This window comes from Wolffia australiana, chromosome 15 (assembly GCF_029677425.1).
Source record: "Wolffia australiana isolate 7733 chromosome 15, ASM2967742v1".
Classification (NCBI taxonomy): domain Eukaryota; kingdom Viridiplantae; phylum Streptophyta; class Magnoliopsida; order Alismatales; family Araceae; genus Wolffia; species Wolffia australiana.
Genome location: NC_135849.1, coordinates 4,069,422 through 4,141,510, shown reverse-complemented (window position 1 = coordinate 4,141,510; position 72,089 = coordinate 4,069,422). Strand labels below are relative to the sequence as shown.

Sequence of the window (72,089 nt, the reverse complement as noted above, 5' to 3'; positions counted from 1 at the left end):
TACATCCATCTAGGGTTCACCACATCACATAGACCCATTCTCCTTAGGAAATTATCCATCGGACGATGCCACTAACGACGTATGACATCAAAACTTGTGCAGAATTGGAGGAGACATTTGTGGAAGAGATTAAGGATAATGGCTGACAATTTTAATGATGCTAATAGAGTGATGAGATTGAGGGAGTTTTATGAGCTAGCTGAGAGTAACATTCATCCTAGGGTCCATGGGACCATAGATGTGAATGTGAATTTTAAAATAGACCCTCGTCTTCATCCAGTTTTGCCATCAATTTATGGAAAATTGAATGAAGATACTTATGAGTATGTATATGGATTTGTGGAGAAATGTGATTCTTATAATGTTGCAGGAGTGATTTCAGATGCTTTCAAAATGAGAATGTTTCATCACATCCTTACATGCGCTATATTAATTATAGAGTATTTAAGTGGAATTTTTCATAAATGTTGTTGATTAAGTCTGAATCATAACAACAACATAAACCCCCTAAATTTGGACTTATCAATGTGGACAAAGGTGGACGGAACTTAAAAGGGTTCCATGTCCGAAATTATGTCCATATATCTTCTTGGCTATCAACGATGTTGCTAGATGGCTGTTTTCGGCCGGCAAAGGGACCACTGAGGCCATCAGGTGTCGGAGGACCCCCCAAGGCCATCCTAGTGCATCAGATGGCTTGGGAGGTCCTTCCCAAGCCGTTAAAGGTGCCCGAAGGCTCCTAATGCCATACCTTTCAAATTAAGGTCCGAGAGATGACAGAGGGCCGTTTCGGTGGCTGCGAGAGCAAAACCAGGGGCGTGACACCCCTCCCATTGCTTTTGGAGTTCCAGATGGTACCAGAAGAGGCTGAAGAAGGCGAGCTTTCATGCAAGCACAGAGGAGAAGGCAAAAAAGATGACACACCAGAGTTTGGTAGTTGCGAACGGCGCAACCACCCTTGTTGGTAGAATCAGGGTAAATCAGGTTTATCCTCTACTTTCTCTGGTAGAACATTAGCTCATGAGCATTATTGATTCAATTAATTTTGATTTGATAGAAGAGACTATTGATTTCATAAGATTTCTATGATTCGGTTTTGTTTGACATTTCATCGAGCTCCTAAGGTGCAGTCAAGGATATAAATCTATTTGTATAATCTCTTTTTAATTTTTCATTATAAAAGTATAGAGATTTAAATATTATAAATATATACACCTCTTATTTCAGTTTTCTATCAGGCATTCTTATTTCTTGCTATTTATATTTATAAAAAGGACCCTGCTACACGGGCAACCGGTTGCCCCAAAGGAATCTTGGGCAACCGGGACACGTGGAAAAAGAACCACGTGTCTTCCAAGGATTGGACGTAATCCCCTCTCTCTCTCTCTAAAAACCAACCGGTTGCCTCATTTTTTTGGGCGCTCTTCTTTCGCGCTCTCTCTCTCGCCCATTTCATTTTCCTATATTCTCTCTCTCTTCCCTGCGATCCTCCGGCGATTCTCCGGCGAGTCTGTCTTCATTTTCCTATATTCTTGTTCACATCGTTCTTCTTCTTCACCATAATGTTCTTCTTATTCTTATTCTTCTTACTCTCTCTATCGCTCTCTCTATTCGAATTGTGTGCTGCACTCCGCTCTCTACTTTGTGTGCGTCTCACTCCTCTTCCGCGCCTCACTCCTCGCATTGTTCTTCTTCTTCTCCGTCTTCTTCTTCTTTTTCTGTGTAGCATTTCTTTTCTTTTTCTTCTTCACCGCGTTCTTCTTCTTGACCATAACATTCTTCTTATCTTATTCTTTGTACTCCTCTCTCTTTCTCTCTCTCTCTCTCTCTTCTCTCTCTCTCTCTATATATATATATATTTATCGTTCTCTACATTTCGAATTCTCTCCTGGCGTGCGCGTCTCATTCCCCTCCTCCGCGTTAATCCACGAGACTTTAAAAAGTGATTAATGCAAATTAAATGAGAATCAAAGCCATTTAATCGCCGCATCGTCATTAAACCCAACACAACAGATAATAATTCTGAAAAATATCCATCCAACGAATGACAGAAAGATACATGGAGTGAAGAAGAAGACAAGATCTTGATCCAGGCCCACATGGAGCTTGGCAACAGGTGGGCGGAGATTGCTTGACGGCAGACCGGAAGAACTGAAAACTCCATAAAAAATCACTGGAATGCTACTAAATGCCGCCAATTCGCTCGCCGATGAAGCCGAAGTGGCGGCAAAGTGCCCCGCCAGAGCTCTCTTCTTCAGGATTACATCACTCCTCTGACACGCCGCCTTCAAAGGTCACCAATTAAGGCGGACGAGCTGACGTCGAGCTTGATATCGTCGATCTTCCAGAGTTCTTCTTTGAAGACGCGGATACTTTCAATGGAGAAGGAGAGCTGGCGACGACTCCTAAGATTACGTCGCAGTCTGAGGACGGGGAGAAGAGGGAGATGGATTTGATAGAGATGTTAGCCCAGATGGGAGGATATCGTTGAGAGATGGGCACGAGAGATGGCCGCGCAGGCGCCGGACACCAGGATGCGCGTGAGGGGGCCGCGCGGATGCCGGTTGGCAGGGCGATCGCGCGAGAGGGCCGCGCGGCTGGGTGAAGGTGGGCGCCGGGTGCGCACAGATGCGGGATGGGTTGCAGCCGCCGGACACGTACAGGGCAGCTGCGCGTAAGGCTGGCGCTTACGAGCGGAGGCCGGTGGCGGTGGCAGCGGTGACTGATGGCGGGGCTTTTCGGAGGCTGGAGAATCGCCGGAGGATCCCCGGAGGATTGCCGGGAAGAGAGAGAGAATATAGGAAAATGAAATGGGCGAGAGAGAGCGCGCGAAAGAAGAGCGCCAAAAAAAATGAGGCAACCGGTTGGTTTTTAGAGAGAGAGAGGATTACGTCCAATCCTTGGAAGACATGTGGTTCTTTTTCCACATGTCCCGGTTGCCCAAGATTCCTTTGGGGCAACCGGTTGCCCGTGTAGCTGGGTCCTTATAAAAATCATATAAAAGCCATACATATATCCTATTTTGAACTGTATCTGGCAATCAGTTGAACACCCTTCGGGTCTCGACATAATTACCTTATTTACATCTAATTATGATCTCAAACAGATATAAAAAACTTATAAATATACTTTAAATTTATAACAAATAATACTCCCTTATAAATCATATTCTATTACTATAGGCAACCCTATACTCATATACATGCGCTCTTAATTACTCTTACTAGGGCCCTTATCTTCTCTTAACATATATATATATATATCTATCTAATTATTTATAGTATAAACTAGATATATATGTATATATGTAAGTACTTCTCTCTATCCCTAATCTACATCTGAATAAATATATACCTCATTTCTCCTATCTCTATAACATTTCTTTTATATCATTTAGTCTTCCTCTTTCTTCTTAGTATAATAACTATCTTTATTAATTAACTCCTTACTTCTTTCTAAGAATCAAGTTACTCTTCCCTAACTACTTTCATATTATCAATCAATTATTATAATACCTATTTGTTGAATATAACTTACTATTTGTTAAATAATAATACTCTTATATTTTACCAATAGTGTCTTACTAATACTTCTACCTTATTAGTCTTATCTACTTGCTCCACTATCTATATTGGTATGATTTTTAACTCTTACACCACATGAGTTGAGAAACTTTAACAAATTGCCTCACTACATGACGTAGCTCAACAAATCTTTATTAGATCTTTCATATTAGCAGGTGACTTTAGTCACATTACGCAGGTTGGTGATGTCAACCACATCATTTTTTTTTGCTTCAATTTATTAGTTCCTTCCATTCATTGACATCATAATGTTGCCTTGGTCACGTTAGTTATACCAAACTTGTCATATGGGTTGGTAATGCTTGATAAGTCATTTTATCTAAACATGCCACTCAGGTTGATGTACTATTTCAAGTCTTCTCTTACGGAGTCTTCAAATATGTCAACAACATTGGTCATGTGACATTATTGGTATAGTTTTTCTGGTCGATAGTGTCAAGCACATCTTCATGGTCATTTCTGTTAGCCTGGTCAGTGACATTGGTCACATCATCTTGGTCTGTTCTATTTGGCAAATCAGTAATGCTTATCAGGTTTTTCAGGTCAAAAGTAAGATAATGGATAAACTCATCACACACTTTTTGTCTCATAGAATATTCATAAATATAATAGATTCATTACAGTACAGGTGTGATGCTGAAGATGAAGTTTAAGAATTCTTGATAGAACTTTGTGAATTGTCATGAGATCATAATACATATATAAATAGATTTTAAGAATGTGCTCTTAAAATCCATATTAAGTGGATAGTCAGGAAGGACATCAACTACCAGATAGAATAAATTAAATGTTCTAGTTATATGATGAGCATGACCTACCTTGTAGCCATTAATATGGAGATACTTAAGGGAGATAGTGGGTACTCTCTAGAAATAGGAATTCACCAAGTATATATGAATCACTGAATAATAATGTGGTAAGTATCACTAGATTGATTCACGTTGGAATTATGATAAGTGGTCCTTGGACCTAAGACACCAAATATGTCTTATAGATTGATAATTGCAGATTAAGTATGATGTAGGAGTTCATAACCATGGAATTCCAAATAGTATTACCGTGGATGGACGAAGAATTACGGTGGCATTCTCCCTCACTCTAAGAGGAGACCGTGCAAGAGTGATGGACTAATTGGCCATTATAGTGGAATATTGGAGAAGATTTGATTACTAATGTTTTAACCTATTAATTGTAGTAGACCACAAGTTAAGTTCTAACACTTAACCATACCCTAAGTAATTCTAACATCATCAAGTAGTTCAGGGACTAAACATACACAATAACTATCGATATAAAAGTTCCATGGGAGAATCCATATATAACTTTGTATATGAACACGAGGCATAGCTCGAGATCCCACCACTTTGAAACTTGGCCATGAATTGGGTCAAATAAACACTCTTTAAGGACTGCATATGTAGATATCGATTATTGATTAGATCGCACAAGAAATTTTATTGGGCCACTATAGCTATTAACTTGACTAATTTATGGGCTAATGTAATGAGGATAAAATGGTATGTAAGATCTTAATTACATGACACACATATGTCGCATTGGTGATTGTTTAAATTAGTCCATTCAGCCACATTAGTGATATTGTCGTGCATTTGGTTTGAGATGTTAGTGTTGTCATCTTGGTCAATTTGATCGTTCTACTTGGTGATGTCCCTCCTATCAACTATATGTGACTCCTCCCATGATTATGTGATATTATTCACATCATTCGAATCCATTTGTTTGATGTGGCATGTAACAATGGTCACATGAGCTCAGTCAACCAAGCTGGTTTTCTTTGCCTAATCAGTGACATCAGTAAACTTGTGTTGGTTGGTTTGGTGTTGAGGTTCATGAAGAAACTTTCATCAGATCTGTCATATGGTCTGTAACATCATCTTGATAAGATCGATCATATGCATCCGTGATATCAAATTCCATAAAACTTATCCATTATAGAGATTGAGTTTTTATGATAGTTTAGAAAACAATATTCACAGTGCTATATTTTATATTTATCAATGTAAATAACATATGTTAATAATGTTAATTTAATAGTTCTCTCATAAGAAAATAGTTTTGGATATTTGCTATTTTAACTCATCACTTTTGTTTGAATGGTTTAACTAAACTTTTGATCACTATAAATTTCTGAAACAACGTCGACCCAAATTTTACACCAAACTCAAACAACCTCACTGTTTGATAAAACAGTTTAAGCAGCTCTGATAAAACTAAATATTGAGAAATCAAATATTTCGATAAAAAATTAAACAAATTTATTTGATAAAATTCTTGACCCCTATCAGCCGTGAGTGTTGGCACATTTAGGGTATGTAATTAAAGGGAAAAATGTGCATTTATTGTAGGAGGATATTCCACGTCAACATTGTGCATTATGTCAAGTGTGACAAAACAAACCTTCTGATGGGATCCCCGGTTTGATTTGACTACAATCTACTTTATTATGTCATAATGGTCTTCTTTAGGAGAATCAAGGGTCATTTGACTATGCAGCCTTACTATGTCCTATGTGGAGTTTCGTGCAGTTTGGATGAAATCCAATGGCCCCCTATTCCAAATAGCATTAAATTATACTTTGATATCTTTTTGCATGCATTTGTCATGTCTTTTGGGCAGATATCAGGATCGCCCATGTAGTTCCATCTGGATCAATGGACACTCAAGATACCTCACTATGAATTCCTTCCTTAAAATGTTAAATATCACTGAGGTAGATTTTATCCTGTTTTGTTTGAAAGTTGTTCTTTGGATACCAAATGCTTATTACTTACTTAGCAAATGGATTTTGACATCCCTGATACATCTAGGAGGCTGCTAGAGTTTATTTGTGAAATATGAAATACTATTAAACACAATAAATATGGGCATAATTGAATTTTAAAACATGAACTTTTGTGTATTATAGTGCAAATCAACTGAAGCATCTTGTTAAGGTAATAGCTGTAGTATATCATGAGAAAGGTGTGGTTTAAAATGCACAACAAATCTGACCTGTTTTTAAGAAAACTCTAGATATCTAGCTAAAATTATCCATTTGAGCACCCAGGACGATATAACATTAGGGTTGGAGAAATGATCATACCTTAATTTATCATTCCATTGATGACAGTAAGGTTGCATGAGATAGTATTCATACTCTCTAATATATTCACGGTGCTAGATATAGGTTGGCATCCCACGGGCCAGTGACTTAGACATTTAATTGATTTAAATCAATGATTTATTGATTAACATATATTTTTTATATATTGACTAATAAGTTAGGTGAATAAAATTTATTGGGCAGTAAAAGCCATAAACTAACCTCATAGATTCATGTAGAGTGTCACCCAATATTTATAACTGCTAGTTTAAGAACTCTAAGTTTAGGGACTTTCAATAAGTATTTCCTGGAAACTGGACTTTATAAAATAATCTTCGGAATGTCATAAATTATCAAAGTTTATATATACAGCGGATTGCCCACATTTGATACCCATAAGAGTCATTCTTAAGTGCCCTCCTTCCTAATATGGCTTTTATCACATGTTGTTTTAAGCAAATACTAGACAGCGAGTAAATGCTATTTGTTTTTTGTGATAACATTTGATACAATGAAGAGATCCAAAATTCTAGTAATTGTATTTATTCTTCCATAAACAGTTGAAGGATCTCATTTGAGAAGGATTGATTGGGAAAGTTTTTCACACCACAATATATACTTATTTCTGTTTTAGCTTTCATATCGTAAATATTCTATGTAGAACATTCAATGTGTCCCTATTAAAAGATTTAAATAAATAATTAATCATTCTCCCATTGGATGAATACAATCCCAATTTGATTATGCTTAGCCTTGTGTGCGCATAGTGAATGGCCTTACTTTAAATGTTATTGATAGGAAAATGGTAGATTCGAGGCTTTAATCAAATTGAAGAAATCCAAAATGCAATTATTTTTTTGTTTTCAGACCTTTCCTGGATATTTTTGTCACAAGGCCCATTGCCAATGCCTAGACCGCAGATGTTAGTTGCCAACGCTAGCTAGGATAATCTTTGTGGGCATGAGGACGTCTTATGTGCCTGAAATTTGCGCTATTTTAGGGCAGGCATGGTGCTAGAATATGCATTGTGCTAAATTGAATCATAGTTATACTAGCAATGGCAGTGATTGCTAGTGACTAGAGCATGTGTGGCAGTCCATAGGTCATGTATCGTAAGTAGGGGACTTAACCATTGAGATGATTATTTGTTGTGAAACAGCAGTAGTCCATGGTGGACCAACCTAGTACACAAAGTTCTAAGTCCATGCTATGACCATCATACCGTGATAAGTCAGTCATCCATAGTTTGTCTAAATTACTACGACAAGGGACTTTGGGCCTAATAGTGTTGGGTTGATCAACATGGCTAACTGCTCAATCAATCCAACCTAATCCAAGTATAAAACAAGATAATATATTTCAAGGTTATGTCATTCAAACCTAGACCCCTTTGGTTTCAAACAAAATCTGTCACTGATGAAAACTGCTGCATTTATGGTGATTTTTAGATATTTAAATGCTTTCTTTTGTAATTTATTTCTGACATGTTTAAGGAAAATACTTTATGGGGAAAAAATAACAAAACTTTATTGGAAAAGGGAACAAATACAATAAAATGATTGAGATACAATAAATGTACTACTCCAACCAAAGTGCCTGGTTCAGAAAGCAAAATCAAGGCCGCTTAAAATGTTCCTGACCTAAGTATGATCCCAAATTATGAGAAGTTGGAAGTCCCATGAGATGACTAATCAACAATATATTATGAGCCATTAAACCAAAATGCACATAATATTAAGTATTTCAACTAAGGGAGTGTCAATTTGTTTCTTTCCCTACATATTGGGAATGATTAATTTCGTGGGAGACAAATATTCAATAAATGAATACTTTACTATTATGTGCATTTTCTTGAATTTGTGATTCATAACATATGTCATACTAGCAAAGATCTGCACATTCATTTTATTCTTGGCAGTGTGCATGTCAAAAATTTGACAACAAAGAAGTTTATTCAAAGGCTTGGACACTTAAAGGTTCTTTTTAGTTTAAAGCACACATGTGATGCAACTCAAGGAATGACATGTTAATGTCTAGTTGCAATGATTTCATAAAAATGACTTTGATGCATATGTTTTCTGATAATGTTATAATACAATAATTAATACTAATTAATCATAAGGACCCCATCAAACTTTGGAACATACTACTTAAGAGCTGAACTTGCTTGCCAGAGCAAAGGGAACTATGATGATGCTAGGCTTGTCATTGCGAAAGTTCTATTTTAACCAAACTTTAGCCTTGATCTTTCGTTAAACGTTAAGCATGATTCACATATGTAACAATGTCTATAGAGAGAAGGAATGGTGTCTGCTCGTTAGATAGAATGCTATTGTTTATTCCCAACATAATTTCTAAATGTTATCACGATAAGTGACATGACAATATGGTCTACTAGATGGCACATAGCCTTGAATCAGAAATATCGAGAAAGCACCATTCATGTTCCTCCCTCCACCCTACCATTGGAATTAAAAAATTATATATAGTTGCTAAGAGTTTGACCACTATAGTGGTTAGTCTATAGTGCATATATGTCTAATAACTAAAAAATTAGAGTTTTAATTTATCATTCATATTTATTAGTTTCGCGAATAAAAATATAAACATGTGCTCATATTAGTATATTTAGCTAGTGATGAATATGGATCATCTCCATAGCGAATGACATTTAAGAATGTGTTATTCTTTAAACTATCATTAATGTGATTAACAAAGAAGCCCACATGTATTGCCGCAATGTTTGACTTTTCAACCTGATTTTTATTATAATTGTTTTCCATGATCATCAAATGGAGTGTATTATTATATTAGTTGTATCTTTTTTCTATTGGTGTATGAAACGTGGGAATACAACAAATGAAAAACTCAATATATGATTAGGGAATTATTGTGTCATGATTTGTAATACCATAATTGCATATTTTTGCAATAATGAGTGCATCTAATTGTTGCCAAAGTTATTGATTCATCTCCATTTGATGAGATAAAATGACAACAAGTCGCAGGCATGTCATTATGACCTCCAAGTTTATTAAAAAAATGGAATGAATCCTCCTTCATAAAAATAAAAAACATATAAAGTTAAACTTAGAAAATTAATATCTCCACAGAAAGATATTGTTAAAAAATAGTAAGAATATAAATTCCAAATAAAAAATTGAATGACTTTGAGAATGTGCCTGATAATTCCTAAAATATACTATTAGATCCATATCAATCGGAATGTCACTTTAAAAATTCATTTAAATAATTAAAGCTGTCCAAAACACACATAATTATTTGAATGTATACCAAAATCTTAATTTCATTATAAAATTCAATATTTTGTTTGTTATTCGTATCTGGGTTTAGTGTCATCATAACACACTTGGGTTTGTATGTCATTACTACAAGGTCTGCTTATACTAGGGGGGCCTGTTCACAATGCTCATTTGGGGTAGAAAAAGAAGAGAGAACACAGGGCTGTCCTCGTCCTGGGAGATAAAAAAATCAGTATCTCAAATTCCCTAAATCATAAATGTTAAGAATAAATCTGGCGATGATTGAAACAATTCTTTAAATCATAAATGTTGAGAATAAATCAATGCCAGATTTTAAAAAACTTCAAAAATTAACAAAAAGAATAAACCAGTTTTAAATCATTGCATAAAATACATCTTGAATAATTCATTGCTGAAAACTGTCGTCCTTTCTTGATTTGTGTCGCCATATGCTATCATATTGTCACGTGTGTTCGACGTGTGCTGAGAGCCATGGATCATGATCTTTCCGATGTTCAATTTGAAAAATCAGCCATCCAAATGTGATATTGTTTGATCCATCAAAGGAAATTGGATCGCTCCTTCACTACACCCTTACAACACGCCGGGGACATTTCCGCCATCAGCTGCAATCGTATTCAATAAAAAATCATATCTTCAGCCACTCAGACCAACAACAGAGAACAAATGCTCAGAGATCAAAACTATACTGAATGGAATTTATCACGAGTCGGAGGGATGGATTTACCTACCAGTGACCGGTATTATAAACAAAATATCACAGAAGTTCATAATGTCGACCCAATCCTCTACTAGGACATCAACATTGACTCTGTAGAACCCTTTTACCTCAGTGTTACTCGGCGTTGTTGCCTCTTCTACCGACTACCACCTTACATCATAAAAAAAAAGATGAAAAAAAACTGAAATAAAACTCAAACCTATCAAATTACCACAATTGGTGATAGTGAAAATACCGATTGTGTCGTTCATTTGATCCAAGGGAAGAGCTGACTGATATCTAGAGAGCAAGACTAGCTGATGGTAACCAACGCTGACGTCAAAAAGGGGGAAATAGCCCCATCTCCACGCTTTCTTCTTCCACATCTGCATAGTATCGTCTGCAGATCTGAGGAGACATAGAATGGCTGGGAGAAAATTCTTGATCAGCGAGTCACCAATGAATTTAGCAGCAAGTGAGAAATTAGTAAGTTCTAACCTACTGATTATAAAAACCGAGCTTAAAAATACCAAATGGGCATCCACCAATTTCATAAAAAATCGGTCATCTCTATCAACCAAATTAATCTCCATCTGAAATTAAAACCCAGATTCAAAAGACGAACTGGCCTTTACCTATGAAACAAAAACTCGGTGTACATCCACCCAATTCATTAAAATTCGTTCTTGTCAATCAAGCAAACTAATCCCCATCCGAAATTAAAAAAAACCCGGCTTAAAAGGACAAAATGCCTTTTACCCATTAGACAAAATCTCGGTGGGCATCCGCCCAATTCATCAAAATTTGTTCATTTGAATCAACCAAATCAATCTCCATCTGAAATTTTAGAAACCCATCTTAAAAAGACGAAATGCCGTTCACCCATGAGACAAAAAACTCAGTGTACATTCGCCCAATTCTTCAAAATTCATTATTGTCTATCAACCAAACTAATCTCAATCTTAAATTAAAAAAATGCAGCTTAAAAGGACCAAATGGGCATACAGCCATTTTGTCCAAATTTGGTCTTCTCAATCAACCAAATTAATCTCCATCTGAAATTATAACCCAGATTCATATGACGAACTAGTGTTTACCCATTAAACATAACATCGGTGTACATTTACCCATTTTAATTTACTATACTGAATGGAATTTATCAAAACTCAAAGGTATGGATTTATCTACCAGTGACCAGTATTAAAATGTTGACCCAATCATCTGCCGGGACATCAATATCGACTCTGTAGAACCCTTTCACCTTAGTTTTAATCGGCGATGTTGTCTCTTCTACCGGCTGCCACCTTACATCATTTTAAAAAAAAAAGATGAACAGAGCTGAAATCAAACTCAAACCCATCAAATTAACACAATTGGTGATAGTGAAAATACCGATTGTGCCAATCATTTGATCCAAGGGAAGAACTTAGTGATATCTTGAGAGCAAGACTGGCCAATGGTAACCAATGGTGACGTCGAAAAGGGGGAAATAGCCCCCTCTCTAAGCTTTCTTCTTCTTTCACATCGACACAGTATTGTCTACAGATCAGAGGATACATAGAAAGGAGCAACCGATGTGTAAGATCTTTTTGTGAAGGAAGAAGCTAATGGAGATGGCGGCTTGGTAGCGAAATATGAGATTTTAGAGAGGGGGAGAGAGATGAGGAGGGGGAAAACATAAGAGAGGACTTTCTGGCCTTGTTGCCCATGAAGCCCTTGGTGCCACATCTGATGGCAGAGAAGCTCAGATGGCAGAAATACTTCTGCAGCTACCTCTCAGCCACAGGATCAGAAGTATTCCCACCATCTGCTGGCTTACCACGCTGAAGAGCTCCTTGGCCTAGGGATCTTCTGACCCGACGACGACGATGATGATGTCAACGATGATGTTGTCGTTGTTGTTGATGATGATGACGATGATGATGTTGATGACAATGATGGGTTTAGTGCAGCGGGGATGAAGAAGGGCTGCATGGAAGCTGAAATTAAAGGGATGTTTGATGATGAGAAGAGAGTGAGAGAGATTGAGGCTGTGCCCGAGAACGTAGACGTTGCATGAAGCTATTTTTCTAACGCCTTCTACCAGACATCTCCTATTGGAAAACCTTTGTGTAAACAACGTTAATCACAGTCGATCAGTTCGCGCCGCCCTTGTAGAACACGATTCCTGCTGGACCAATCCGCATCCTTGAGAGAGCGACGTAGAGTTGGCCGTGAGTGAAAAGTGGGTTCGGTAGATATTACCCCACTATGTTGAGAGCCTAACCTTGGGATTTCTTAATTGTCATGGCAAATGCGAGTCGAACTAGAAATTGGAGGTGCTTGAAGTGAAACTGAAGCGTTGATTGAGACGGGTATAGCGCGATCCATGGTAGGAGATGGACTTCGTCGTAGAAATTTCCTTGGATGACGATTGTGGCTTGTAGCATTGTCTGGAAAAAGCCATCCACTCGAAGCCTGATCCCATTGCATAGACCTTGCACCGTGTTCAAGTTTCGGAGAAGGATCATGATGCACCCGATCTTGAGTCGGAGCATGTGGAATGGCATTGTCACATCATCAGTGGTGTTTAGGAACTCGGTTGGGTAGAGGAATTTGTTGTGGACTTTTCCAGGAGGGATTGCGTTGAAGCTGAAGTACATCTCTTCACTTGAGAAGACATCAAGCACCATGTCATTGACCTTGACCACATCACCATTTAGAGGCGTCAAAATCATCTTTGTGATCAATTGAGTTGTGCCGTCTTCAAAGGTGCCATAAACCTGGGCAATCAGATCCGACAGAGAGGAGACGTGTTGAATCTCATCTGGAAGATGGACATCAGGGCCAACGTGTCCTTCTCTGACATCAAGTAAGAACTCTCTCCATGCTTGTTGGTCGGGTGAAATATGGACGTCGGTTCGTAGGCAAAAAATAGAGCAATGGTGCCATACATCGCTTCGGTTGAGGGACGAAGTGACGATCATTGAGCGTGAGCCTTTAGGTATGAGTGGAAGCATTTGTTTGAAGTCGTCTCCCATCACGATGACCTTGCCGCCAAAAGGAACACTTTCCAAACTTGCATTGATGGTCTTCATCACATCTCGTAAACGTGGCAGTGTACCATTGGAGCTTCCTCCACAATTATCATGCTTGCTGACTAAATTTGACGGCTGATCTTGGAGTCAGGTGTGATTCCTACATGTTGAGATGTGAGTGACGGGAATCAGAATTTTGAATGTCGAGTGCAACATTCGTCCTCCTTCTAGAAAAAGCGTCGTGATACCACTTGTTGCAATCGATATGGCACTGTGGCGAGAGGCCTTGATCTACGCGAGAATAGCTGAGTGGAGATACGTCTTCCCAGACCCCCCCGGCTTGTCAACAAAGAAGACCTTTGATGGGACCATCTCGTTGCCAGCACAAAAAGATGTCAACAACCTTGTTGGGCAGCTCGAGCCGACGCCCGTGACATGTCGTTCAAGTACTCTGCCTCACTACACATCAGCAAGCGTTTATATTTTATCGCTTATTTCAAATGTAATTTTTCTTTTCGAATGGTAGAGGGCCTATTTGTGTTTTGGGCCTGGTCCTTTTGGATGGTATTTTTGTCGTCGTCTTGAGAGGGCACCTCGTGAAGAGATGGTTCCCTCCCGTTATGGCCGATTGGGCATGTCTTTGACCCTATATAAAGGCTGGCATGCCCAAGTGGACCCTAAGGTGAAATTGAATCTGAATTTGAAAGTTTGAGTTTCTTCTAGTTCCTTCTTTCCTGTCATAGATAGTCTTGTAGTTAGATCGTGGGAAGATCATGGTCACCTTCTCCACGTCGAGATTCCATGGACGTCACCACCGCCCTGTTGTGTAACCGCTTGATCGTCTTCTTTCCATCGAGATCTATCTACACCTTCTTGGAGCAATCTCGAAGCCGTGGGATTCACCATTGTCCTTGTCGCTCGCGTAGCTGACAGATCGTTGCCCCTCCCTGGACGACGTCGATCTGTCGGCCCCCCATCACCCTCTTTAATGTTCTTGGAACGTTACTGTGCTGCCTCACGCACGTCGTGACTGGTTCGTGAGCCCACACCCAGATCAGACGCTCACCGTGCGCCCTCATCCCGCCACGCATGCCAGTGCCTGCCGCAAGCCAGCGATCTACCTACGCCTGCTAGGCCCGCGCGTGGCGTTCCATCGCAAGTGCACCTCCACTTGTGGCACACCGAGAAAGCCCCTCGCGCACGTGTCCGCCACGCGCCCGCCCTCTTCACCAAACCTGCCACGTGCCCACCTCAGCTGTGTGCACCTGCAAGTACCGCTTGCTAGCACCGTACCGTGCCACGACCCCTGCACGCCCACCCTCTCACGCGCGCCTGCCGCATCCAAAAGTATATTTATAATAGAAAAAGAAGTATTTTTATTATTTTCAAACTTTCAATGGCCTTTTTGCGAACTTTCGGTGCAAAAAGACCCTGAAAACAGCTCTCGGTCGCCACTGCAAGCGTAAAGATCCAATTTAAAATTTTACAGGGCTTTATTGCAATTTTTAATATATATTTTTAATGTTTTAGGAGAAATCGGAGGAGAGAGAGTGCGCTAGGGGCATATACACAATTACTTTTGGGCGGCGTCCAAAAGCAATTCCAGGCTTTTTAAGGACTTTTCTGCAAAAAGGAGGATTCAAAATGCACCAGCCAATGAGAGAGCGACACGTCATTGCGTGTTTAAAAACGAAACTAATAAATAAATCAATTTTAAATCCAATGGATTAAATTGGTTTAAAGTTGATTTATTAATAACTTTTGATCCTGAAGTCCGATTGAGATGATTTTTTTATGGATTTGTTCGTCTTTATCCCCTCTTTCTATCTGTATGTTTGGATCATTCAGATCTAGCCTACATTGATAGATAAATATTAAGTACTAAACGGGGGTAAAATGGTGATTTTTACCATATAACCTAAGTATAAAAGCTAAATTTCGAGAGGGGGAGCTCATTCTTGATGGTTCTCTATCACAGCCGCAAGACAGAGAGGAGTCCCACCCTGGATCAAGTTATCTGGTACTTTTTCCTTGATTGTATTTGGATTTGTGCATTTTGAATGAGATTAGTTCAATTTCTTATTTCTTCTTCTTGGTTTTGATCTGAAATTCTAAATCGCTTGGCTTGAGCGGCATGTACAAGCCCTGATTAGGATTGAGAGGAGAATTCAAGGGATTCAACTAAGCATAAGCTGCATTCGAAAGAAAAACTCTAAAAAGATTAGTTTTAATTCTTAGGAGATTAAATTACCCCCATTTCAGTTTTGAATTATCAAAGTTGCAAAAACAAACCAAACTCAAATTAAAAATTCCCTTTTAACCTCTCTAATTGACCTCTTGGATCCTTTTATTAGGATAAAAGAAGCCAATTTAGAGCTCCATATTTCTTCTATTCATCTCAACTCTTCTACCCCCCTTTCTAAATTCTCATCTAATTAGGGTGACTTGATCCTCATTGAAGATCAAATTCAGTTTAATCAGAGTGAAACAACCAATAATCACCAAATCGAATTCCTTACTAGCTTCCCTTGGACGACACTCGTACTTATCACTATACGTCTTAAGTGGAGTTCTTATAAATTTTATTGCATAAGCCAAAATCCACAACGACAAGGGCTAAAATTTGCATAGTTTTTATCCCTATTTTTGGCTTATCAGCGCACACGACAGAAATCACGCGCGCTTGCCGCGCGCCCAATTTCTGTCGTGTTCGCTGTGCCCGCTACCATCAGCGCCCGCTGCGCACAAGTTCTGCCCATGCCCAGCACCCTGTCCCGTGCCACACCTCGCTAGTGCCCTGCTCTCTGCTCGGATCTGACCTTACGGTCGTGCTGCAACATCGGTAAATACTGCCATCAGGTTCTATCGTCATTCCCCTACGTTTGCAGATCAATTATTTCTTTTAGTGGTGTTGACTTGGATTCCGCGCCTTCAAGAGTTAGGAATGTCCTTGACAATTTGAACATAGCTCAACCTAGTGAGAAATAGGAACTTTTCTTGTGGTAAAACACTAGTAGTTTACTGACGAGGATTGGAAGTCGACGGGTAAATCATTTTACCTCTCATCTTATCGCGTCTAATTGGTTCAAAGGGTCATTGGGAAGTCGATTGAGACTCAATCGATCTTCGTCGATTTAATAGTTCATCTCTCCATGCTTGTCGTTTGGACTTAAAATCTGCATCATATCATTTTGCATAGTCCGTACGAGCCATCTTCCTGTGTTGTAATACGTGACGTCGATCCCCATTGATTACATATTACCTCAACCTTGGCCTCCTTAGCACGTTCTGTGGATTCGATGGCTTCGAATACTACGTCGTAGATCTGTCGATGTTCTTCGTTCAACATGCCTTGTAGGTGTTCCACCATGAAGATCACATGCAAGATATTATTTCCTTGGCTTGGCCCGCATTTTCTATCTATCATTTGGAGTTCAACGCCTTGGGGCAACGCTGGGAACGCAGTGAGCGAAGATCTGTTGTGGTAGAGGATTGACTCGAGCGCACTCAACACTTCTTGTCATATCGCTGCATTCACTTGCAAAGCGTCGCTCGTGAAACAGATGTCCTCTAACATGGCGTCAAGATACTTCTCGAGAAGCACGTCTGGTTGGGAGATGTCATAGTAGAGTAACATCATTGCGAAGAGCTCACAAACTTGACGAGGAGATGCAATGATTGACGCAAACCTGAAATCATTGTCGAACTCTTTGTCAGAGTGGAGTAGGCCACGTGCTTGAGCAACTCTTTGATATGTGTCGTAGACAACACCATCAATAGTGTGCAAATCTTCGTAACACTTCACTCCTAGAATGTGATGAAGCGTCAACCAGAGGTAGTATCGCGTACTATTGTGAGGGCACATGAAGCGCACCCTTCTGATACACTTCAATCATTGACGTCGTGACCACTGTCTAGTGGAATCATTCCACGAGTAATAAGACAGGAAGTCATAGTACAGCGTTCGCTTGGCAACTTCGTCTACCAGATGATACCTGTTGTACTGCATCCACTCTGTGAGGGGCATGCATGCTGACCTGTCCATGATTTCACTGACTGGTTTGCCTTCAGCATACACCACAGATTGCATATTCTTGTCGCAAACTTGGAGGGCGTACACACTTGGATACATCTTCTGCATGCTGAATTCACAGATCCGCCAAAAAGACTCAGATGTAGATACGTATCGGGCACCACGATACTATTGGGCTTCATTGCGTGACGAAGGTTTTGAGCTGCACCAGCGATGGCACTGTCTCTTGGAGCATCCTTTGAAGATACTTTGGCTTGAATGCAGTCGTGGCCCTTGTAGACACACTTGTACAAGTACTTTCCTGACTAGATAGAATAGCAGATTTCCACGTCGATGTGGCAGTTGAACACCTTGCACAAACACTTGTTGTAAGGACCAATCCCGTGCTTGTCAATGAGATGCAAACCCTTTTGGACGCAACCATTATTTCGGCGCTGGTAGAGAGGGTATCTATCATTGTTGACTTGGGTTGAGCTGATGAAATCCTTGGGGAACTTCTTGGAGCAATTATCATCCTTCATACATGGGCATATTGGATTTTTAGAACTGCAAGGGCCATGAATCATGTGTGTCACCACGCAACCAAATAACTCCTTATCGTTGCGATATGGTAACGCGGCACACACAATCTTGTCGATGTCTTCAGGAGTCTTTGGCTTGTACAGATCATCCAATATGCAGAGCATGTGTGTGTGGGAGACCATGCTTTTGAAACTCGATAGCGTACACACAACCTTTAACTTTGCCAAATATTTCCTTGTCGATGATCAAATGGAGAAGCTCCTTCAGTTTCAACCAAAAAATGCAACAATAGAGGTCAAATCAATCATGCGCCTTCTGGCCAGGTAGTAGAACGTCCATGATTTCGGGCCATTTTGGGTTGCAAGTCATCGTGATGAATCAATCTGGCCTCCCCATCTTTTGTACGATGGCCATGGCATTCTGGTACAGCCCTTGGATGTAGTGCGGGCCACCGGTGAAGGAAGGGGGGAGAATGATCATCCTCTCTACGGGTGCGGCAACATCGTCGATGGCAACTTGATCAATCAACCCTCGGTAGAGGCTTGCACACAACATAACCTGGTTGCAGTGAACCCACTGCAAGCAAGACTCTTCAACATTGGCGAAAGCATCCACAACATATTCTTAAAACAACCGGCCAAAAAGATGAAGCACTCTTGATGAGTCTCGAACCATGAAGTGTTAGGCATAAAACTGGTTCATCGTCACCTTGCCTCTTTCCTTTACTTGCAGGCTCCACCCCGGACTGCCGTACAGAAAGAGCAGCACGAAGTGGAGCGGATCATAATTCACGTAGAGCTGATTCACGATCTGTAGGCCTCTACCATGCTTTCGAAGAACAATGTTGCGCCTTCCATCGCCTTCGTTTCCGTCTCTAGGTATAAGAACAACAACTTCTAAGCATGTCGGTTGACCATGACCGTGATCGGGGACAGAAGGCTCCCCGACTCGTACCTCGAACTCTTGGGTGGATATGAAGTGAAGTCCTTCTTCGTTGTTCGCTTGAAACTAGCGAAAAATAGGTTTGGCCACACTCAGGCAGTCGTGGAACAAATGGATTGGTCAAGGATGTTGTGATGCAGATTGGGGAATATTGAGCTTCATTATTCGATTTGGTAGTCCATATCGTAGATGTAGATTTGAGCAAAGCAGGGGGCTTGACCAACAGGGGGCAGCAAAGCAGTTGAGATCTGATGATAGACGCAGCCTTGGATGCCGTACGTGTACACGCCGTCATGGTTGTCTGCAAGGGAACGGTTGAAATTTGCACCATTGGACATGAAACTGAAAGCTGAATTGTAGGCTCAAAGAAAATTGTGGTAGTGCTTCACCTCCTCCATTGTACCCTCCAACAGAGCAAGAAGCAGTGCTGGTGCGTTGGGAAATGCCGACAACGCGACCTCGCCATCCTTGCAGCATAAATGGAACACTGGGTTTCGCTGACTAGAGGTAGGTTTGCATTCTTGTATCCACATCTTCGATTGGCCCGAAGAGCATGTTGCAGTCATGCCCTCGAGAGAATGTGGTTGAACATTTGCCACATTGCAGGTAGCTGCAAGAAGTGTCCTCACATTGGCTGACCATGTTGATCGATGGTACGCAATTCGCTCGGCCCGACGGTTCCCCTCAATTGCGGGCGCAATCATCGTCCAGAAGGGTACATGTATTCCTATTATTAGTAGTTGAGATTAGTAGTATAGATAAATGTATAAAATGAAATATCCAAAATAATACGGGGGATATAATATTTCATTACTCATACAATAGAAGGGCATATAAAAAATAATTAATATTTTTTACGCCCATTTTCTTTATTTTATTCGAGAAAACTTAAATATACCTTCCCGTCTTAGTCTCTCTTATTTAAGACCTCAAGATTGATATAATAATGCATGCCAACCGTTGAATTTGGCTGTGAAAGGAACAACGAAGACTATATTAGAAGAGAGAAATCTACGAAAGATTGATAAACTAAACGTAAAATGTCAACACACATCAAGCCGTGGAATATTAGAAATTGGAGAACTTCAATCTGGGAGCCAACGACATCAAACCTTGGAATATTCAAAATTGAAGACCTTCAATCTGAGGGGAAAAGTGGCCGTCACAAAGAGAATGTTGTGACATTCATAATTTTGTGACAATGTCTAACATTTGTAACAATTTCAATCTAAATGTTAGACATTGTCACATATTTCTCCCCAGATTTTCAAACACTATCACATATGATCAGCCGTAAGATGTGTGATCGATAATGGATTTTAATAATTGATAATCGATAATCGATAATCGATAATGTTAAAAATTCGTCGTGGTATAACACCATATTTCAAAATTATGGATTTTCAAAAACATCAAATTGGCAAATTCAAAGTCCCACAAAAGTAGTTTGTGCGTAAACTTCGTGATTTGCGTAAATAAATCTGCACGCACAAAGAAGGAAAAACTGTTCAAAGACGTTCTTCTGTAACTTCCATCCAGGAATAGCTCGGCATGGTAATCAATGCGACTAATCTCTTTAAGGATTTCATCACGCTCTATCAAATAGTGCAAAATTATCTACCAGAAACATAATATTTCTCACATTTAGCGGAGTAGATATGATCTACATAACAAACGTAGACAAACAAAATATCCAGGATTGACCCAAAAAGTTATCCAACAACGTCATTGTCAAAATAATAAGAAATCAATAAAATATATTGCATTTTAACTGGGATTCACACTATTGGGGGCGCAAAGAGAAATGAAGAGTTCCAAAAGCCTGTGAATCTTATTAGGGCGTTGATGACTGCTGGCGAGGTGACTGACGCAATACCCGGAAGAGATAGAAAACGTTCCTAAAAAATATGAACTAAAATTTCAGAAAACAATGCAGACTTTGCTAAAGTGCCCGCGATCCATCTTTATTTTACTTCTATAGAGTATCACATACTCTCGGAGATATCGCCCTGCAATTGATAGACGGAGTTTGCCTTCCAACAATTAGTCAGAGGGATTTTATTCGTTGAAGTTAGAGAAGGAAATGTTGTGTAGCTCTTGTAAATTAAATTTATAACCAAATAATGGATTTTCGAAAACATCAAATTGGAAAAAATAAAGTCCTTCGAAAATGTAACCAAAAAATGGATTTTCCAAAACATCAAATTGGCAAAAATAAAGTCCAAAACACCAAATCGCCCTACAATTGAAGTCTACATTCTTTAGCCCTTTGAATTTATTTATTTCTATTTAATGCGTAGCCATATTTGCTTGTTTTTTGAAGCTTTCAAATTTACAATTGCCCAAATGCCTATTTGTTTTTTTTTTCTACAACATCACCATTTTTCTGTAAGTAATATTTGATTTAATTCAGATCTGGTGGTTTCACTTGGCGGAATTTAGGGCAATAGAGAAGGAAAATAATTAGGGCTCCTCAATTAGAATCTGAAATCTACGGTCAAAATTTTATTTTCTGTCAAAATGCAGGGATCTCGATCAGATGTGGACTCTTGAATCAGAATTTGAGATTGTCTATTCGATCGAATTTGAACTTCGCGGTCAAAATGTATGGATATGAACTCATTCGAGATGATCAGATGTGGACTCTCGATCGGGAGTCTGAGATCTAAATTTGAAAGTAAATAACTTCCGATCGATTAGATGAAAAGATTCTGATCGATGGAGAACTTCGATGTCCATCGATCAGAAATTTTATCAATCTCTTCATCTTTCTTTATCACTTAGATCTAAATTTTAGAGCAAATAACTTCTAGATAAAAATTCAGGGCTTCTCGATCAAAATTTAGGATCTCAGATTGAGATTAGCAGAAATAGGACATATGATAGCCGATCATGGAGTGGAAGAACATAATTAATTACCTTTTGCTCGAAACAACCAATGGACAAAATCTGCTGCGCTTGTTTTCAAGCTGTAAGATTTAAGCTATTCGCGAACTCTCCATGATCCATTTGTTGGTCGTCGGCTGCTGTCGCTTTTTCGACGACGTGCCATATTCCGTTATTGTTAGAGCGAGCGAGTGACGAAACTCCTGGCTTCCACTCTCTTGTGCACGACGTAGTCACCTGGCCTGAGCGTATGTTGCTGCTTCTCTCTCTCTCCCTCTCTTATCGCTCACTCTCTTTTCAGCCAATCAGAGTCCAGAAAGGTACACCAATTCCTATTATTAGTAGTAGAGATTGGTAGTAGATATGAACCTTCAAATCTGTAAGTATATGTGCAGTATCTACATCCTATGATAGTACGAACGTAGTTTTTCAATCCCATGTTGGCACAGCACATAGTCATACTAGGCTTTACATAAGAATGAGATTGGCTTTAACTAAATTGTTCCCTCGGGTGTGGATGGGTGTTACTGTCCAAGCATTAAGCATGGGGACATGTGGCATCATTGCATGCCCATAGCTAGTCACCTGAATACAATATTGTTGATCCTATAAGGGCACGAGATGGTGGACCATCCCATTTACTGAGCCCCGATCCGTTGTCAGTCACGTCGCAAAGCCCGAGCCGATGTGAAGAATCTACTATCAGGTTTGAGAAGCACCGTTGTCGTCTCACTTCGTGTCAAGTGTCTTTATGTAAATTTTCTTTCAGTTCGTTGTCTTTGGATTGTCGGGAGGCCCCTCCTGCGTGAATACTGGCCTCCTGTTCGTTTTTTTTATTTTTATTTTAGTACTATCTTTAGGGTGAGGAAATCCAGGTTGGACTTCCTTCTCCCCCTAAAGAGCCCTTTTAAGGGGAAGCCCAATAGGCTTTCCCCTTAAAAGGGGGGACCAATTAGGCCATCCCACAACTTCCACTTCCCTTCTATAAGAGGGGGAGAAGTGGACGTGGGATGCAGGCTTGTTGTCTTGTTGAAAATCCAGAACTGTGTTATTAGCAGTAATTTTCATTTGTTCTTGTGGAGGAGTAGAAGTTGTTCATCGGTTTTTTTGTTAGATTGGCATTTTGGAAAAAAATCGAGTTGCTTGTTGTTCTTTTCCCTTTCTCTGGTGGGATCCATCTATCTCTTGTTATCAGATTCAGAACTGTGCGTGGCGTCAAAGTGGAGAGGGCCCGATCCCTTCTTTCCTCTACGGCCGTTGAAAATTTCCACCGGAGGAAAAAAACGTGTTTATGCTAGTTCATCGAGGAATTGGTTCTTCTTCAGCATGGATGACCCACTGATGCTCTAAGTCACGGCAATCCGATCAATCTCTACCGGCGCGTGGATTTGGATGAGAATAGAATCACCGTATTTTTTTTCTTTTCTTTCTTCTTCGGGCTACGAGGATTTGATTTGCTTGGAAGACTTGTCCATCATTGCCAACGAACTTGGATAGTTCATTTGCAATTCGACCTGAAAGTTCATTCTCTGACGCTGATTTGTCATCGCTGATAAGCGTCAAATTTCTCCCGACCGAGGTGAGGTCGACATTGTATTCTCATGTCCCAGCATCCGAGCCGCAAGGTGATCGAATAGTCCTCGCTTATTATCGCCTGGAACAGACGGGATTCATCTGTTATCGCTCGCTCCCGACTGGTCGTCTGAATCAATTGTCTCTTGTGTGTTGTCGTACGGCAGATGAACTTCTCTGTTTCCTCTCCTGGATTTCCATCATCTTTTCTCGCAATTTGTTAATTACGGTAGGAGACATTGGAAGATCGCCATTGTCTGCTTTGAACGGTGATCGACTCATGCATCGTTATGGAGATTTCTCTGATCACTTTGATTGAATGACCGAGGATTGCATCGACCGTACGGACCGATCTGCTGCCAACAGCGCCAAGCGCCAGGTTTGTCTGCTCCCCTTTTCTTTTACAGTACTAATTACCTTTTTCTGTGCTGATCTATGGCAGCTCCGCTGTGTAGTGAGAATTTGAACGTGACATTTAGGTCAGCCACTGACTACTGTGTTAGTTATTTTTGTTTGACGGTACTTGAACAGTTCGTACTCGACGATGGTGTGGACGTTCACGGACGGTGACATTCCCTACCTTGTAGGTCTCGAGTTGAACACCCGGATTATTGGGAGCTTGGTCATGTCAAAACCCGTCACGTGTCGTATTATTGATCTGTATCTCCCATCATCCAACGATTGACTTTACTTCTCGTTATTATTTTCTTAAATCATTTTGATATTCCATATCATTAACATTGCATTTAGTGATTGACCTACGTGACGTAACATGAATTGTCCACTCCTGACTGTCGTTTTACACCACAAGAGTAGGCCAACCACGTATATAATGCAATGGAGGCTTCTTTTTCAACTAATGGTATGTGTAATGTTCCCACTTCTTTTAAAGAGGTAGCAAGAGGCCTTGCTTGTGTAGGGAGCAGATGGGATTGTACATTTATGGTTCCTTACTGACATGTAAAATACCACCAAGGAGTGTGCTCGAAGACATCCTGTCGACTCCACATGGCACTTGCACTGGTATGTTGGGTTCAGCGCATTAACACTCTATCAACATGCCTATAAATTAGGAGACTCATGGGAACCATTAAAAGGACAACCCCTGTGTACTCTTCATCGTCAGGACCACCAAGAAGATGAAGGAAATGTCTATATCCAAGAGTGACAAGGGGAGGTAGCATACGTCAATTTTGTAACTAAGAATAATAGTGGCAAAAATGTTCAATAGAAGAGAAACTGTAGATATCTCAAAACCTGAAAACATGCACACCATTATCGCGATTATTTACTAGAGGTACTTATCACTTTTGCAAATATTTGTAGTTAGATATCTCAAAAGAAGCACGTATATTCCACATCATGAGGATTGGGTACTAGATATACTTATCATATCTGCGAACTTCTGTAAGTGTTCGCAAATAAGAGAAAGTTGAACCAGGGCAGGATAGAGCTAATACTTGGAATTTACACAAAAGTTGTTACTATTAGGGATATTATACGACAATATTCCCACACGAGATTTTGTACCAGCTATTCCTTGGTCGTGATTAAGAAGATTTATTCTAATCATTTGAAAAATAAATTTGTTGCTTCAATAAGAGTAATCACATATAAAAATGGCATTCCAATGAAATTTTTAGACTTGGGCATGTTCAAAATACAAGATTAATAAAGTTGCGGAAAGATGCATCGGATTTTGAATCATATGGGACTTGTGAATCTTGGATTTTTGGGTTCTATAATAGTGGAGAATATACCAAGGGAAACAGTAACGAATAGATTGTGATGTATGCAGTCTAATATTTGTTTAAAAAGAAAATGATATTCGTGCTTAATCACTTTAAATACTTTTTCTATATTGAGATGGGAATGATTGATGAAGTTCAGGTCCAATAATTTTAAGAAATAAAGCATATTAAACAATAGAAAGGTGAAAAATATCAAAAGAGCATGACACCTCGATCAAAAGAAGATGCATAATACCTCGATATAAAGTTTACACAGTTCATGAAGGACAATAGTATCCTAACTTAACTGAAACCTCTGTTGTCACCACATAAGTATTGAGAGATGAATAAGGACAATACACCTTGTTGGACATGCAGCAATCAATAAGGATCTTATCAAAATTACCAGTTATTTTTAGGAACATGTGCTTGAAATATTCTAATATACAGTGAATGTGTAGTACAATTATGTGACTTCTACACCATATGAAATATGAAAAAGAGAAAAACGTGGCTTTTTGTACATTAGAGTATAGGGTGTCTGGCATATGTGAAAGGGGTTATCCCAAACAAACTGAAAATGATGACAACTTATGTAGATTAATGGGATACTTAAAATGTACACATGGAGACATATGTTACTAACTGATGAATAAATATTGTTTGTTGCAAGAAGGACATCTTGTTAAAGGAAAACATATCCAATGAAAAGAGCATAAAAAAAATGATTCAACTTCTATGTTGGTGAATTTCAGACATAAACCATACAGCCATGGACATAAATACTATCTCATTGAAAAAAAAATTTCCCTTCCACGCGGGGGAAAAACATAAAACTGCTACAGTAAGATGATCCAATGCTGTGTTTGTCATATTATTGCACAAGAAAACAAGACCAAACGCTTATGGTGATGTAAGAATTAATGAATCAGGAATGCTCGTTCATGCACAAGAAAAAATCATTATACTTGGTGAACCCTCCTTGGATATTTAAAATATTAAACACATCAGTTTTTATGGTTATTTAAAGGAAATATGACTATAGATACAAAAGTTGAGACATACAAGGCAACGTTAAATGTGAAAGGTTGCCATCATTTAATATTGATGTAGTGTTATCACTCAGAGGAAGTAGAGCGTTGATTTAATGATAGGTTTGAAGTTCGCATCCCCACATTGTTGTTTAGGATGATATTCACACAGGATAAATATTTGTTACGTTACTACTTGAAGCATCTTGATTACTCTGTGTACCGCTCGTGATCTTCACGCTATTGAAGTGATCTTCTACTGCTCGTGTTTAAGTGTAATCAGTAAAAGTTGAAGAAAATATGAATTTGAGTAAGGCTGATTAGCTTTTTAGTTGTTCATGGTGTTTCATGGTTTTCTGTGGCTATCTGTATCTGTCAAGTAACTTACTCAAATAAAACGAAATCAGATATAGAGCATAAGTGCCTACTATCAAAAATAAAATGGTAATGACACCAATAGATGACATGAAAATTTAGCTGCTTTTTATAACATCCTTACATTGTATAAGTTTAGTTAGTAATATTTATTAAATATTTACTCATGGAAATATATCTGGATAAAGGTGAATAGGTTTTCTATTGAAACAGTGAATGAGAGTCTCATTTTATTAAGAGGTGAATGAAGAGGTAAGATGTGACACTTATGAACAACTGGATAGTCCGAATCTGAAAATGGTGACATAGGGATATGGAGATAATATTTACACATATATAACAAACGTTAATATCAAAGAGATAGGACAGAATATACTAAAATAGAGAAGGAGTGAGAAAGAACATAACCATCCGTACGTTTTATAAGTTTAGTTAGTAATATTTATTAAATTTACCAATGGAAATATATTTGGATAGGGATGAATAGGTTGTCTGTTTGAGAAACACTGAATAAGAATTTATTTTATTAAAATGATGGTTCAAAAGATAAGAAGTGATACTTATGCAGTGTTAGGTAGTGGGAAGGTGAAAATGATGACATGAGGAGACGAGAGAGAAAATTGATAGGGATATAAAAAAATATTCATATTCAATAGAAAGTATAGAAAATATGAGAAAAGTAGAGAGATGGAATGATAATGAAAATATAGGCGCGATAGATAGGTATGAATAAGTGCATCCATGTAAATGGATGCAACTATCAATGGAAGTTTAGTGATAGTGGGAGAGTCTTTTCATTGAAAAAAGGGTGTATCGAAATGCTTGAATAGGTGTGAATAAGATAGGAAGTGAGATAATAAAATAAAGCAGTGGATCTCGCCTAAAAAGGAATGATAAAGAACAAACATGTAAGTCAAAGAGAGAAATCCCATGACATTGTATTTGACAAGGACCACAGTAATTTTCAGATGAAGGTGAACTCCTAAGCTTCTGTATTGTTCATCCTCAGTGACCCATGGCACCAGTGATATCACATCTCACTTCCTTTTAAATAGCCACCAAATATAGGAAACAATTGCGAGTTTAAGATTTAAATCATTGAAGGCCTACTTTTAATAGATCAGAATGTGTGGACAGATAAATTATGTAGAGAGAAAGCGGCTCTAAAACTTTCACCTTGATTGAGCATCTGATGGTCATATACTATGGCTTTGAAGCAATCTCAGGCTTCTATTTTTAAAAAGTATTCTCTCATTATAGGGTTTTATTCCTTGATTTGTAAAAAAAAGATTCCTTCAAAATAGTAGGCTTATATTTTTGGTTTTTTTCTGAGCGCGAAGCCCCATGTCCTGGGAAAAAATATTCACGCCACATTTAAAGGTGATGTGTCAATGCATCACCAGGTGTTACATCAACTTGTTTAATCCTTATGATCAATACCGTGATGACACATGCACACACATACTTTTTACTGGAGCATTCATTCCAGTTAATGCCCCAACCTTTATCCTACCTACACCTCCCCTCAACTCAATCTTCAGAATTTACTTATTGTTAATTAAATCACTCCTTTTTATTTTGGTATATACTTAAAAAATAATGAATTCCAAGCTAATGATTGATCATTATAGCATTAGGATAATTGGATGATTTAATCACACTTTTCATAATTATTATTTCTACATGAGAAAATCAAATGATGACTCATTACAGTAGAAGAAATAAATTTCAACCCTTTTATAATTCTTACAACTATGTTACAGATTATAAAATGCAATTCCAGCCAAAAAATTAATATCTCGTCCAAAAAAATGATTGAAACAAAAAAACATTTTCCTAATTATTGGATTTCAGAATATGTAGTCATCAATTTCCATACTAACACCAAACAATTTGTAAAGTGTTAATTACCTATAAGATAATGTTTATTTGTTTTGTAGCCCAATTACACGATTATATGATAATTTTAATGCAAGAAAACATCCCTGAATCGATAATACTAGTACTGCATTAGTATGCTATCACCCCGATTAAATGTCCCATTTATTGCACTTTAATCTTCAAATTTCATCTGGATCCACTAGTTTCATGTATTTGTTTGCAATGATTGAGAACTAACTCTTCAATTAATTGAATGGGATGATTAGTCCTCGTGTGTATGAAAAATGCAATCTCGTCTTTTAAGATATCATTGCAGGATTCTTAATAAGTTTTTAGATCTAACTATTTGGGTAGCCGAAAACTCTCTATAACCAGATTGACATGATAACATTGCAGCTAAGTAAATCCCTAGTTAAAATTATTAAATAATGTGAAATCCAGTATTATCAAAATATTTTGAAAGTCAGCAATGTTTGAAAACTTTAGTTATTAATAATTTAATATTATTATTGATTTTGAAAAAAAGTGGAACATGTTATAAGTCAAGACAATGATTTAGTCTGTCATTACTAAACTTGATGGGCTGTAAATGGTAGTGTGAATTTGTATTTCATTTCATGATATGGCTAAAATAATAAATCTCGCATGTCAGGGTATATGAGATAAAACGCAATTCTTGAAAGTATATCAGTCTTGGTTTCAAAATATTAGAGAGTAACCAGATATTCATCATATGAATATACATTTACGTTTTATTAGTCGAACAGCACAAACATGATGAGAAAATTACTTGAATAAAACCATTGCGAATAAAGCAGAAATTATTGAAAGAAATTACAAATAAAAATTACTTAACGAGTAAAAACCATTACGAATAAGGTACTAATCATGTGATAGAAATTATTGATATAACATATATTCAATGTTTCAAATAAACCTCTTGACCTTGATAATTTATTATGTGTAAAAGTTTTAAATTCTGCTATTATACTCAAATTGCGATCCTTTATGAGCATTAAAACTCTACACCTGTGTAACAAAAATTATAAAACGTGGAAAAATGACCATCATTTAATGCAGAAGCAAATTATTAGTAGCTAGGAATAGAGTGCTATTTGTGGTGGAACCAATGCATAAAAAATTTATGTTTAGAGTACATTTGATTACATGAGAGTAAATAAACCTTCTGATCATATGATGAATATGTTTAGAAGATTGAAGAGCATTAATTTCAAGTCATTGTATGGATTTTGATGAATTTATATACGAAGTCTACATGGAATTTGGTCAACCCATGCAACTCTATCAACCAATGTCAATTACATTTAAAAAAACAGTTGAAATGGTGTCCAAGGAGTTTTTGAACGAGCTCGAGACTAAAAAACATCTTATACATGAATACATCACCTATGGTCATGGAATCCTGGACATAGCGCTTTTAGCAGGTAAGGTCGAATGATCAGACCAACAAATATTGACTAAAAAATTGTATAGTAAACTATATACTTCATGTGTGAATATATCCCTCATTTCTAGATAAATTGAATTTTTTTGGCAAGTGAAAGACATTAATTAGAATATCACTTTTGTAATTACTCAATTAACCTTGAGTAATTGATATGTTCAATATGAAATAGACATCTAATCATTGTTTGACTTTTAAATAAAATCTTCTCCAACATGAATTAAGAATAATAGGATTTTAAGCACATAACTACATGAATATATAAGGCAGGTTACCAGGTTGAGGCAGATCAAATAGCAATCAATTTATGCATCTCATTTTCAAGTCAACCATACATTAAATAATGACATATTTCAAGTTTTTATAGGAATCAAATCAATGCCACTTCTTCCAATGAAAATTTTGAAAATTGAAATAAGCTTTCTAGAAATATTTTGAAAACTGAAATAATCAAGCCATAAAATGTATTTGAATAATTTAGGTTGTGAACAACAGACAAATATTTAAAAGTTGATGGGTGACCATGCTATGCTATCTTTATTTTTTTCTTTACATAGGCCATGTGATCTCATTTTATGGAGGTCTGAGGTTTCATAGATGTCCCAAAATGTCCTTCCACGACACTGTACTAGTAAGAGATAGAAAAGGGCAAGAAAGGCAAGTTTTCTCGCTATAATTAAAAAGTTGTGTACATTTAATGCTGCCCCCAACTCTCTCGTAGAGAGGAAGAACTTCCCCTCCTTTTTAGCTCTACCTTTGAAGTTGAAAGATCTCTCCTTAAGCACCCTATCTGCAAGAAATATGTCCCAAGAAAGATAGAGAAGACCTTTAATCTTGTGCTCCCATTGTGATCATCTCCCACAAGGCAACAAAGAGAAGAGAAAGAACTAAGGATTCAATCACCATTCCTTGTACGTCTAGGTTTCTTTTTTCATTTTTTATTGATTTCAGGCTGATCAGTAGGATGATGGAAATTTAAAGAAGAAGATAAAAATGGAACATTCAAGGGAAAATAGAATAGGCAAAGATCTGAGGTTTCAATCATCAAACGGGCTAGATTTCCATTCTTATAAGAGATAGGTCTTAGATAAAGAGTGGATCAATATTGAGAAAATATATATTATATTAAAAATCAAAGAGGTCAGAACTATTTGGGAGGAAATGAGAAGAAGTTGAAGACTGAAGAGAGACCAGAAATTAAGGGCATTGAATAATAAAGAGAGATATATAAACCTGAAATCCATTGAGTTATATTTCATATCATGTTGCATATATATCTGGTTGAGCACACTATTTTCTGACTATATTTTATCTTTCATACATATTATGTTGAACCCGAATTAATATGTTTTTTAAAAGTTGAAAATCATTAGTAGCTGTTTGTGAGTTTGCGTGATTACAACTTGAATTCTGACAAAAATTTAGGGCATTGTGGGTATTATGTAGACTTGGGTATGTGGGCAAGTAAAGGGAGACATTTGAGAAGGTGGAGGACTTGCAGATCCCATGAAGCAAAGGGGGCTAAGGACATTGAACTCTTCACCAATTTTTTTTTATTTTTCGATATCTAGTGTATTCCTTTTTACCAAGTGTTTTGCTTGGGGGCCATAAAACTTGGGTCAGGGATTTCAAAAACTATTGGTTGGATATCCCCAAAACAGAAATAAGGGACTAGCCCTAACATCAATACAAATCTGTGTCTTGGCCTCCTTCAACCATCCCACACTAAATAGGTGGAAAATTATATAATTTTGAATAGTTTAAATTAGAAAAATTATAAAGGCCTAATCACCTCCCCTCTTGGGCATAACCTAGCCATTGTAAACTAACATATTTAAGCATGTACCGTTTCACATTTAAGTGGACCCATTTCTGTTTTTGAAAACTATTATTTTCAAACTACATCTAAACCAAAATTTCAACATAAATATAAATATCCAAACCATCTATGAAGCCCTCGCATGAACAATGGCCAAAAGCAGTATCTCAATCAAACTAAACTTATCAGTAAGGTAGCTTAGACGAATGCTCATATTTGATATAATATACATATTGATGGTAATTGGAACCAATATTTTGCCTTAATCTTAAGAGTTTGAGGGAAAATTCCAATTTTCAAAGCATTTGAAGTACCTCCTGTAGTGTTATAAGACTCACATTTCTACGCAATATCATATAAGTACTCATAAGTATCTTCATTAAATTTTCCATAAAATGATAGCAAAATTTGATGAAGATAAGGGTCTATTTTAAAATTCACATTCATATGTATATCCCCATGGACTCTTGGATGATTTTTTCTGTCAGCTGGATCATAAATTCCCTCTATCTCATCACTCTATTCAGAAAATTAGAAATCTCAGCCATATCCTTGTTCTATTCCACAAATGTCTCCTCCAATTCTGCACAAGAGTCTTCCAATTTTCTAGTCTTACCCACAAATTATAGAGCTATTAAATGTTAGCTTTGAGATCTTTTACACTGTATAAAACAACTAATCTGAAAAAATAATAATAATTGCAAAAAAAAATATGAAACAAAACTTTTAGAGACCACATAATGCTCCTCTCCCTTTCCACTGTCAAAAATATCTCTGCACGTCAAACTTCAGTCAATAATATAGATAGTACAATGGGAATAACTAAAGGGGGTTAATGTCGTTGGTTTAATTCAGATTTAACCAAAACTATTTATGAAAATATCCAATTAAATACTTTATTATTAATATAGGGAAAGTAAGTGGTCGATCCACAGAGAGGAACAAGTTTAATTTCAGAAATTTTCATAGCTTGTAAATGAAGGAAATGCATTTAAAAATGATAAATAGAATTTCTGGGATTTCTGTTGACTCTTAGTTAATTTATATGTTTTCTATGATTAAATTGAAGCATATGTACAAAGGAAACACTAACAATATTTTATACTAACTTTCCTAATTTTAATTAATCGCTAGGAATAGAAAATATATTTTATAGATTTTTATAGAATTTACACCAAAAACCTGTAGACATAATAAAAACAAGAGTTAGAGACTTTTTATAATTTTTTAAATGCTAAATTTACTTTAAACTGACTATATTAATTTGAAAACTGTTTCTGACTTTTAATGCATAAATTTTTTTAGAGATTTTTCCTGATTGGTTACAATTTTAAATGCCCAAAACAAATAATTTGCTATTTCTAGAAGTGGGGTAAGGGGGGGTGTGGGGGGCCGTGGCGGTGGTAGCAGTGATAGCTCTGCTTTGGGCCTTTGGGTTGGGGGCCCGACTATGGCCCATGTACACCGGCCTAGCGGGTCGGCCCAACTGTGGTCATCCAAATTGAGTCAGGACTTAGCAGAAATTGGGGGGCAGAATGGTGTTCGTGCTGCATACCCGCCACATGACACCGCACAACAGTGTTTCGCCTAGTTGATGAAATTTGAATGCTATTTTTTTGGATTTTGAAATGGAAGATGGTGCAAAATAGAGATAATGACAAACTTTACAGAGAGGAAGAACATGCTCTAGAGATAGAAAGTGGTCAAAATATGGAGATAGAGATAAAATGAATAAATGGTGTAGATGAATGATCCCGGATGTTGTCAAGACGTCATCGGGTTGGTACCGAGATGATACTCAAATACCTAGATGATGGTGGACGTCGTCAATGACGCCGCTCGATGGATAAATACCTAAGGGGAGCATAACTACGTGATGTGATGGATCTCAGGCGAACGTACTTGTAGGCCCTGACTCGTGGGGATTTGCTGCGTTCTGAGCTCCAGGATGGGCGACTACTGACGGTGACGCTGACCTTCTGACCCTCATTAGAGCGAAGACGGCGACTATAGTGTCGAACATAATAATTCCGTTGGCCCTCACACATAACGGACTGGCTCGACCCGTTAATGGAAATTCACTCAATTCTTATTTTTTGATGTATGAACTCTCACCTAATTTTAATCCGAGCGCAGTGGAGTGCAGCTGAAAATATACTGAAGGACGTAATATAACTGACAAGAAAGAGGAACAACGTACCTTGTCAATAGCGTCGTTCATCGTCGGCGTCTTCGTCGAGCACGTGCCGGTGGGCACAGATAGGTAGATGCATGCTGTTTTGGGGCAAGGCTTAGTTTGTCTGGTGGCGGTGTCACGCTGTAGGAGTGGTATTCGGAGGTTGGACGCGAGGGCAAGTTGGGAGAGACGTACATCGAGGACGTGACTGAAACGATTGGCTGGGTCTGGTGGAGCGACTTAAGATGGGTCGGCACGAGCCATCATGCGGCGGATGCGAGCGGCGTTCAAAGGAAGGTAGGCAGCGCAAACACTAGGCGTGCAACAGAAGGTAGACCGGTGCAAAGTTGAGGGGAAAGGACAACCCATCAGGGCGTCACAATGCTCCAGTCCCGCCGGCACAAGCGAGGCTTGTAGGCATGCACTGGCAGGAGACGTTGACTCTGGCAATCCCACAACAACTTGGAGTGTAAGGCGGTCAACGTGTAGTCCACCGCGGCCATTGACGTTAGGCAAGCATGTGATGAGTATGACGCGTGCGATGCGCAACCAGGGAGTGGCGAGCACATGACCAGGGACAGGCTGGCTCTAGAGGAGGGCCGGTAGCGCTTATTGGACCCCTGCGTCGTCCTCAACGGTCACACAGTCGCAATAGCACTGGCGTCGTCGAGTGGGTCGATGCCGGATTCAGTACTTTTGTCGTGCAACCGACTGGAGGGTGCACAAGCATATATGCAAACGGTCGGCGTTGACACTAGGGCAGCAGCAGATCAACGTGCGGTCATGGTGGGGCCACGCTCGGGCACGAAGCTGTCGCAGATGGCAACGGGAGTAATCGTACGGTGCGACAGCTAGCTTTAATGCCCGTTGGATCATGGAGCATGCTTCACGGATTGTTGACCGCAACGCGTAGTGCTCGCGGTCATCTACCAAGCGCACCAAGATGTGTTTCGCAAGCGCAAGTTAGTAGCATGAACCATGCACTAAAAGCGTATAGCGTAGTGCTCGCAGTCATTTTCCCTACCCCTGTCTTCCTTGTAAATGCGCGGTCAAGCGGTGTAGTGACCACACTATCGTGGACTGCCAACTACATGGGGCGTGTGTTGAGTGGTTGAAGGAGATCACCAGCCAAGCCACGGGGCAACAGCATTCTCTTTCTCCTTCCTTCCCTTCTTCCTCCTCTTTCTTGCTCTCCTTCTCCTTTTGTTCTTTGTGAGACCAGCAAGAAGCAAAGAAATCCTTACTCAAAATAAGCTGCTCTGAGGGTGCTAGGGCTCCATCGTGCCCCTTATACGGGGGCACGATGGCCCTTACTAAGGGCAGGGGAGCCCTTAGTAAGGACACTAGTGCCATTGGGGGGGGGGGGTCTTATACACAGAACCCCCCTTAATACAAAATTAAAATATGTTTTGGACACAATTTCAATGGCCCAAACACGACAACATGAAACGACACAACTGACGATGATACAAATGTGACACAACAAACACAAACGCGATGAACCCGAACACGTGAACGCAATAAAACATCGAGAATAAGAAGCACGTGCAGAAGAAAATCAAAACAGTCAGACAGGCGGATTTGCTTTACCGGGGGTATTGGAACCCAGGTGTTTCACATTTGCCTTAACGTGTCGATCGGGCTGGATGTGAGTCGGCCAGCTATCAACGAGGATGATCGCGGCCCCGAAATTTTAAGGTAACCAATTAGGGATATGGATGAAGGTCTAGAGAATGCAATAGTCAAATCTAAATATAGAAATGAGGAAATATGAGTGTTTTGAGTGAGAAATTTATGGATTTAAAGGGTAAATGGATATATAATGATGGGAAAATGGACATCTAAGTTCCTAAACATTAATATAAATGTGATGGGCCTTTATTGCTACCTATCAAGTCTGGATCCTCATATTTTGTTAGGATCAAGTATTTTTGAATGGAAACAAGATAGCAGATTAAATGAAAAGTTCAACAAACTTACATCAAGCAGGTTGAACAACTTGGATTCAAAAAATGCATTATGCTACTGACTAGCTGATAACATGCAAATTAATATACTTAATTACTGAATTATACAATCTATTTTTGTGTTTTAATGGTCATATTTGCATGTTATCATGATAAAATACATTGAAATCAGTTAACATGTCGTTTTTCTATTATTTCATATTTTTTATCATTTTTTACATGGAATTTGACATTGTTTCAGTGAAGAAATATTTTTACATGATTTTATTTGCTTGGTTTAAGGTCAGTAAATCATCTCCTGATTTTTCTGAAATTTTCCCATATTTTTATGAATTTTTCTGAATTTTTCTGACCATTATTTAGGCAAGAAATGATTTTTATTTAATTAAATAATATATTGATTATTTATTTTGCATTTTAAATGCATTTAAAATGAATATCCCGTCATTACGAAATTCAAGAATGAAGGGATATATTAATTAAATAAGAAAGGAGAGAAGAGAGGAGAGAGATAGGAAAAGTCAAATAGAGTGATTAAAAGAGAGAGAGAGAAAAGCGGAAGAGAGAGGAGAGAGAGTAGAGTGGCTAGAGAGGAGAGAGAAGAAAAGATATTTAATAGGAGGAGAGAGATTTGAAAAGTCAGAAAGAGCGGCTAGAGAGGAGAGAGAAAACAAAGGCGGAAGAGAGAGAAGATAGAAAAGTCAGGAAAAGCGGCTAGGAGGAGAGAGATTAAAAAAAAAAAAAACGGAAGAGAGAGAGAATAAAATAAAACAAAGAGAGATGCATATTTGGTCGGTGGGACGCGTGCAATAATTGCACGCGGCCACCGACGTATTTTGTTAAATTAACGCAATCAAACGGCGTCGATTTTCCGCGTACGCGGAAATCGACGCCGATCATTGGCGTTTATTTGAAACAATGATTTTTTTTCTTTTTCTCTCTCTCTCTTCTAACCAAGCGAAAAAAGCACTATTTTGTCCTTTTCTGTTTTCTTAAAAAGCAGCGAAAAAGTGCGGCCGACGCGGACAACGAGGGTGCACGTGTCCCGAAACACGGAAAGCGAGAAAATCAAGCCCAGCCAATAGGAAATTCCGATTTTTTAGAGAAAATAAAAGAGATCCAACGGCCCACATTTGATCTCACTAAAACTGCGATATCTTGAGATCTACAACTCCAATTGGGCTGAAATTTTGAGGGCAGGTTCGTCTTTTCCTCCTCTACAATCTGGATGGTTGGATCTTTAAATAGAGGTCAGAAAAAAGGCGAAATTCACTTTTGGAGGCTCTCCCCAAGCAATTGGCCAGGAAGGACACAGGAGGCATTCTGGAAGTCATCAGATCTGGATCTCTTTATCAAATTTGTAAGTTTCTGAATTGTATTTGATCATCTTCTAGAACGATTCGAAAACGCCTTGGCATGGGCGAAATGTACATGCCCTAGATTCATGTTTTGAATGCATCAGCACTTCTTTTTGATTTGGATTCGAGATCTGACTTTTGATAATTAATTATTATGCATTTTAGGACATTTCTGCTTCATTACATTTTTAATTTAGGGTCGAAATTGGGGCTTTCCCCAATTTCTTCACTTTCTCTCTCTAGATTAATTTGATTTGTTTCTCTCTCTAGATTTCGGTTTTTATTGTTTAGGAATTTAATTTAATATATAAAAAACCCAAAAATAAAATTTGAACCGAAAATTCATCCATTTTGAACTCCAATTCAAAAATCACTTTCTTGATTATTAATTTTCCAATTTTAATTCTGAAAATTATTATAAATTTTATTAAATTGGGAAATTAATAATTTATATTTTTATGAGCTTAAAATAATAATAATATTCTTATCTGGAATTATCTGACCGAAATCAAAATTAAGTTTTACTTAATTTTGATTATTTTAAGAATATTATTTAATATTAATTGAATTAAATATTGCAAACTTCAAAATTACTTGACTTGATTCATAAAAATTGTTTGAAAATTCTGAATTGTTGCCTCCTTGCGGATCGACCCCTTGCTTGCTCTATATTCTTATTTAGTAATTAAGGGAATTATAAATTTATTGCATAAGTCTAAAAAGCGCAACGACCACGTAATTTTACGTGATTTTTCGGCTTATCACTAGCCACTTGCTAGAGCATGTCAAGAGCAAGGGAAAATGAGGGAGAAAATAGTATTATACATTGGAAGAATTACTAAAATGCCCATTTGGGCATTTTATATTATTTGTTCCTCCCATTTTGCCTCTTTTTCAATGTATAAATACTATTTGATGGCCCACACACCATTTGATATTTAGATCAAATGCTATTTTGCCTATTATTTGCCTCTCTTTGGTCGAGAGTTTCCTCCTGAGATCTTCAGCTTCTTTCCCCCTCTAGCTTCTCTTTTGATGGCCCACACACCATTTGATCGTTTCAAGCTCCTTTTGAGAATCTCTAAGCTCCAACTCCTTAAGAATTGTATCTTCTCATTCGTGTAAATTCTACATGCCTGGAACTATAAAACACTAATCAGTAATCAAACTTCTTGGCTTCAGAGAAGTCAAGGAGGTTAGTGAAAAGTCACCATAATGTGTAAAATTGGAATTTATAGCTAATGCATAAAGATTTAGTTAACTCAAATAATAGCATAATCAATTCTAAATTAATACTACCAAACTCATTTAAAATGTATGTAAATTCCCATGCATTTATCATGTTATCATACAGTACCTATCGGGTGTAAGTGGTTCTTTCAAAAATCGATTGGTGTCGATGGACAAGTTGACACGTACAAGGCAAGAATAGTTGCAAAAGGTTATTATCAAAGGCAAGGAGTTGACAATGATGAAACATTTTTGCTAGATGCCATGATAAAGTCAATCAGAATTCTTCTCGTCATATCTACACAAAATGACCGTGAGATCTGGGAAAATGGATGTCAAGACTGCTTTTCTCAATGGAAACCTTGAGGAAGAAGTGTATATGATACAACCTGAGGGGTTATGCATCCAAGGAATTTCCAGATAAGGTGTGCAAGTTTCAAAAATCCACTTATGGTTTAAAAGAAGCTTTGACGAGCTCAAATCACAGATTTGATGAGGGTATTAGATCTAATGACTTAATTAAGAATGAAGTTGAACCTTGTGTATACAAGAAAACCAATGGGAGTGCAATCACTTTCTCGATCTAATATATGGGTGATACTCTACTAATTGCGAATGATGCATGGATGTCGTCATCAGTAAAGACATGGTAATCCAACATCTTTGCCATGAAGGATTCTGGAGAATCAACCTACGTATTAGGAATCTGTATTTAAAGAGATAGATCAAGAAGGTTGCTAGGATTACCCCAATCTATGTACATAAATACCCTTGTGAAAAGGTTTGGCATGGACAACTATAAGAAAGGTCTCATACGGATGAGGCATGGAGTTCAAATATCTAAGGAGCACTAACCTAAGACTTTTGGAGATAGAACGATGATGTCTAAAGTTACATATTGATGGAGCACGCCAACCCGATCCACTAGAGACATCTTCGGAGCCACCATCATGATAAGCTCAATTTTACTGTGATTTTTACTGGTTATTTAGCAAGATAATCGTGTGAGGTTGAGAGCTTATACAACAAAATTTATAACCTCACGGCTTAGGGAGAGTGAGGGTCGATCCTCAGGGAGCAGAGAAACAGCAGAAAATGTCTTCGGTTCACTTTGAATTATCAGATCAGAATGTTGAATTTCAGAAATGGAAAGAAATATCTACAGTCCAATTCGATAATTCTTCCAGTAGCTTGTACCACTCAGGATTACTCCGCAAGATTAGAATCTGAGTTTAACCACAAGCAGAATCCTATAGTTTCAATTAAATAATGAAATGGGCTGCAACTACGGTCTAGTCAATTCATCAAACACCTAACAGGTGTTTGATTATGCACGACCAGAACCTGCAGCTCGCAGGGGGAAGCTGCACGAGCTCACAATTGCTTGCGGTGCAAGCAGCTGCGTGCACACAGAGTGGGCTCGTGGCTGCGCGACACAAGCTCGCGGCCACGGCCTCAAAAGCGCCCACCCGCCTGCAACACGCTCGAACAAGTGTGTTGCACGTCCGCGCGGGTGTGCGGCAACACTTGCGGCGCAGGCGCACAAGCCCGTGCGACCAGCGGTTGCAGCTGTTGTGCGCGAGCGCACAGCGGTGCATGTGGCGTGCGCGCACAGGTGCCTGCCCCTTGCGCTGCACAGGAGCTCAAGCAAACTTTCGTTTATGCAGATAGGTTTCTGATAGGTGGAGTAGATTGATAGGAGCTTGAACAAAGGAATAAACAAACACAAACAAACACAAGAACTATGAACTGATATTCAAACTAACACAAAGCAACAACACAGATTGGGAAATGCTGAAGAACCTTTGATGATTCTCCAGCCCCAACTGAGATTGTCTGAAATGGGAAGAGTACACCACTGAACTGAAGAACTCACTCCAACCAAGGTCACTTCCTTGCGGCGAGGTGGAGGTCTTCGATCTTCAGTTAATCTTCAGCTTGTTTCTCCTCCCAACTCCAATGCTCAGCAGCTATTGGAGGGTGCAGAAATCCTCTTCTCCAAGCCCTTGTTTCCTTAGAGAAAATTCTGAACACCTAAACTCCTCTCTCAAGAGAGTATTTATAGGTTTTCTCTTAAGTCATGCCCAGGGGCATTTTCGTAATTTTTGCCACTTTGAATTTTTGCCCACTTCTCTTGATCCTCCTCTCTTCCTTGATCTTCTTAACCTGTTTCTGAATGTTCACTAGCCATAAAATGTTAAATATATTCCACTTGATTCAAAGAATCAAGTGGGGTTAGTGATTTCATAAAACAATACATATGCATGAACTTAGCATGAATTAACAAGATAATTGTAATGAATTTAAACTTAAGAACTTGATTATTTGATGACATATTTTAGAGTCATCAAACACCCCCCAACTTAGATCATTACTAGTCCCTTAGTAATGACATGCAGGTGAGAATAGAAGATGATCTCAAGGTGAATTTTGACTTCCGATAACTTTGATTCATGCTCTTCTCAAGGAGTATTTTCAGCAATTAAAATTGACCAGCGTAGAAGAAATTTAGGATCTATCTCAGCCTTAAACCTCAACTAAGTGCACATGATCTATGGAGTACATATAGTAAGTACATAGTATATGGAATAAGATCGAGTTAACACCCCAAGCGCACTACTGAGCAGGCGTGAGAGTGGTATTAATGCTAGCTCAATACTATGGCTATAGTAGCATCGGCTCAAACACATGGGAGACAGCTTTTCCACCTTTATTTTATTTGGCATTTGCTGCTTGTTGGTCATTTTTGATGACAATCAACTTTAATACTATGATGCAAGCTTTTGCTTGTTTATGCGTAGTGCAGCTTTCACTTGATAGTTTGGTGGCGCTTATCCACTACCCATGTGCCGTCCTTAGTAGACCGGCAGCTTATTCCCCCGACGAAGTTATGTATCCTTCATGGGTCAGGGAGCTTCACTCACGTCATAATAATACTGCCAATGAGCTAACACTAACCCTACTCTCCACTAAAGCTAAAAATTTTCGTGCATGTAAGTGCTAACTCAACCCGAGGTGGATGGTGAGGTGAGAGAAGTATAATGGTAATAGATATGACTGTCGTGGTATGGATCGTAGTGCACCTAGCTAGGCTTACTTCACCTAGGATTCCCTAGCTGGCCACTCTTGCATTTCTACCCTTTTGAAAAGAATCGAATTATCATGCATATCATTGGACAATCATCTCCTAAGATCATCAAATATCCATGGTTTGTGAATGCAAAAGCGAAAAAAATTTCATGGATAATGCATGTAAATGTACTCCCCTCCCCCCCTCAATAAAAGGCATGTTCCTACATGACAAATCATAATTGAGAGGATGGAGAAAGGACTACCAAACCATGGAAGGAAGGGCGGCGATCAGCATGCGTGTTGTCCAGTGACGTGTTAGGTGGGCGTGGATCGGAGTGGCTGCACACGAGAACAGAAACAAAAACTTAGAAACAAAAACAAAACAAGGAAAATAACCAAGCATAGAGAATAGGAAATGTAGTAAAAACAAAAACTAATTGGATCATGAGCTATCATGCGATGGCTTTTCTAACGTAATATTCATGGGGCTGTGAAGATCTTCTTCTTCTAAGTAGGGTTTGAGCCGTTGCCCGTTCACAGTGAATCGTCTTTGAGACGTAGGATCTAAAATTGTGACGGCTCCATTCTCAAAAACCTGCTGAACAAGGAAGGGACCATCCCATCGCGTTTTCAATTTACCTGGAAAGAGTTTTAGTCTAGAGTTGTACAGCCATACTTTTTGATTCTCCACAAAGATTCTTCTCCTCAAGCTCTTGTCATGAAACATCTTCATCTTGGCTTTATAAATCTTCGAATTCTCATAAGCCTCATTTATTAACTCTTCCAACTCATTCAATTGAAGAAGTCTATGCTTGCCGGCTCTATCCAAATCTAGGTTGAGTTTTCTAATAGTCCAAAGGGCCTTGTGTTCTAACTCAAGTGGTAGGTGACAAGCTTTGCCAAAGATAAGGCGGAAGGGAGACATGCCGAGAGGGGTTTTGTAAGCTGTCCTATAAGCCCATAATGCCTCGTCGAGCTTCCTAGACCAATCTTTCCCATCTGGACGCACTATTTTCCTCAAAATTTTCTTAACCTCCCGATTGCATAATTCCACTTGGCCATTCGCTTAGGGGTGATAAGGGGTAGTGACTCGATGATGAACACCAAATTTCTTGAGGAGGTTCCTAAAGTTGTAATTTGTAAAGTGTGATCCTCCGTCACTAATGATCGCTCGTGGGCATCCATATCTATAAAAAATATGTTTCTCAATAAAATTAGTCACTACCTTGCTGTCATTTGTTTTTGAGGGGATGGCCTCCACCCATTTGGAGACATAATCGACAGCCATCAATATATATTCATACCCATTTGAACTAGGAAAAGGTCCCATAAAATCTATTCCCCATAAATCAAATATTTCTACTTCTAGAATGGGTTGTAGAGGCATTCTATCTTTCCTACTTATGTCGATGGATGCTTGGCATGATAAACGTGTGTTATAAAACTTTTGAGCGTCTTGAAATAACGTAGGCCAAAAAAAACCAGATTCAACAATTTTATGTGCGGTTACCTTAGCAGAGTAATGTCCTCCTCCAGGTTTGGAATGGCAGAATTCCAAGATGCTCCTTTGCTCGCTCTCGGGGACGCACCGCCTCAAAATTTGATCTTGGCCTTGATGGAATAGCTCCGGGTCTTCCCAAAAGTAAAATCTTGCATCTTTAAGCAGCTTCTTCCTCTCGTGAGACGTCCAACCTGTTGGAATTTGTCCTGAAACCAAGAAATTGACAATATGCGCATACCAAGGAGGCGATGCTCCTTGTGCGGTTAGGACATGTTCATCCGGAAATGCATCGTTTATTAACGCAGGTTGGGTGTTTAAAATTCGAGAGAGGTGATCTGCTACTACGTTTTCACATCCTCGCTTGTCCTTAATCTCCAAATCAAATTCTTGTAATAGTAACACCCATCTAATCAACCTAGGTTTTGCCTCCTTCTTTGCTAATAAATATCTAATAGCTGCATGATCAGAAAAAACAGTAATTTTACTTCCTAACAAATAAGACCTAAATTTTTCTAATGCAAAAATAATAGCCAGTAGTTCCTTTTTGGTCGTAGAATAATTCAGCTGTGCATCCACTAATGTTCTACTGGCGTAGTAGATGACCACGGGTTTCTTGTCAATTCGTTGACCTAACACTGCACCTACTGCAAAATCAGAAGCATCACACATTAGTTCAAAAGGAAGGGTCCAATCGGGCCCTTGCAAGATAGGTGCATTTACTAAAGCTTCTTTTAATTTATCAAATGCATTCTTAGCCTCTAGTGTTAGTTCAAAATCATTATTTTTAGACGATAAAAGGTTTGTAAGCGGTTTAGAAATTTTAGCAAAATCAAGGATAAAACGTCTATAGAAACCCGCGTGGCCGAGGAAACCCCCAAGGGTTTTTAGGTTGGTTGGAGGTGGAAGGCCCTGGATGACCTCGATCTTGGCCTTGTCCACTTCCAAGCCACGGCTGCTTACCATGTGGCCCAGCACTACTCCCTCCTGCACCATGAAATGAGATTTTTCCCAACTTAGTACGAGGTTCGACTCAATGCACCTCTTCAATACTTTGGTGAGGCTAAGGAGGCAGTTTTCAAATGTGGATCCAAATACAGAAAAATCATCCATAAATATTTCTAAGCACTCCCCCACTAGATCGGAGAAGAGTGCATTCATGCATCGTTGGAATGTGGCGGCGCATTACATAGCCCGAAAGGCATACGCCTAAAGGCATATGTCCCTACAGGACTCGTGAAGGTCGTCTTCTCTTGGTCCTCAGGATGGATATTCACTTGGTTATATCCTGAATAACCATCAAGAAAACAGAAATAATGCTGCCCGATAATTTTTCTAGTATTTGATCCATGAAGGGTAATGGGTAATGATCATTCTTGGTAGCCTTGTTCAATTTCCGATAGTCAATGCACACCCTCCACCCAGTGGTTAGCCTCTTCTGCACTTCTTCTCCTTTATCATTCAGCTAAACAGTCACTCCTCACTTCTTAGGAACCTTATGTACCGGGCTTACCCATCTACTATCGGAAATCGCATAGATGACGCCGGCATTAAGCCACTTGAGAATTTCCTTTTAGGACTTCTCTCATGTGAGGATTCAACCTCCTCTGATGTTCTCTACAGGGTCTAGCTTCATCTTCTAGAAATATTCTGTGCTCACAAATTGAAGATGGAATTCCTTTGATGTCATCAAAAGTCCACCCTATGGCCGATTTATGCTCTTTAAGCACTTTGAGTAAGCTCTCTTCTTGTGTTGGAGTGAGGGATGAAGATATAATCACAGGTAAACTTTCTGTACAGTGTAAATAGGCATACTTGAGGGTAGAGGGAAGTGGTTTAAGTTCTGGGTGAGCTTTTACTTCTGCAGAGTCTAAGAGTTCATCATCTAGCTCTCTACTTTCTATGTTGGATAGGTACTCCTTCACTCTTCCCTCTTCTCCTTCATTTTCTGTGCAGAAGCTGAGCTCTTCATTGCTCCCTAAGGGGCACTTCATCATTCTAGAGATGTCAAGTTGAACTCTTTCCTTCCCTATCTTAAACTCGACAGTCCCCTTTTCCCAGTCCATGATAGTCCTAGCCGTCACTAAAAACGGTCTTCCTAGAATGATAGGAGCCAAGCTAAAGTTTCCTGAAATTTTTACATCAGTTACTATGAAATCTACAAGAATTTCACAATTTTCTACAGTGATAGTGACATCAGTCAATCGTCCCTCAGGTTGCCTGACCGTTCCGTCGGCTAAGAGTAAGGCCATATGGATCTCTTCAAGCTTCCCGAAGCCATATTCCTCATACAATGTTGTCGGAATGATGCTGATGCTTGCTCCTGTGTCTAACAAGACTTTTGAAAAAGTCTTTCCTCCTATGTCACAAGTGATAAAAGGGGCACCATGATCCCTCTTTTTTATAGCTATGTCATTTAAAATGCTAGAGGCATTTTCGGAAAGTTTAACAACTTCCCTACTCGTTCTATTTGTGCAAGAGTCCTTAAGATATTTCTTAAGTGATGGTGCACACCTAAGCATGTCTTCCACAGTGACTGTCATTGTGGCCTTCCTAAAGTTCTCTAACAACCTGTTTTCATAATCAAAGACAGGTTTCTTTCTCGTTAGGGCAGAGGGATAAGGTATGTGTTGCCCACTTGTGGAAGGTAAGGGTTCATCGCCGTCGGGAAGATCCTCTCCTTCGTGCTCCCTTGAATCCTCTTTCTTCCTAGCGTTCTCTACAGAATACCTATAGGGATCCTGAAGTTCTTTTCCATTCCTCAATCTTGAGGCTGCCAGAACTTCAGGATCCAATTCATCCATTTCTTCATGGCTAGAATGCTGAATATGATGCAAATTGCATGGATTGATGACGGGTTTCGTAGGAAAACGTTGAGAAGTGCAAGTGTTTTCTGCAAGGATACCTTGGGACTCAGAGGGTGGCCTGAAACTCTCCAGCAGCTTCCTCATTTGCTCTTGTGACTCCAGCATTTGTTTAGTCTGGAACTCCATCATCACCTGCATTCGCATCTCCATCTCCGCCCGCAACTTTTGGTTTTGCTTTTCGATCATATCTGAAATGACGGGGGTTAATGTAGAGAAATCAGGTTGAGTTTGAGATGAAACCTGATACTGTTGTGGAGGCCTGTGCTGGAATTGTTGTCTCTACTGGAACGGGGGTTGAGCTGCCGGCTTGTTTCCTTGGTGGAAGGCCTCTCCGTTTTGGAAATTTGGCCGCTTTTGACCTGCCCACGGTTGTTGCAGCTGATTGAAGGCCTTCACCTCTTCTTCCATGGCTTGGTAGGCTCCATCTTCATGTTCCCTGCTAAAACAGAGAGAGCAGATCTTAGCTTTAATGATGGGAGAGTTTCCTAGGAAGACATTCTTCAAGGTAGAGGTGAGCTCCTCCAATTTCTGGTTGGTCTCCCTTAGACCCGCTTGTAGCTCTCCCTCCTTGGCGTTGACCTGCAGAACTCCTGCTCTCTTGGGCTGCACATTCCTCCCATTCTGATTGGCTCCAATCTCCTGCAAATCAGTTTCTGCAACTCTCTCCAAAATATCAAAAACTTCGTCCTCATATGCAGTATAGAACGTTCCACCGGTAGCGAGATTTACTTTGTTTTTCATAAAATCAGAGAGAGACTCATAAAATATTTGGGCTAATTGACATTGTTCAATGCCATGGTGAGGACATTTCCTCAACAAATCATTGAATCTCTCCCATGACTCACTAAAAGCTTCTCCATCATGAGGATGGAAATTGTGAATTTCCCTTCTATAGAAATTCGTTTTGGAGAGAGGGTAGAATTTTTGCAGAAATTTTCCTTGCATCTCATCCCATGAGTTAAAGGTGATTCCTAAATTACGATACCAAGAAAATGCTGTCTTTCAAAGTTAGAGGAAAATATTTCATTTTTAAAATTTCTGTAGAAATTCCTGGAACGTTTTGAGATGAACACCTAATATGGAAGTCATCAAGAAATTCTAAGGGATTTTGAGCAGGCAGTCCATTAAATTCAGGTAAGGAATGAATTAATGCATTGTCATATCGAAAGGAGATACTGTCACCGATGTTAAGATTTACATCAGTTTGACGTAGGCTTCCCGACGGTTTTGACCTGTCAAGCATGGTCCTTCTCCTTTCATGATGCTGATGAATCTCTTCAGCCATATTCTCCTGCTGAATTTCAGGTTCTGTAACTGTAGAATCTGGAGAGGTGTCTCTAATGTCATTCTCTGCAGATTTTTCACCAGCTCCTGAACGTGTTACTACCATAAATCTTCAGCAAACGGTTAGAATAACAATAGGATGAGGATTGTTAAGTCCTGCAGCTCTAGGAGAATCAACAAAAATGACTGTAGATTCAAGAGAATGACTGTAGATTTGCAAAAAAAATGACTGTAGATTCAGGAGAATGACTGTAGATTTGCAAAAAATGACTGTAGATTCAGAGAATTGACTGTAGATTTAAAGAAAATAAAAATTCCTACTGTTATACTGTGCTCCCCGGCAGCGGCGCCAGTTGATAAGCTCAAGTTTAAGGGGTTTTTTACTGGTTATTTAGCAGTTCAGACGTGTGAGGTTCAGAGCTTATGCAACAAATTTATAAACCTCACGGTGTAAGGCGAGTGAGGGTCGATCCACCGGGAGCAGGAGAAAACAGCAGAAATTTCCTTCTTTATTCAATAGATATGTCACTTATCAATTTAAAATAAATATTAAACTCTGTTAAATGATCCTCAGGAAAATCACAGAATTCCTCTTTAATTCCCAGTTTAGTCGAAAGATTTAACTGCTATTGCTCTGATTAAGTTAAAGATTTAACTTAATAGAGGCTGTCTATAGAGGAGTTCTCTGTAGACAGTACCTTTGCCCTTGGGGGCAAAGGATCAAACACCTGCGCAGCAGGTACCGGCGCGCAAGGTGTTTATCTGCAGCAAATGCTGTCGCCAAGGCGTGGCTACATGCAGTGCTGCACACAAGCGCTGTTACTATAGCTGCCAAGCTCGCGTCAAAGGGATTTTTTGGGGAAGTTTGGGAGGATGATCAGAACAAGAAAGAAACAAAATTCAACTGAAATTAAATCTAAAATGAAACAATCCTCAGTTGGAAAACATTGGAAGATCTTGTGATTCTTCCAACCCAACCAAAATTGTCTGAGAAGAGAGGGATTATAGGGCTGAAGCTTGAGATTTCCCCACGTCGGGTGTCACGTCCTTGCGGCAAGGCGTGGTTCTTCAATCCAAGCTATCTTCAGTCTGTTCTTCCTCTCCAACTCCAAAAGCTCATCAGCTCCTGGAGGGTGCAGAAATCCTCTTCTCCAAGCCCTAGTTTCCTTAGAGAAAATTCTGAACACCTAAACTCCTCTCTCAAGAGAGTATTTATAGGTTTTCTCTTAAGTCATGCCCAGGGGCATTTTCGTAATTTTTGCCACTTCAGTTATGGATATATTGATGTCATGCGAGGTAGTGTAGGGATCCGACGGTTCGTATTACGTCACAGGAATACGGGGCGTGGGTTTGTAATTAATATGAATGAATGCCGAGAGAAAGAAATCCCCTTAATGAGCAATAATCGGACGACCACGAATAAGGAGGGGAGTCAACGTCAATCAATAAACGAGATATTGATCCGATTAAACTCCCAATGACCCTTAGGACCCACTACGACGTCTAAGGAATGAGGGGGGTTTTACAGCCCAAAGATGTTCGGCGTCTAAGGACCAACGATTAAGCCTTTACCACATGAAGAAAACCTATCACTCAACGAGGTGGCTATCCTATAGAGAATATTCGTGCAAACTCGACAGAGGAAGCGATAGGAGATGACGTCACTACAGTGAGTAATAATACTGGAATTGATGGAGGGAAGACGGATAGGTACCTGATTTGACAGTAGTCCACGACACGGAGGATTGTGCAGGATGCCCGATGACAAAGACGACTGACAGGCAAGACCGGGGGCAGGACGAGCGCCGGAGGTGGCTCGCGCGTGACGGCAGGCACTCGGCAGCACAGGGCATGAACAAGGGAGTCCCGTAGTTGGCTGAGGGACCAGCGCGAGCGGACAGGGTACTCGCGCGCGGACCCAGACCGGCAGGCACGCTCCAAGCGCAGTAAGGAGGGGCGGCACGAGGTGCACGCAGCGCGCGCGCGTGCAGCGCCTAGTGCGTGTGGAAGCGGGTTTGAAGGAGCGGCAGGCGGCGCGGCCAGGAGAGTGAGCGGATAGCCGTGCGGCCATGCGAGGGTAGCGGCGACCGGTGTGTGGCGGCGTGCGCGCTGGCTGATTCTTGCGCGCGGGGCAGTGGGTGGGATGGCGGCAGGTGTGCGGGAGCTCGTGCAGGCACCGGCACGGTCTGGCGTGAGTGGCGGCGGCCGGTGTGCAAAGACGCGCATGCCAGGGGGGGGTTCTTGCGCGCGCGGCAACAGGTGGAAGGGCGATGGTCGCGCGGAGGGTTGAACCCCAGCGCGTGCGTGGCATCGAGACCGGGCGCGGGAGGGCGATGGCCTGCGTGCGGCAGGTTGAACGGGCTGGCGAGGTGGCGCGAGGCGAGCGGTGGAGGCAGAGACGGCAGCGGTGGGCGGTGCAAGATCTTCAAGAAGGAGACTTCTTGGAAGGAACCACCCAAGAAGACTCGATTGAATGGGCGTTTCTTGTTCTTCTTGAAGAAGGCAACCCAAACCAAGAAATCTCTAGACTTGGCATTTCTTGATCAGTGATGGGTTCTTGCGGGCGGCAGATGAGACCGTGGGAGGGAGATGTCTTCAGAGCGTACCCGGAGTGATCTCGACGAGGACGGCCGGCGATGCCTTTTCAAGGCGGGCGATTTCTTGAATCTTTAGGCATCTTCGGAGTAATCTCGACGAAGACGATTGAACGCATTCCCCCGGAGTGGTCTCGACGTGGGGGACGCGGGCTCTACTCCACGGAGTGATCTCGACATGGGCGAGGGCAGCCAATCCTCTCTACACTCTAGCTACGATAAGGTGGAGACAAGGGTTAGAAATTTCCTTCAACAAATGAGTCAACCTTTCACTTGGGCATGCTATCCCCTTATATAATGAGGATAGGTGCCAAGTGAAGACGTGGGGAGGACGAGCTGTCGCGAGACATGGTTCGGCCTCTCTTAAATGGTTACAATTGAAAGCAAAAAAAACATGACAAGGACGAGGCCCAACACCGGCCCAATCCATAAAATCCAAGAACGAAAATAACGAAAAGATAAAACAAATAAAATGAAGATAAGATGCTTACGCGGAGTACTTAAACTCCGGGTCGCGAACATCCGCGAGCAGCTCAGCGTGGCTGGAGTCGTCCGGGCTTGGTGTCCGCTGGATGGTCCTCCATCATATATACTCATCCTGATAAGAAGAGAGAGCTATGATCTTCTGCTTATCCAAGGCCCAACTTATCAGATTTGACCTGAGGAAGAATGCCATACCAGTGATGTTATTATGATCATCAATGTCTCCAACATGCTCATTATCGCAATACCATACCAGCTCTTGTTCTTAGACTACTTTGTCATCACATAGACCAAGGTCTAATGTTCCCATGGTAAACCTCAAGAACCTCAAGAACCACTTTTCTCATAACATAGACCAAGTGTTCAGACGTCAGCTTCTCCATATACCTGCTTAGAATTTTAATAGAATAATTTAAGTTAGGCCTGGTATAAGTCAAATATCTTAGGCTGCCAATCCGACTCCAGTACTCCATGAAGTCAACTAGAGGGGATGAGCCTTCAACAGTAAATTTCTGTCTTGCTTCAAGTGGCATATGGACTAGGTTGCAATTCATCATTCCTCTATTGTACAATCTTCATAGTAAAACCTTTCTGACTCAGTTTGATCTGCCCATATAATGGAATCAACTCTATGCCCAAGTAAGAGTTGATAAATCCCAAGTCACTCATATCAAACATCTCCATCATTTCGCCCTTGCAACCAAGTCACAATCAAGTGATCAACGTACACTCCCACAAACAAGTGCACATTAGCTGCAATATTCATGTAGACTACATGCTCTTTGACATTCTTGGTAAAACCAAGGGAAATACAAAAAAATTAACCAATTTGGTATACCATGCTTACGATGGTTGTCTTAGGCCATACGAGGTCTTCTTCAACTTTAGAACTATATGCTCTTTGCCCCTTTTTTATGGATCCCTCTGATTGCTTTACATAGACTTCTTCCTTTACCTCTATATTCAGAAAACTGACTTGACATCAAGATGATCCAAGTCCCAACCTCCTTGTGCTACTAGAGCCACACAGATGGTGTCAATTCTTGCCACTAGTGCAAATGCCTTCTTGAAGTCAACTCCAAGCTTTTGGACATAGCCTTTCACGACTAGTCTGGTCTTGTGTCTCACCATCTCTCCTTCTGAGTTCTTCTTGAGCTTGAAAACCCACTTAAGGCCAATTGTCTTGCAGCACTTAGGTAGATTCACCAGCTCCCATGTCAGATTCTTCTCAATGGGGTCCATCTCATCCTTCATGGCAGATGTCCAAACCTTCACCTTAGAAACTTCTGGGACACTTTCTGGCTCCCCCTCTATCACCAAGCACTCTTCTTGGTCAAGGTGAACTTGCTCGAGGTCTTCATAAACTCATTGTAAATCTCTAAACCTCTTAAGCGAACTCTCTTCAATAGTAAGAAGAGGACCCCTTCCCATGGTACATGATTCACTTCATGTGGAGGTGATGCAACACCAGCTTCCTCCACCAATGGTATCTCATCCACCTACAATTAAAAAAATTAGTTAACATAGGAAAATAATGAGAGACTGGGGTACCTTGCCTCTTCTTCACTTTAGGGACATGCCAGTCCTACTTGGCATCTTCTTTAAAGATGATGTCTCAGCTCACATGCACCTTTCCATTGACATGGTCATAGCAGCGATAAGCTTTAGACCCAATTTCATAACCTATGAAGACTATAGGCTTGGTTCAGTCATCCAACGTGCTCAAGTGCCCTCCTAGCACTTTCACATGAGTTAGGAAGCGAAAGACTCTAAGATGTGCAAACTTAGGCTTTGACCTATTAGATTCTATGCATGTTCATTTGTGTAATCATGATTCAATGGATACGGAAGTGTGTTAATCAATCTGTGAAAACAAACATCAAATGTAACTTGTGGGGAACTTCTTCCACCCTCCACTTTTTCACTCTATGATTGTTCTGAAGCCTTTCATGTGTCCAACCTCTAGAAGTATCCACGTGATCGATTGGCGCCTAGATGTCCACCTCGTCTTCTTCAACTCTTCATGAAAATCTTGAAGATCTTCTCACCATGAAGACACTCTCCTTGGTTGAGTGGAGAAGAGAGTGGAGATAGGGGGACTCTCAAATCTGGCTGGCCTAGGTTCTTGAAATGATAGCCTCTTCCCTATTTATATTTTACTTAAGTTTTTCTCGAAACCCTAGAAAGTAAAATATATCCTCTAATGCCCTTACGACCTTATGTGTGTGACCCTCTAGGCCCATGTATCATTCTAGGGAATAACTTTAATGGCCCAATAATAATTATTTTTCAACCTTAATATTAACTATACCAACATAGAGATTAATCAAATAAAGATTAATTTAACCCAATCGATAGGTTAAGTTTCTAGCATGTGGGTCCAAGTTACACCTTGTGCTCTAGAAAATACCAAGTGGTATCTGAACTCTCTCATGGAACCTTTACTGTCATCGATTACCATATATGTATAATCCATCATACACGCGAAACTCTTGAACGACTTAGGGTTTTTTCGCAAATCCTAATCTATCATTAGATTATTACTAATGCGTAACGGGGATCATTATAGAACTCCTCCTCCAGTATCCTCACTACCTTGGCCAGGAATTTGTTGTATCATCTTCCTTGAGTCAATCTCCTCTTATAGTGAGGGCTGATGATCCCATGTTGACTACTCAATCATCTCCGTTAGCTTCTCACTACATCGGAGCTATGACTTGTTTGAATCCCATGATCAGAGGCTTGTAAGTCATAGTTAAATGTAGCTGTCCATTCACGAGATGTCCTTGGTGTCTCAGGTTAGTGGGTCACTTATACAACCGTGACATGTATCAAACTGATTGACGTTTAGGTATAATACCATCAAGGAATTAGTAAGGATAAATTCAATGAAGTCTTTCTCCAAAGAGCACTAACTTCTGTCCTTATTTTCTCCATACTAATAGCCACAAGATCAACTATACTTATCGTATAAGAAGTAGGATCAGGTAATGCTATTCTTTCTAGATAATTCGATGTCCATCTTGACTATCCATCAAATAGGATTATTTAGAATACATGTTTAAAGACTAGGGCTCTCTATATTATGATCTCATCATAATTCGTTGCGGCATTGTATGTATTCATGGACTTCATTGTAAACATCAAACGAGAATAATAATGAATGTAAATATTTTATTCAATGAACTTAAATAAACATGGTGGTGTGATTGTCTTGACAGCCACATAATATCCATAATGACCCGATCCATGCTTCATATGTTGTAGCTCCTTCTAGGATCCTAGTTAGAACTCGATTCATGAGGTATACGACAATGCATTGATTGTAGTAGTCTTCACATATAATGGTGTCTTCACCATCCCCAACCCCACTCAGGCCTTCATATAGAGGACTTTATTTCTGGTTTTCTATCATATACTATATGACATCTGTACTGCTATTCTGTTGACCATTCAGTAGATTATAAAAAAAAAGTGTCTTTTTAATTGTAAAGGCTCATTCAGCATATGGTTCAGATACATGCCAAAATATTGTACTTTAATAACTAAATACTACTAAAGAGGAAACCTTGATTAATAGAATATTATGCTTTTTGAGATAACATAAATGTTTTCATAATTGATTTATGTTCTAGTTAAACCTCTTTGTCAAAAACTATACTAAAAAATCTCTATTTTTTTCTTAATTAACTGATCCTAGTTTGATTATTTCTTATCTGATCATACTTGGTCAAGCATCTCCAAAGTAAAAATTAATATCCCTTGGGAGAGTGGCTTGATCATAGATATAAACTACAATATTTGTAGAGACATCCTTCCATGGAGTATGAAAGATGATGATCATTATGGCGGCACAATAATACATATAGTTCATATGTGTGATGAACCCAAAATGAGTTATGCAAACATAAACATCTTAATGCTATTTTGGCCCGGTCTTATTGATATTATTTTCATTTTATATGATTTTTCATTTCATGCATTAATGGACCATTTGGTTAAAAATATATATTTTAATGCTACTCTTTTAAAAATTTAGAAGTCCAATTATTTTATTTGTGATATTAAATTTGATGATTGGTTTTACCAATCAATAAAAGAGACATTTTTACCTCATTATTGAAGTCAAAACAACCAACCAAAGACAAATCACGATGCTTTAAACATGTACGGATATGTGTTGATGAGATAAAGCTGAGTTGTTTTAATGGTAATAAATGCTGTTACCAACCTTATTGATGGAAATATATGTGGCCGACAATCCAATCACACATTCCACATCTCGTTCCATGTTCATTAATAGAACATTTTAATTATAATGCACGTGTGATGCTTATAATGAAGTCCATGAATAAATGATCAAACTTTGTGAATTATGATGAGGTCGTAATACAGAGATCACTAGTCTTTAAGCATGTGTTGTAAATATTCCTATTTAAAGGATACGCAAGAAGGACATTGAAGTATCCATATGGAATAGCACTATCTAGCCTCACTCATATGATGAGTATGGCCGGTCTTGTAGCCATTAGTCTGGAGACACTAAGGATAGATAGTGGGTGCTCTTTAGTGAAAATAGTTCAGTAAATTGGTACATACGAATCCCTGAATGGTCTTATACCAAACTGTCAATCAGGCTGATTCACGTTACAGTTGTGGAAGTGGTCCTTGGACCTGAGACATCAAAGACATCTTGTGGACGAACAATTGTACTTTGACTATAGTCAATGAGTCTCTAACCATGGGATTCTAAACGGTCTTAGCTCAGAAGTTCACAAAGATGATTGAGTGGTCAAGATGGGATGGTCCACCCTCGGTACAAGAGGTAAAAACTCAAGGAAGACGACGTGATGAAAGTCCTTAGCCAAGGCAGTGAAATATCGGAGTAGAGTTCTCCGATGATTTCCGAATGCATCAATACTAACTTGGATGACCGATTAGGGTTTGATAGTTGACCATACCCTAAGTCGTCCAAGGAGCGTCAAGTGGATCAGGGATTATACGTACATGATAACCGATGACGAATAGGTTCCATGAATGAGTCGATATACACTCCTTGTATCTTCTAGAACACGAGGTGTAGGTTGGCACCCACGTGTTAGAGACTCGACCTATCGATTGGGTAAATCGATCTGACCATAATTAATCTATTGTTGATATAGTTAAATAGTTTGGAAGGTCAATAAAGGTTATTAGGCCATTGGAGTCATTAATTAGACTAATACATGGGCCTAGACGGTTACACGCAAATGATCTTTTAGATGTCGGATAATGTACTTAAGTTTTGGGGGTTTTATAAAAAATTCCCACTTAGTATAAATAGGGAAAGACCCTGAACGAAATTCACCTAGGCTAGAATTGTTCAGGGGCCTTCCCCTTCTTCTCCACTCCTCCCCACACCCCCCCTCTCCATCCCCGATGCAATCGGGGCGACGTAACGATGACGACGGAGATTGAACGGGGTTTGTCAATGAGAAGGAGGAGATTCAATGTGCGGAGGATTGCGTGGATACGTCCATAGGCTGCATACTTGAGCAGCTTGACTCGTCTCACTTCGAGATCCAAGAAATCACGGATGTCATCCGTGCAAAAGGTACTTTGTTTCATAGTTTTATCAATGTCGTTGTGATTCCGTTACGTGTCTTTTACTGCATGGAATCTTTGTCTTCATCCAAATCTAGACCTTTAGAACCCAACAGGAGTCACCAGCCATGATGTATGTAGTGTCCATGCTAAAAACTCTGCTTCCTATCCCCACTCCAAGTATGTGAGCATATCCTAAACAGATAGCATACTGGCCTCTGGGTAGGAATGCCACCTACTTTGTGGTCTTACATCTAGCTAAAGATAGACCTAAAAGATTTCATTTTCCTTTTACAAAAATCCTGGAAACACAAATTTTTATTCTAAAACTAAATAATATAGTAAAATCTAAAAACATAACTGTTATAGGGAAAGAATTATTATAACTATATCCATATTTCATTTAAAATTCTATTAAAATAATAGTTAATTGACTACATAATTTTTTTGTATCAAACGTGTGTTTTATGGTTCAACTTATTCATACAAGATGGAGTATCTTTTCCCTGAATGGATATAACAACAAATTCATGATTTAAGCATGCATAAGATATGTACTATGTACAAAGGTGATTTGCGTCCATGTAAATGAAACATCAAATTTCATAAGCAGATGCATAAATCTGATAAATTTTGAATGTGCCGCTTGTAATGTGGAAAGAATTTTAATAAAATAGATTGATAACATACATTTTAGTAGCTTATTCTGATCATATTAAATGTTTATTTGCACTAATTTAACTATATATGCATGTTATCAAAATTCAAATGATTAAATTTATTTTTAGAATAATATTCTGAATTTTGTCATTTTTATGTATTTTTGGTGATTTTTCTAACAGCAAACTCTGAAAGAAGATAATTTTCTGAGTTAGAATTGATTTTTTTGGAACTTTTTGACATTAAATTTGTAAAGATATGATTTTTCTAAATCCTAAATATATTTATCTATTTTTTGGAACTTTATTAAATATGGAGTTTAGAGTATATTTTAGTGTCTTAATGTCGCGATGCCACGTGTGACCGTTTGATTTGTCTAATAATTATGAATGATAGCTAGAGATAATCATTGGCGACAGCTAATCATTAACTCAGTTAATGATTTGTGTCAGACAATCATTCAGCCAATCATTGTGATTAAGATGCCATAATAACATTTAGTGCATAATGAAATTACTTTTCAGGTGTAGTGCGAGATGGACCAATCAGAAAAAAGGGCTTCATTTTTTGTCAAGAAAAATGATTTTGAAGACCGACATGAAGACCAATAAAAAATAATAACTTTCCCATCTCTCTCCTTGGAATGGTCAAAGATGAAAGTGCATGTTAAGCTGTCACGCAACACACGGTGCATGACTACATGTGGCGCACATGTGTCAGTCTCTAAGTAATGATAAAGGAAATGTGATGACATAATGTGGGCTGGCACGCCGCCATGTCACCCGTGTTTCAGTTTTTTAAACTGTTTTATTATTTTTATCTCTATTTTGTCTTTTTTCTAGGGTGCCACGTGGCAAAAGGAGAACCATCGATCGTTGATGACAAGGAAGAATCTCAGCCAATGATCACATAAAATGCTTGGATGAGACAAAACCCTAACAACGTGACATGACGGCACTCATGAATATAAGGAGAGAGAAATAGTTGAATTAAATCAACGGCTAGAAATCATCCAACCTCTAGGCTTGATATCTGACATTTCCGGAATTTGGATCAAGCTAAAATTTTAAGGGAAGCTTCTTATTTTTCATCCTCTATTCATTCATATGATCCTTGTATAAATTGAGCCCTCGATCTTTGTCAAAAATATCTTTGAGCTCACTTCTTCCCAGAGAGGCCGATTGAAAGAAAGTGAAGTTTTGAAGGTCCATCAAGTGTTCCTTGGTGTCTCTAGTGCTTGGAGAGATTCAACAGAGAAGTAGGGAGGTTGCTCTACAGCAGGAAGATGCCTTCATCCCAGTGGAGTATAGGGATCTAAGGTTAGCCTTTCGCCTCATATTGAATCTTCTCCAACAAATTTATTTATTTTAACCATCTTCACCATCCATCACCTTCATCCGTTACCATCCTTCCTCCACTCTGTCATTGTCTAGTATCGTCCATCGTACCCATTTAATGTTCCATCTTACACCATGACGATCTCATCACCTACCTCTATCTTTCTCACCTAAGCCAACATACACTACTACCTCTTACTTTACTCGCCAACCTATCTTGACATCACCACCTTTACCATATCCACTGCCTATCATGTTGTCGTCACAACCTCATTTCATCTCTCCAGCATCATCCATCATATACACTAATTTCTGAAATCCTAATTAGACTCCTAACTTTATCGTAACCACTATCTCTCACTATTCACTAACTTGTATGCTTTATGTAATTCTCCTAATCTCCTTGAGTTCACCCAATCAAGAGAATTTCCTTCCCTAACATCGGTTCCCTATGGAGACGACCCTTAGTCATCACAAGATAATTACATTATTTACGAGTATAGGTTTATAAATTTTTTTGATTAAACTCAAAGTCTCAACGACGTAATTTTTACCCTATGTTTGTGTTTATCATATATTACATTCTTATAACTAATCGATGTTTGATTCCTTATATCCTTTGACATCATGAGTGTACTACTTTGCGAATAAACTTTGATGGAAGTATATGTATTCGTAAAATCAATCCCACTTTCTTTATATGTTCCATGCTCATAAATACAATCTACTCATTATAGTGCATGTATGATGCTTTTAATGAAGTCATTGAATACACTATCCTACTTTTCAAATTATGATGAAATAATAATATGGAGATCATTAGTGTTTAAGTATGTTCTCTAAATATTCCTATTTGAAAGATACAGGAGGACATTAAAGCATCTAGATATAAAAACACTGTCGAGTCTCACTCATATGATGAGTATGGTTGGTTCCCTAGTTGATGCAGGACGGACGTGGTAGACGTCCTGCGGCGGGAGTGCTCATCCGTTCGTTTCTCCAAGGATGGTCATCTTGGACGGCACGTCCCGCTCTAGGTGGCTGTCCCGGAAAGGTCCTACGGGCGGCCTCAACTCGCAGAAGCCGAGGGAGACGGTTCTCCACTTGGTCGGCACCCACGGGGTTGTCGTCGAGGCGTTGGTGGGCCTGACGACCAGTGGGCGGGTAGGTTCAGCCGGCCAGATGACGAGGACAGTGGCAAACTGGCAGCTGCATACGACGGCCATGGGCGACGTCGTGCGGCGAGCGGCGATGGTCAGCAACAATGGGGGCGGCGGCCGCCATAGATGGCGGCGACCGGAGGTGGCGGCGGCCAAGATGGCAGCGGCGGCGGCAGCCGGAGATAGCGACGGCGGCGGTGGCGGCCGGAGATAGCCAAGATATTGAGCCGTGGTAATGGGCCTCCTTCGGGGTAACAGGCCTTGGGCTTGGGTCAGACCGGGCCATAGAGATTTGCGCCGGCCCATTAAATTAGGCTCGTAACGGGCATAGGGCTGTCGTGGTATTCTCGAGATGCTTGCATGGCGATTGGGCTTCCTAGAGAGCGGTTGCGGTGCCTCGGGGCGCATGCTGGCGGTTGGACTTCGCGGCGATTCGGAGGGCGGTGGCGGCGCTTTGGGGTGCGGGATGCGGTGCCTCAGGATATGGGAGCCGGATCGTTGAGTGGACCTCTTGGGGAGGAATAGGGGCACCGACCCCTAGTGCTCGGGACCAATGGGCGGAGTCGGCACGGCTGAGGACTGACCAATGTGGGGCATGGCGCGGCGCGCGGCACGGCGCGAGACGCGGGGCACGGCTCGGGAGCGGTTGCAGCACGGCGGGCGACCGTGCGAGGGCGCCGTGAGACCGTAGCGGCTGCGGCCGCTGTAGCGGCTGCGGCCGCTGCATCGGTTGCGCTTGCTGCAATGGTTGAGGCCGGTCCGGCTGCGGGCAGCTGCGGCGGTTGCGACCGCTGCGGCTGATCCAGGGGCCACGGCCGTTGAGGGTGGCTGAGGCCGCTCGGCGGCTGTGGCTGCTCCGATGGCCACGCGCGCTGCGGGTGGCTGCAGCGGCTACAGCGACTCCGGCGGCTCCAGCTGCTGCGCTCCCTGCGGCGGTTGAGGCCGTTTCGGCTGCGGGCGGCTACGGTCGTTCCGACCGTTGTGGCTGCTCCGGCGGCCGCGGCCATTAAGGGCGGCTGTAGCCACTCAGCGCTCGGCCGCCCGGCCGCGGGTGGCTGCGGCGCTGCGGTGGCTGTGGCCGCTCCAGTGGCGGCGGGCGGCTGCTACCGTTGCGACCGCTACGGCCGATCCGGCGGCTGCGGCTGGTGGGGGCGGCCGAGGCCGGTCGGCGGTTGCGGCCGCTATGGGCTACGGCGGCTGCTCCGGCGGTTGCGGGCAGCTGCGCGCGCGGTTGCGGTCGCCGGCTGCGGCAATCTGCGGCTCGACGGCGGCCCCTACTCGTGGCGGTGGCCGCGGGTCAGGCGCCGACAGCCCCTGCTCGCGTGGCGACTCCATGATTCGGGCGGCGCCCCTCCGACTTGGGACCTCGGCGGCGGTGGGCGCCTAGGGTTCCGTCGGAGTGTCCGCCCTTCACTCTTCTACTCTCTTCTCTCAAAACAGAACGGGATCTTTTTTTTTCTAAAAATTCAAATGAGACTTAGGAGAACGGGCGCCCTATCCTTCCCTTATGTAGGGAGGATAATGGGCCCTAAGGTGGGATCAAAAGAAGGGGAACCCATTAGGAAAAGGTCCACTCTTAAGACCACTAATAGATGGTTTATTTGAACATGAAACTTTAACTAAACCTAAGAAAAAAACTAGATATTAGAGGGCTTCGCCATCACTAGCCATTCATGTGGAGGCGCTAGGGATAGACAAGGGGTTCTCTTTAACAAAAATATTTCACTGAATTGATCCATACATATCCTTGAATGGTTTTATACCAAGCTATTTATTAGGTTGAGTCACATCTCAGTTTTGTAAGTATTCCTTAGTGCAAAGACACCGAAGATGCCTTGTGGATAGACAATTGTACTTTAATTATGATATATGAGCTCTTAATAATGGAATTCTAAATAGTGTAAGTTGAGATGTAGTAAGAAGTTCACGAAGATGATCGAGTAGTTAAGACAAGATCGTCCACCCTAAGTATAAGAAAAAACAGGTCAAAGAAGATGATATGATGAAGTCAATGGCTAGTGTTTGCCGTCCCGATATCCGTCCGATATCCAGTAGCGGACACCCGATATCCAATACCCGGAAAAAAATGGGACGGTTCCGAATATCAGATATCGGATATCAGGCGATATCCGTCTGTTAGGGGTAGACGAATATCGGTACCAGATATCGGGGGGATGAGGACGAGGACGATATCGGATACCGGATATCGGAAAACCGATATCGATTATCGGATATCGGATTTCGACCACAATAAATTATTTTGATATATAGTCAATGCCCCTTATTATATTGTCTGCAATTTTTTTTGTTCCATATGGGATAACAGGATTCAAAGTTAACGTAAACTCCAGCTATCCCACATGGGAGATTTTAGAAACTTTTGCTAGTATATATTAAGTGAGGTCTTCATATATTAATTATTAAAATAATAACTATGCCTCTGCGATATGTGAGATGCCAGGCTAGTGGACTAAAATTTTAGGTGAGAGAAACGTGGCTTGAATATTATTCTCATATTTTCAGAGAGACAGAGGCATGAAAAGCTAGAGCGGGAGGGAGAGGGAGAGAGGAGAGAGAAGAGATAGAGAGATAGAGCGAGAACGAGTGCGAGAGAGAGAGAGAACGAGTGCGAGAGAGAGAGGGAGAGCGAGAACGAGTGCGAAAGAGAGAACAAGTGCGAGAAAGAGAGAGAGGGAGAGCGAGAACGAGAGAGAGGGAGAGCGAGAATGAGCGCAAGAGAGAGAACGAGTGCGAACGAGAGAGAGAAGGAACGAGTGAAAGAGAGAGATAAATAATTCAATGTAGATATCGAAAACCAATATCCGCATCCAATATCTGGTACCGGCATCTGTCTCCTTGAGACGGAGACGGATGCTGAATCGAGACAAATATCAGTATCGGATATCGACACTGTAGCAGCCGATATCCGATACTGATATCCGATATCCGGATATCAAAAAAATCGGATATCGGAAATTGCCTTTCTTTAGGACTTAGTCAAATTGTCCAAGTCTTGACGACATTCGGTCAAGCCCAATGGGGCTTAGCCCATTTGGCTAAGTCTTGACTTAGCTTATTTGGGCTGAAACTTACTGGGTTGACCACTAAGCCCAGCCCTAAAAAAAGAGAGACAGACTACACAAGGACGGCCGGCTCATCCAATCCACCACTACCGCCGTCGCCGCTGTCGCTCCACCACTGCTCCGCCGCCATCACCGGCGATAGCCGGAAAAAGGTATCTTCCTTATTATATATATTCATAAATTTCAAAATAAATCACACAAATCCCTAAAATTAATATAATCAATATTCAGTATTTTAAACATCTAAAAAAATCAAAAAATATTTAACTCCCATTTTTACTATTACTATTGTTTTCTGGTGCTAATTAAATTCAAGAAAACTCAAAACAATATTTATTTCCTATTTCTAGTGTTAAGTAAAATTATGAAAATTAATCTATAATATTTTCTGTTTTTCTTTGTATTTGTGCTTCAATTTAGATCATAGGAATGTATATAAATTGTTGGAAAATTCATAAAAATCTCATAAATTATATTTATTAGTTTTAAGCGCACTTCCTTTATTCCAAGCTTGAGAAAATTTCTGAAATTAAATGTCTGTCTCTCTGTGGGTCGATCCCTTGCCCTATATTAAATTTAGGGTATTTAAGTAGAATTTTTTAATAAAAATTGTTGGTTAAGTCTGAATCAAAACAACGACATAAAACCCCTAAATTTGGTCATTTCAATAACATCATGAGACGTGATTATCAAACATTTTTGGTGATTGTTAAATATTTTTTACACAATAGGCTAAAAGTATTAACAGGCTAAGGAGAATCAAACATAAGATGATGACAAGGAGGAAGCCCAAAATGAAAGGGTAAATATAATAACATTATGGCATAGATACAGGTGAAGGAGAGGAGCACGATAACGGAGGAGGCAAAATAAAGTGAGAAAAAGGTGAGAAGTAATAGGAAGCAGATGGACAAATATTTTCACTAAAGAAACAACCAAGAAGTGTAAAAATAAAAAGCAAAAGGAGAAATTAATGGAAATAAAAATAATAATGAGCGAGAAAAAATAATGCATGTTAACATCCCATTAAGTGATAATTAACCACTTTATGTGATGGTGAAACCATTTTGGCATAAAAAATAAGTAAAGAGGATGACAAATTGAGAGAAAAAGGATAGGCATTGGGAAAGAAAAAAGAGTAGATGAAAAAATTGCAGGATAACATCATGTGAAGTGATGTTCAAACATTCTACATGACGGTGAAAATTTTGTTTTTACATAAAAAGGCTAAATGTATTAATAGGATAAGGAGAATAAAATATAGAATGATGACAAGGAGGAAGCCGAAAATAAAAGGATAAAATAGTAACATTATAACATAGATACAGGTGAAGAAACGAAGCACAAGAATCGAGGAGGTAAAATAAAGAGAGAAAAAGGAGAGATATGATATGAAACAGATGGTCAAACCTTTTCACCTAAAAAAAAGTAAAGCAAAGTAAAAACTGAAAGAAAAAATGAGAAATTCATATAAAGGAAAAAATGAATGAGGACATAATAACACAGTATAACATAAAGTTAAGTGATAATCAACAGCCTTACGTGATGGGCAAATTGTTTTGATATAACAACAGAATATGATGAAAGTCTAGAGAAAAAGGATAAATAGTTTGAAAGAAAAAAAATAGAGATAAAAATCCACATGATAACATTATGTGAAATGATTATCAAACATTTTATGTGACGGTGTAACCTTTTTTTACAAAAATGGGCAAAATGTATAAAACACTATGGAGGATAAAACAGATGATGATGACAAGAAGAAAGGGGGAAGTCAAAGGGTAAATATATTAACTTATGACATAGATAAAGGTGAAGAAAAGAAGCACAACATTGGAGAAGGAAACACAAAGTGAGATATGATAAAAATAATAGGAAACAGATGGTCAAATATTTTCCTCCAAAAAGATTAAAGAATGGTAAAAAAAAGATAAAAGGAGAAATTTATAGAAAAATGAGCGAGGAAAAAAACGCAGTATAACATAATCACACTTGTTCATCTTGCTTGAGAATCTAGATGAGTAAAACGTCATAAGCAGATGAGAAGGCAGACACTAAAAAAACAGCTCACAAAAAGGAGAAAAATGACAGAGCAAGAAGAGATGTGAGCAAAGAAGTCAACAGAAACATCAAGAAATCAAGATGAGAAGAGGGAAAAAACAGATCAGAATGAAAAAGACGAAGTGCTGCAGAAAATTGAAAAAAGGAGATTCTAAGTATAAAGCACACTATATTCGGTGGAAAAAACGGTCTATAGAAAAAGTTTTAGAAATAGGAAATAAATAAAAAACTGATAGAGGAGAAAAATGACAATGAAAAACTGATATCTTGCTCACTCATCAGGAGAGAGGGTTATGAAAACCTGGTAAATAATTACTCAACAATAATATGTAAGTGAGCGGATAAATGACTGTGGATTCCCCTTCTGTCCATAAATTCAGTGATAGATAGGAAAAGTGATAATTGTTTTGAACACTAAAAGAGTAAAATCCCCATAAAAAATGACGTATATAATTTATTGAAGACATTCCTTCATGCATTGCTTGCGGAAGGACGCGGCCGAATTAAGTAGAGTTAGATTTAAATTAAAATATTAAAAAATCATTAAATGAATAATTACCTCGTTCATTTTTATAGATGTAGATACATTATGTTCATCAGCAGGTGGGGTTGTCGGGCGCATCCAATAGGGTAATTCACATAACACCTCGATACTCTCTATACCTAGGCTCGATCTTTGGGGCGTCCCTACCTTACCACTCATTGAAAAGGGTCGCTCCGATGGTGTACTTGTTGTTAGCACACAGAGGTATTCCATAGCCAACTTCGCGAGATGTGGATAAGCATGCACATTGGTGACCACACACCAATTCAGAGGGTATTCACATTCTGGAATGGCAGGCTGATTGAGGTAGACATCCAGATCGCATTTGTGTCCTGATTTCGTCTCGCATTTATTGCTAGCTTTGGCCTCCTTATCATACTTGCAATTGTAGGAGAATGCTGCTAATGCCCTCCAGACTCGTGCACTTCCATGAGATTGGGATGGTCGTTATGAGTCGGGGAAGTATGGAGACAAGATCGCAAGTAGGCAATGTAGTCTTAAATACTTCAAGGATCGATCAAAGCCACCTTTGTTGAGGGATCACAAAGCATTTCATCTGCTACGCATTTGTTGCAGCGTATGATACTCTAATACTTGTCAAAATTGAACTTCATGGCTTCACATGCTTCCCGAATGGATTCCATCTATGAGCTTGGTGACATCTCCATTACAGCAAAAATACCATCATTGTCGAATCATTCCAGAACATTGTTAAGGTGATCCAAAATAGTCTTGATCATGACAAGCCTCATAGTTGCATTGACAACCTTTGAACTACTGACAAAGTTAGTTGCCTCAAGAAATACTAATAATATGTCGCAAAAATCCTCCAACGTCACCCACTTATCAACCTCTAACCGTCTTTGCGCTTGCCGAGATAAGCTCATGGTAAATGTCGATCACTACTAAATGTTGGATTCATAGACTACAATATTTTCAGGAGAAAGTGCATCATTGTTGTGTTGCTAACAACGTTCTCAGTGGTGACAATAGAAACCAGTATGTTACTGAAACTTTAGATATTGATGGTAAAGAAGTTATTCGTAGTGACAAGCTTCTATTGTAAAGAAAATTTTTATTACATGTTCGATTGAAGGTTGAAGTCTTTTATAGCTTTGGCAACAAGACCGCTCATCGTCTCCCCATCATGCTTCTCTTATATGTGACGTAGGACAAGAATCTGTTCGTGAACTTTCCGTTTTGCATCGACCCAATGGCCAGTTTAGTTTAAGAGAGAATAACCGTTTGAATTAGTCCAAGCATCCACCATGAGGGACACACGGTGTATATCACTGAACCTATTACAATAGCTCCCTTTAGTTGGGTGTATACTATTCTACTTGTCTCCTTGATTGCCGACCATCCATACTTCTTCATGTTGGACTGTGCTCTAAATCACCATGCTCAATGGAATTCCTCTGAATCAGGAAATGACAATGGCAATGCACTACGGACAATAAGCCATAGAATTTATTGCTTCTCCACCTCCGGAGTGGCTCTAGTGAAATACTGTTTCAAGAAGGACAGGTTGGACAACACTTCTACACCATAATGTTGTGAAATTTTTTTAACTTTAAGTTCATCATGTACCTTTCGATGAACCAACAGTAAATGTCGCCAAAAAATAATGGGGCTCTCATCTTTAGGTCATTGTAAGTAGAGTTGGTTTCCAGGGTTAATACCACGACACAGTTCACATATGTACTTCAAGTCGTTCGCTACGTGAAGTAATCAAATATTTTTTCTCTAGATGGCTTCCTTGAATTTTGACTCCGACCTTGACGGCTTTTCATATTATCACTCACTATTCTGACTACCTGCTCACTATCATTTCAATGTGGTGTCTCATTGTCTGCATTAGACTCCATCAAAGTATTAAATTACTCTAAAAATATTTTTTTCCTGGAAAAATAACAAACTCACACTAAGTCAAAAAAAAGCCGCATAGTATCACTTTTTATAAAAAGTAAACAAAGACTGCATGTGTGAGAGCCGTAAATTGAAAAATAAATATTGACCTGTATGCAAAACATTATCCTGTCTGTAGAATGGTTCAAAGTGAACTATAACAAAACCCACAAAAAACTGATACATTTTTCCATTGTAAATATACATTTGTACGTCCAAGTATTGCTCAAAAGAATGAAAATGGTGCAAGAATGTACCTTACAGTTACATATAAATGTTTGATTGAAGTGAAATCCCCTACTCATGAAATCAAAATAGTGCCAGTTCCTCTAATTTCATATACAAACTCGGATCTTTGTTTCCCTAGAATAGCCTAACGGCATATCATACTTCACAAATATGTCCTAGCCCTTGTTGTACAGATTATTTTTTTGGAAAAAAAATAGTTATACATATTAATACTGCAAATCATATCGTACTGAGAACACAGATCATGAAACTTGTAAGTCACAAATGTTATCAATTGGAAATCACCTAACATATTTTTTTGGGAAAACATAATATAGTTCATAAATAATTTAAGTTTGAAAGTATTATTAGAATTTTCATGTCAATATGAGGATTAAAGAATTATTAGCCCTTACTGATTTATACCACAAGAAATGAATGTTTATAAATAATCACATTAGCAGCAGAGAAAACCATATGAAAATGCATAAATATAGAAGGGAATACAATAAGAGAAAAATAGCAAAGCAATAACACATAAAGATAAAGAAAGTTGATGAAAGGTTAAGAAGAATAAAACATAAGATGATGACCAGGAGGTAGCCAAAAATGAAAGGTTAAATATTATAACATTATAGCATAGATATAGGTGAAGAAAAGAAGTGAGATAATAGAGGAAGCTAAAAAGTGAGAATAAGGAGATATATAATAGGAACCAGATGGTCAAATCTTTTAACCTAAAAAAACTAAAGAAAGGCAGAAATTAAAAGAAAAAAAAATAAGTTATCGGAAAGAAATAAAAGAATAAAAAGGAGGAAAAAATAATGCAGGACAACATCACGTAAAGTGATAATCAACCACTTTATGTGATGGTCAAATTATTTTGACATAAAAACAAGAGAGGGAAGGAAACATTGAGATAAAAATTATACATAGAAGGAAAATAAAAGAATAGAGGGAAAAACACTAGGATAACATCACATGAAGTCATTATCAAACAAATTCCCTGAGGATTTAATCTTTTTTACAAAAAAGGCAAATGTATTATTAGGCTATAAAGAATTAAACATAAGATGATGACAGCGAGGAAGCCAGAGTTGAAAGGTAAAATATAGTAACATAACAACATAGATACATGTGAAGAAAAGAATCACGATAGTGGAAGAGACAAAAGAAAGTTAGAAAAAGGAGAGAAATAATAGGAAACAGGTGGTCAAACATTTTCTCCTAAAAACAAGTATGAAAGTTAAAAATCAAAAGGAAAAGGGAGAAAGTAATGGAAACAAAAAAATATTGAGCGAGGAAAAAACATAACTAAGGGTAGAATATCACGTAAAGTGAAAATCAATCACTTTATGTGATGGTCAAATCGTTTTGACATAGAAACAATAGAAGAGAAGGAAAATTGAGAGAAAAAGGATAAATAGTTGGAAAATAAAAAGAATAAATGCAAAAACTGCAGGATTAGATCATGCGAAGTGATTATCAAATATTTTACATGACAGTTAAACATTTTTACATAAATGGCAAAATATATTGACAAGCTAAGGAGAATAAAACAAAGATGATGACTAGGACGCTAAATATGAAAGGGTAAATATAATTATCTTATAGCATAGAAACATGTGAAGAAAGAAGGGTAAAAATGGATGAGGCAAAATAAAGTGAGAAAAAAGAGAGAAATATAGGAAACAAATTGTCAAATCTTTTCGCCTAAAAACAAGTAAATATGTAAAAATTAAAAAAAGAGGAATCATTAATGGAAAGAAAAAATATAATGTCTTCGGTGCTACCTTTTTCTTTACAAGGGATGGGGTTGGGGTGTATAATAACCTCTTTTTTGAGGATGCCCGGGAAGAAATCCTAGGTCAATTCAGTCAAAAAGAGTGAAGAAAACATAACCTTGGATAACATCACGTAAAGTAATAATAAACCACTTTATGTCATGGTCAAACCGTTTTAACATAAAAACAAGTAAAAATAAGGAAAATTTGAGAAAATAAAGGGTAAATAGCTAAAAAGGAAAAATAATATAGGCAAAAAAACTGTAGGATAACATCAAGTGAAGTGATTTTCAAACATTCTACATGGGGTCAATTTGTTTTTTACATAAAAATGCTATATATCGGAAGAGAATAACATCACGTAAAGTGATTATTAAACATTTTACGTGACGGTTAAATCTTTTTACACAAAGGCTAAATGTATTAACATGCTAAGGAGAACAAAAAAAGGATGATGACAAAGAGGAAGCCAGAAATATAAGGGTAAGTAAAATAACATTAGAGCATAGAGAACGGTGAAGAAAATAAGCAAGACAACGGAGAAGGAAAAAGAAATTGATAAGAAGGATAGAAATAATAGGAAACAGATGGTCAAATCTCTCCACATAAAAACAAGTAAAAAAAGGTAAAACGCAAAAGAAAAAGGAGAAATTAATGGAAAGAAAACAAAAAATGAGCGAGGAAAACATCATGTAGAGTGATAATACACAACTTTACGGGATGGACAAATCATTTTGACACAAAAAATATGAGAAGGAAAAATCATGAAAAAAAAGATAAATAGTTGTAAGAAAAAAAGAATAGAGGGAAAAAACTGCAGGATAACATCACCTAAAGTGATTATCAAACATTTTACTTGACACTCCATTTTTTTGACATCAATATGCTAAATGTATTAACAAGCTAAGGAGAACCAAACATATGAGGATGACAAGAAGGAAGGCGGAAGTAAAAGGGTGAATATGATAACATTATAACATAAATATGGGTGAAGAAAAGAAGCGCAACAACAGAGGCAGCAAAAGAAAGGGAGAAAAAGGAGAGAAATAACAGGAAACAAATGGTCAAAGGTTTCACCAAAAAAAAAAGTAAACAAAGGTAAAATTCAAAGCAAACTGAGAAATTCATACAAATGAATAAATAACAAGCAATAGAAAAAATTATGCAGGATAACATAAAGTGATAATCAACACTTTACTTGATGCTCAAGATGTTTTTAAATAAAAACAAGAGAAGAGGAGGAAAAAACAAGAGAAAAAAGGTAAATAGTTGGAAAGAAATATATAATAGATATCAAAAAACCAAAGGATAACATCACGTGAAGTGATTATCAAACATTTAATGTGGGACTCAAATATTTTTACAGAAAAAAGGCTTTATGTATTAACATGCTAAGATGATGACAAGGTGAATGCCAAAATGAAATGGTAAATATAATAACATTATAGCATATATATACGTATAGAAAGGAAGCACGGCAACGGTGGAGGCAAAAGAAAGTGAGAAGGAGAGAAAGAATAGGAAACAGATGGTCAAATCTCGTCACCTAAAAACAAGTAAAGAAAGGTAGAACGTGAAAGAAAAAAAGGATAAATTAAAGGAAAGAAAACAAAAAATGAGTCAGAAAAAAATAACACAGGATAGTATCACATAAAATGAAAAAAATAACAAAGAAAAATGGACAAATCGTTCTGACATAAAAACAATATATGCGGAGGAAAAATCGAGAGAAAAAATGATAAATAGTTGGAAATAAAAATGAATAGAGGGGAAAAAACCGCAAGATAACATCATGCGAAGTGATCATTACTCATTTCGCGGGACAGTCCGTCAATACACGTAAAGAAAAGAAGCTCCACGACAGAGGCCGCAAAAGAAAGCGAGAAAAAGGAGAGAAATAACGGGAGATGGATAGTCAAATGTTTTAATCTAAAAACAAGTAAACAAAGGTAAAAATCGAAGGAAAAAGGAGAAATTCATATAAATGAATAAATAACGAGCCATGGAAAAATAATGCGGGATAACATAAAGTAAAGTGATAATCGACACTTTACTTTATGTTCAAACTGTTTTTACATAAAAACAAAAGAAGAGGATGAAAAATTGAGAGAAACAGGTAAATAGTTGAAAACAAAAAAGAATCAACAAAAACATACCAAAGGATAACATCAATTGAAATAACTTTCAAACATTCTACGTGACTGTCACACATTTTTTTACATAATTGGCTAAATGTATTAAAAGACTAATGAGAATAAAAAATAAAATGACGCCAAGGAGGATGCCAGAAATAAAAGCGATAATATAATAAAATTATAGCATCGATAGAGGTGAAAAAGGCTGCAACCACTTTACACAATGTAACCTCACGTATAGTGATAATGAACAACTTTATGTTATGGTCATATCACTTTGCCGTAAAGTGATTATCAAACATTTTACGCGACATTCAAATATTTTTTCACATGAAAAGGATAAATGTATGACAGGGCTAAGGAGAATAAAACATAAGATGATGACAAGGACTAGGCCGGAAATGAAAGGAAGAATATTTTAACATTATGGCATAGATACAGGTGAAGAAAAGAAACAAGACAATGGAGGAGGAAAAATAAAGTGAGAAAAGGAGAGAATATTAGGAAATAGATGTTCAAATATTTTGACCTAAAAACAAGTACAGAATGGTAAAAATTGAAGTAAAAAAGGGGAAATGAATTGAAAGAAAAAAATAATGAGCAAGGAAAACATAACGTAGGATAACATCACATAATGTGATAATAAGTCACTTTACGTGATAATCAAATTGTTTGACATAGAAACAAGTCAAGAGGAGAAATCGAGAGAAAAAGGATAAATAGTTGGGAAGAAAAAAAAGAGATGGAAAAAACCCGCAAGATGACATCACGTGAAGCTATTTTTTAACATTCTGCGTGACGGTCAAATTTTATTTATATATAAAAAGGAAAATGTAATAACAGGCTAAGGAGAATAAAATATAAGATGATGACAATGAGAACCCATAAATGAAAGGGTAGATATATTAACATTATAACATAAATACAGGTGAAGAAAAGAAGCACGGCAACGGAGGAGAAGAAAAGAGTGTGCAAGACATAAGAGAAATAATAAGAAACAGATGGCCATTTCTTTTCACCTAAAAACAAGTTATAAAAGGCAAATATCAATATAAAAGAGGAGAAACTATTGGGAAAAAAATATCGGGCGAGGAAAAAATAACGCAGGATAAGATCAAATAAAATGATAATCA

At 39.0% G+C, this 72,089-nt stretch overlaps 1 protein-coding gene, 1 long non-coding RNA gene and 1 other non-coding gene across 3 annotated transcripts; 2 read left to right on the top strand and 1 right to left on the bottom strand.

Annotated features, from left to right (window-relative positions):
* Nucleotides 1-12,932: 12,932 nt before the first annotated feature.
* On the bottom strand, nt 12,933-13,748 carry LOC144713141 (uncharacterized). Its single transcript, XM_078587642.1, has one exon. It carries the CDS (start codon nt 13,746-13,748, stop codon nt 12,933-12,935), a length of 816 nt encoding a protein of 271 aa, XP_078443768.1.
* Nucleotides 13,749-23,056: 9,308 nt separating this feature from the next.
* Nucleotides 23,057-24,381, top strand: LOC144713280 (uncharacterized). Its single transcript, XR_013583990.1, has 2 exons — nt 23,057-24,122; nt 24,231-24,381. It is a non-coding gene; the product is annotated as an uncharacterized LOC144713280 (long non-coding RNA).
* Nucleotides 24,382-46,903: 22,522 nt separating this feature from the next.
* LOC144713374 (small nucleolar RNA R71) lies at nt 46,904-47,009 on the top strand. Its single transcript, XR_013584036.1, has one exon. It is a non-coding gene; the product is annotated as a small nucleolar RNA R71 (small nucleolar RNA).
* Nucleotides 47,010-72,089: the final 25,080 nt, after the last annotated feature.

Coding starts and splice junctions, on each gene's coding strand:
- LOC144713141 (XM_078587642.1), bottom strand. CDS start 13,748: ATGAAGACCATCAATGCAAGTTTGGAAAGTGTTCCTTTTGGCGGCAAG.